At 43.3% G+C, this 71,942-nt stretch overlaps 2 protein-coding genes across 3 annotated transcripts; both read right to left on the reverse strand.

Moving 5' to 3' along the window:
* Nucleotides 1-31,418: 31,418 nt before the first annotated feature.
* Nucleotides 31,419-58,519, reverse strand: LOC129110010 (forkhead box protein O3-like). Its single transcript, XM_054622171.1, is given in 3 exon segments — nt 31,419-32,644; nt 32,647-33,133; nt 58,025-58,519. Coding segments are annotated over 3 exon segments (2,208 nt in total).
* Nucleotides 58,520-65,481: 6,962 nt separating this feature from the next.
* On the reverse strand, nt 65,482-67,700 carry med18 (mediator of RNA polymerase II transcription, subunit 18 homolog (yeast)). 2 transcript variants are annotated; one of them, XM_054622149.1, is made up of 3 exons: nt 67,627-67,700; nt 66,939-67,039; nt 65,482-66,094 (listed from the first exon to the last, which is right to left on the reverse strand). In XM_054622149.1, exons 2-3 carry the CDS (start codon nt 67,009-67,011, stop codon nt 65,538-65,540), a joined length of 630 nt encoding a protein of 209 aa, XP_054478124.1. In that variant the 5' UTR covers nt 67,012-67,039; nt 67,627-67,700; the 3' UTR covers nt 65,482-65,537. The 2 variants fall into 2 exon arrangements, with proteins under 2 accessions (XP_054478124.1, XP_054478123.1); XM_054622148.1 differs by having other exon boundaries at nt 67,310-67,645.
* Nucleotides 67,701-71,942: the final 4,242 nt, after the last annotated feature.

Genomic DNA, 71,942 nt, shown 5'->3' on the forward strand with positions numbered 1-71,942 from the left:
GGGTGATGCAAGCCCCGAGCACTAATCAGATAAATTGCAGGGGAAAGAGAGGTAGAAGGTAGGGAGATTAATCCAATAGCTAACAAACTAGCAAACTAAACTTCAAACGCTTCGTCTTCAAAGTTGCGTAACATGAAAAACCCTTTAAACCACATCAAAACCCTCACAGACAGCTGAGGGAAGATCTCACTCTCCTTTCTTCTCTCTTTCTCTTGAACTCTCTGTCAGTCTATCTGCAAGCCTCTCTCTCTCCCTGTCTCTCTCGCTCTCTGTGTCTTCTGTCTCACACTCAACCTCTCCCGCTCTCTCTAATCCCTGTGTCTCTCTTCTTCTTCTCTCTCTCTCTCTTTTTCTCTCTCTCTCTCTCTCTCCTCCACTATCTCCCCTCTGGAGTTTCAATCATGAGGGGTGAGTCTTATGTGAAATAGTGCATGACATGCAACGTGTGTGTGTGTGTGTGTGTGTGTGTGTGTGTGTGTGTGTGTTTGTACATGCATGGCAGTGTGTGCACGATGTTTGCATGAATGCATACAGTTGAGGTTTTGCATGTGTGTGTGTTTGAAGGAAAATATGTGTGTGTGTGTGTGTGTGTGTGTGTGTGTGTGTGTGTGTGTGTGTGTGTGTGTGTGTGTGTGTGTGTGTGTGTGTGAGTGTGTGTCGTCTTCCCTCCTGGCACCCTCTGGGCAGAGAGAGCATTCCAGCGGGCAGCTCATGATTCAGCATCTGTCGCCCAGCTTATGTAAGAGAGCAGACACGGGCTGACTGACTGAGTTAACTGACTGACTGGATGGATGAATGAATGGCTGAGTTACTGACTGACTGACCAACTGACTCAGTGAACAAACTGACTGATTTTGTGACTTTCAAACTGTCTGACTTGAGCGACTGATCAGCGGTCTAGCACAGAATGGAAAAAAAACAACTTCTATTATGATTATTGAAACCTTGAAATACGCATAACCGCTTCCATCAACACAAACATATTCTTAGTCTTGACAGGCAGAAAGCATTACATATTGAACGACTAAGTAAATGCATAATAAAACACACTGATACACAGGTAGACTTGCTGTGTGCTCAGACATGAATGCAAAGCCAATTTTAGAGGCCGCATGTTTGCATGCAAAGTCAATGGGAAAATGCGATTTGGCGCGAATATGCCCAAGCAAGGACACGTCCACACAAGTTGAAAATGTTTCGAATTCAACAAAATATTTTCATGTATCCTGGGGCTTTATGAATCAGCCTTGTTAACTTACAGAGATGAAGGGAGAAGAACTAGGAATACAATTTTTTTTATTGCTGAAGTGTCCTGGTTACTCCCTCTCTCTTTTTACGTTTCCTGTCAATCTGAACACTGCCAACTATCAAATTAAAAAAAAAAAGGTAGTTGCAGAGCTAGTCAACCCTAGAATTCCTGTGAGAATTAATTCGGATGCATAAATCTACAGAAATCTTAAAAAAAATAAAAAAAAAAAACAGTTTGTTTCCCAAATGTATGCAGGGATTTGCGAGCAAAGAGGCAAGAAATGTGAGGGAAAATGCAAAGTTGTAAAACTCTGCAGAGAGAGTTGGAGGAGAGTGAGCTGAATAAAAGTGCAGAGAAACACCAGGTAAGCTGTGGCTCTGGACCAAAACCCTTACTCGGATCATAAAATAAAACCCACTCCCTTGTGAAGGAACCACACTATTTTACAGTTTTCTTTCTGGATATTTCCTGATGAGAAACGTTTCTTTAAACACCACACACTGAAGTGTTTTATCTCCCAATGGTCAACACCAGTTGGGAAAGACTAAAATGAATTTGGTCCAACTTGATCCGCTAAGCTGACGTCTAAATCTAACTGAAACTGAGTCAAAAACTGTAATGTTTCTGCCTTTCTTTACTGACCCTCTAGTTGACTCACCAGCTTAGTGATGTTGACCAACTAACTAGGCCTTTTCTGGACATGACAGCTGTCAGACTAACTGACTCACTAAAGCTGGATGACTGATGGGTACGCTGGCTGCCTAGATGTCTGATTAAACATCTGATTGGCTGGCTGCCTGGCCGGCTGGAGTCAGGCGAGCAACAGAGGAAGAGAGAGAGAGAGAGAGTACGAAGAGACGAGAGCACAGAGGCAAACCAGAGTTCATTACAGTAAACTTGGAGAGGCAGCGGTGACAGGCTGAGAGAGAGTGTAGAGACGAGAAGAAATTGAGAGTGGCGTGAATACCCCATGCAAATAAATGCAGTTACCTAGATGGCCTGCTCCTTCTACAGCCACAATAGAATAGAATCACAAACACAAAATGGAGAGTAGCAGGTAAATACACACTCACACTCAGAGAAAAAACATTCACAGTGGAGGAGCACATGCGCACTGAGTGAGAGGGTTTTTTTATCTTAACTTGAAGGTTGTCAGTGGCCCGGAGCACAGAGGACAGACTGGACAGAGGGGGAGAGTAAAGTTGTGTGTCTACATGTGTGAAAGAAAGCAAAAAGAAAGAGGGAAAGAAAGAAAGATCAACAAGAAATGAAGAATGTTCAAGAAAAACTGCAAAGAGGAGATAGTGTTCAGCAGCGTGACCTTCAGTGTCTAGGCTGTGGGGAGGATCAACCTCTGGGAGACAGGGGTAGCTTGGCAAAGTCACCCTTACACAGGACTCAGTGGCAGACGGGGGTCAGGCCAAACACACACACAGAAAAACGCACACACACTCTCACAGAAACACCTCACACCAAGAGCCAGCCTGCAGCACATACTCAGCCAATAGATATGAGGTGCAATAACACCCGACGTGAGTGGGTTCCTCTCGTCGCTTTACAAAAGAACAAACCTCCGACAACATGCGCGCACACACACACACACACACACACACACACACACACACACACACACACACACACACACACACACACACACACACACACACACACACACACACACACACACACACACATGTACACACTGCGCTCTTCAATTCGCACATCTCACTTTAGTGGCCACAGACAGAGGGAGGAGGAGGACTGAAAGTAGAGGAGGAGGGGGTGACAGCGGGGGGGGGGAGAGAGAGAGAGAGAGAGAGAGAGAGAGAGAGAGAGAGAGAGGTGTCGCCTCTCCTCACTGATCCCTTATGCTAAGAGGGATTTGCATACATTTTTAATCAAAGCAAATTAGATCATAACCAAATTAAATCACGCTTTCCAGCCGCCCCCTTCTCTGTCTGCCTCCTGTTCCATCCACCCACCTATTCCTCATCATTTAATTATAGTCACTAATAGGTATGGTTAGACAAAAAAAAAAAAAAAAACTCTGCACACATTGCTAATTGACAAAAATACATGTGGAATATGTCTTTGTGTTCATTAAATTGAATATATACCCACGTTGTATGAATGAAACAAGAAAACTTGATTTCAACATTCAGTTGGCAAAACTAATTCTACATTCGCCGTCTTTGCAGTGTTCAGTGTCAACTGTCAAACGTGTACCGACAAATACATAGCAATAAATCAAATTGAAACACACACATACACATACACACACACACACAAACAAGCATGCACGTTGGCTAACAAAACCGTCACCCACCACAGAAACTAGACACCTCCTCCTACATTCCTCTCTACACCCTATGCTGCTTAACAGATTGGTATCGGCCCCCATTGTTGGCTATTGCCCATTACACAATGACTTCCTACTGTGGTCCGATAACTCAATCACAACCGTACTATTGGCAATCATCACGAGGTCCACCTCTTCACTGGTCCAAACACTTTGCCACGACAACAGTTTGTCTCGATTTTCTTTCCCTGACGAAAATAAATCCTCGTGCACAAATCTAACTGGACAAGCCTGTGCAGATTCATACACACACCTACATGTATGCACAAACACACACAAATGTATGTGCAGGTTTAAGTTCAGTCTATTCTTTATTTTGCTGTCAAACACACACACACACACACACACACAAACAAACACACACACACACAGACAGAGGTGCCTACAGGCCTATTTGAGATGCAGACTCTCGTGTCCCAGTAAATTATATTAAAAGTCATATCATGAATAAATCAGCAGGCATGGCCCAAACGTCTCCTCCATGACAGATTCACATACAGTAGACTGAGGGAGAGGAAGATAGAGAGGGAGGCACAAGGATGCCATCACGTAGAGCAAAATGCATACAAACGCACACAAACGTAATACACTCATACTGTAAAAAAGGCCTGCGACTAACACTTGTTTTGTTTTGTCTGACAAACGGTTCAAAACCAAAAGATATTCATTTTCCAATTCAAGAAGCTGGAGCTATGAATTTGGGGCAATTGTACTTGAAAGATTACAATGATTTAGCTTCAACAATATGCTGGCAAAGCACCCCATTCCACTGCTTTAGTTGTGATAGCAAAGTGAAATATATATATGTATACCTATATAAAATACATATATATATAAAATACATATATATATAAATACACATATTTATACATATATATATATAAATACACATATTTATACATATATATAAAATGCATACTTATACATATATAAAATACATATATATATATACACATATATATATATATATATATACATTTATATGAAATACATATATATGAAAAACATTTATACATATATATATATATATATATAAAAAATATATCACAAAGTGAAATATATATTTCACATGTATATATATGTTCCAACTGGCAGTAGTTCAGTATCAAACGAACAGGTTCATATGAGTCAAGCCTCGTTAAATGTCAATAGAACAAAGCAAAAAGACATCTATGTTGAGTCTTCCAAACGATTCATTAACAAGTTAAACTCACCTGGAGACCAGCAGCCTGCTGCTTAAAGCCATTTTTGAGTTCCATTAAAATGAAGTTCCTGGAGGCACTTTCGGCCCATTTCAGTTCTGACCTGAGGGAGAAATATGAGACACAAATCCTGGGGCTATAAAGAGTCATTTCCACAGTATATTTAACAAGAGCACAAACACTTAGGAGGCCTTGTAGATTAAAGGAGAAAAAAATAAATGCTTAAATCGGGGCATTTTAAATGTGAGCGCTGACTCCAAAGCTTAAGGGCGTGATTAGCAAAAAATATTTACATAACTTCTAGGGTCTTCATATAGAAAGGTTTAGTCTCAGTCTTATTACATTTCAGACTGGTGCCACACACTGATTGGTCAACAAGACCACCTCATAGCATGCTAAAGCATACTTCTCATTTGAAGCTTCATTCATGTATTTCATTTTGTATTAGCGTTCAATGACAGGTGACAATGTACTTGTGTAAGTTGTTTGTAAAACTGTGTTTAATTTGAGGCTGTTGCGAGCTGTTGTTTGCCTTGTTAAGTCAACAGTTAACATTTGCTAGCTTCCAACAAATATCAAGCCAACTGCACATCCACTTGTTGTATTTTTTCCCCTCCACCTGTCGTGGAGTTTGCACAGGTAAAGTCCAAAGACATGCAGCTTAGGTTAATGATGCAAATTGCCCGTAGGTGTAAATTGGTGGGTAGTTCAGGGGACCTGGGAATCTGTAGTATCCCCAGCAAATGTTATCTTCTTCTTCTTGTTTGTTACAGGTGGTGTGCGTCAAAAAGTTGCACTCCCTACCGCCCTCCATGCACAGTTTCAGGCCCTCTCTGCCGGATATAACAGCTTGAAATATACAGAAGAGCTGGAACAATTAGTTGATTAATCAATTAGTTGATCAACAGAAACTGATTTGTCAAATTAAATTTGTTTCAGCCTCCCAAATGTGAGAATGTGCTGCTTTTCTTTTCTTATAAAGAAACAGTGTTTAGCATTTAAGGGGATCTATTAGCAGAAATGGAATATAATAATATTAAATGTGTTTAATTTAGTTTAAAATCATTTGAAACCCACAATAATATACTCTATTATTGTAATCTTGTACACAGAGACAGTATAAGATATTACTGTTTACCCCTTTAAGTCAATAACAGGACATTATATGATATCTGAGATGCTTTGCAGTTAGTGTACACCACCATGACAGACACTGTACATGTCATTCATCAGTGTGAGCATGTTCATTTAAATATAATAATGTACTGGCAGTAAAAAAAAAAGTACTGACCAAGCTATTTTTAGCTGCAAAAGAAAGCGACTTCTTCCTAAATATAGTTCTGATTTCATCTTTAATTTGTGCCGGTGCTGAATGTGAACGATGCTGAAAGAAATTAGAAAAGCAGTCCTCAGTTATTATGACTAAAGGCTTTAAGAGTAAATGCAGTCACACGTTGTTTTTGTTGACCATGTGCCTTCTGAAGGGGTTGTGTCGAGTAAATCAGTCTCTATTTAAGTAAAGTGAATATTTTGATTTTAACAAACACAGAAAATCGTATTACTTGGGAAATATGAGTCAACTGTAATGAAAGTTTACTTGAACTGCTACTCTCAATGAATTTTCCAGTCCTGCACACACAGCATTAAGTGACTTCTCTAGTTTGGTAATAGCACATCTTCTTCTGGGGGGATGTAGCTGTCAAGGAGAAACGTATTGTTGAGGTATAACCGTATCCGCACCTCATATAAGCCAGTATTCACTAAATGAATGTAATATTAAAAAAGACATTTCCTGGTTAGTCATTACAGGAGAGATTGGCTCTTCAGGTGATAAATCAAACGAAACGTCACACAAATGACTTGTGAGTCCAGTGCAGCACTCCTTATTCACTATGCTTCTTTATTATGCATCATGTTTTATGCTGTCAGGTTCTGTTAATGTTTTAGTGTATCCAACGTGTGTGTTACGTCTCAAATGATGAGCGTCATGTGAGTTTTAACGCTGGCATTTTGTTGTTGCTTTGGTTACACTCATAAAAAATGTTTTTTCCTCTGTTATCACCTAGTTTGTGATTTCAATTTGTGTTCTAAATTTTCTTTGATACAGATATTTTCGGTATTTATTCCATCAGTATAAAGGTGATAGGCCAAGTATTGGTGAAAGTACAACATGTACTTCTAGGGCAATTTCTATACGTAACAGTTACAGAATCTTGCAGCAAATATCTGAGAGGTTTTACAATGAGTTTGAGAGAAGAAGTACAGGAGTCTATTGGGAGATATGTGTACTATATAAAGTGTGTGTGTTTGTGTGTGTCTGTCTGTGCGTGTGTGTGTGTGTGTGTGTGTGTGTGTGTGTGTGTGTGTGTGTGTGTGTGTGTGTGTGTGTGTGTGTGTGTGTGTGTGTAAAAGTGAGAGAGAGAGTCTTGAGTGGCGCAGAGAGCAGGGAGTCGGCTGATGGGCAAAGGTATTCTGCCTGCAGGTTCAATCTGCCCGCGAGTCAGGCATCAAACTTTCACATCCACACATCAATTATTCAGCTCTCCACATTGTCAGAGTGTTAGCATGCCACAGTGGCAGACGACAAACCTGGGTGAGGAGGGAGAAGGAAATCGGAGGACAGAGGAGGGAGGGAGGGAGGGAGACGGATCGAAGGCTGGGTGAAAAAAGAAACTGATAATTTGAGAGATGGATGGAGAGACTGTGGCCCGTATGAAAGAAGACAAAAGGGAGGTTGAAGGGCTATGAAAGAGAAAAATGGAAAATGGAGGCAAGTGGAGAGGAGTGACTTTTGGAAGAGCCATATATATCACTTTGGAGCTGAGAAATTATAGCTTACTGTCTAACTATTCAGGCTTACCAAGATGTAACTATATTAACATTTACTACGTTTATCATTTTACTGAGTAATTTATTTTTATGCATTGCCATTTTCACTTATTATTGGGGCCAAACTTGATTCATTCAGTGTATGTGTACATTACAATAGTCCTGATAGATCACAGACATCGGTGTCACATATTTTATAAAATGTTATGGTTTACACATGTTGCATTCTCATCACAAACAAACTGCACCACAGTTTGCCTGAAAGTGAACTGATACCAAGAGGTGCACCGTGGTCTAGAGAGAATCAGATTATCGGTCTGATATGACAAGTCAAGAAAGTCACAGTTTGTCGTAGGTTTGTCATGGTACCATTCAGTGTTGTGAGAACTACATCTTTCGTCATGCACAAAGTACATTACCAACACCAACATGACCGACACCTTGGCTTTCTAGCTGGCTAGTGAACTTAGCAATACTCCACGCACAAATCTAAAGTTATCTTACCTTAGCTGGAATGCGAAACGAACAAGACCTGATGCTCTGGTGAAAACATCCCCGTATGAAAGACACAGGCTTTTGGGTGTATAATTATGTGTTTTATAATTTAACAGTTTTATGACAAAAATGTTACTTTCTTGACTTGCAAAATGATCTTTAAGATTGACAAACAAGATATGTGTAATGTATGGCATAATTCAAACAGTATCAAAAACAATGATTTGTCTTTGCTGACTTCCCTCTCTATAATCAACAGGCAAACTTCTCCTATGTTTCTGCACCAAATAATGTGCCTAATCACCCATCTAATATTATATTAGATTGCAACTATACTTTAAATCCAGATGTCAAGGTATTTAGAGGAATACTTGGTTAATGTTTAAGTGTTTTACAGCTACTGGAACATAACCAAGGTAAGTGGGCTGGCCTCTTGGTAGCTGAACAGATGCAGTCTGCATAGTCCACCCACACAGGTGTTTTTCCTTATATTGTCTGATTAGACTCCTAGACTGAAACGGTGTGCTCAAACTGCTCCTACACCCTCCAGTTTTGTCGCACCTGTTAGGCCAGGACAACTAACACAGTTATCATTCCCATTGGTTTATAGAGTTTTGTCACATGAATTCACTCCCAGCTTGGATGCACACTGTATAAGAGTATGTACACTGTATATGTATTCATCTGTATGAGATTTGCTTTGCCTTAATGCAACGGACATTTATGGCATACTACAAAATACAGTATTAAAATAAAACTGTATTTTGGGAAAAAGGAGGAAAGGAGGAAGGGAGCATAATGAGGAATGTTAAGATATGATTACAAACTTACAGGAGTCTACTGTTCACATGTCTATATGAAGCATTCAGACTGAGGTAACATAAATATAAGAAAAAAGAAAGCTGAAAGAGGCAAAGAGGAGAAAATGGAAAGTTAATGGACACTAAGAAGGCGAAGCACCTATCATTTGTCCTTCTTTTGCTGGTTGCCACTTCCCATGCCCCAACTTTCTCAAGTAGCTCACTTAATTCATTTTCTCACACTCACCTGTAAAGAAAAGTATGGCTGAACTGACTCTCACAAATTATAATGTGACATTTGGTGGAAAACGCATTGCAGATGCCAATGAGGGAGATAATGAGATGTAAAGGGGCTTAACACAGCTGGAGTGGTCCAGAATGGCTTTCCACTGCTCTGCAATTGACTGCATGGCTGACCCCGATGTCAGCTTGTGTCACTTATCATCTGGAAAAGGGCAAAACTGAGCACAGGCGCTCCATCGAAACGAAGATATTTTATTTCCTGACAGAGTGAGCTGCTTCTCAGAGCTTCACCCCACAATTGTTCCACAGAGCAGCTCGAGAACGACGCCAGGCTTTTCAGCTGATCATGCACAAGCACACGTGTACTCTAACAGTCAAGAGCATCTGCACATGAGAACACACACACACACACACACAGCATGCGCTCACACACACTCGCACACAGGCACGATTTCCCACTTGTGTGTGAGCCATCGGAGAGAGCAGGGAGACGACTGACAGCCAAGGAAAAGTGCTGATGGTAGGCAACATTCTCCTGGAATTTTCGAAAACCGGGACAGGAGGTATGTGTGTGTGTGTATGTTTGCCAGATTTTCACACACCGGGGCAGGCTTTACATTTCTCATAGTTTTACTACTTCTTTAAATAAATGTATTGACATATATTTCTTATAATGTTCATATAAAATTGGAAAAAATGAATTAAATTTACTGAACAGAATTTACAACACAAAGTGAGCAAAATAAAAAAAAAAGAAAGGCAGAAATAAGAGAGAAGAAATAGTTCAAATAAAAGGTTATATTGTAATTCCACGGTGACTGGGGATTTCGCATGCTTGTTGTGGAGCCCCTAAATATAACCCAAACAAAAACAGATCTCCATCCGTCCTCTACCATTGGCCTTTAAACATCTCCTCCGAAGCTCCAGGGCACGCTAGTGACCTCTCCGTCCTTGTGCTCCCTCTAAAGACACACAAACACACATAAAAGTGTGTATAATCACTCTTGTGAAGACCTTCACGGACTAACCTCTAACCCTGACCTGCACTCACTACACTAGACACATGATGATAAGGTCAAGCTACTGCTAGATAATTGACTCAAAATATTTTTTCTGAACACATCAGTTGAGTCAGTGTGGAGTCCTGTTTGATAACCTGACTGATAGAGGGTCTGTGGGTGTCTCCGTTTAATCGCCCTCCTGAACTCCTGACCTTGTTTGGAAAGATGTTTTGACATTGTTCAAATTTAATTAATTGCCAATCTGGCCAAGTCAAGAGAGAAAGTTATTTGGCACCTGATTTATGATAGACTGTAAATTACAAATGTAATCTAAGTTTGCACCAACCCCACTGATACTTGACAAATCTGCAATTCAATGCTGCTTTGAGTGTTCAGTGCAAATGTTTTTAAAATGAGGTATTCCTACAATGTTGGCGCATGGCAACTGCATTGTGGGCAATTGATGCTTAATGTTAAAAAAAAAGTTTCAGGACATAAGATTTTGTTCTCTTGCTGAGTCAGATGAGAAGATCAATACGACTCTAATGTCTGTACGATTAATTTGTAGCTTCAGCCATCTGCTGGTTAGCTTAACTAAATACTGTAAATAGGGAAAGAGCTAGCCCGGCTCATTCCAGATGTAACAAAATCAACCTACCAGCACCTCTAAAGCTCACTAGGTACATTCAAAGTTTTAATTTGTACAAAAAGTTTAGTGTATAAACAGCAGTATTACTGTGGATTACGGCTGGACGTTTCCTTGGCTAGGTGCAATTACTTCCTGGAGGTAATGCACATAACCCCCGTAACACTGGATTGTCTCCAGTCTGTGCTAAATTAATCGTCTGCTGGTGGTGCTTGCTTCATATTCATGTCATACATATATGACACTCTCAAATTTCTCATAAAGCTCGAAGCAAGGAAGCAAATAAGATTTTTTTTTTTAAAACATTGAACTATCCCTTTAAGAGAGCATCATGGTTTCAGTTAAAAAGCCAAGATGAATTGTTGGTCAGGGTCTCGGGCATGGAAGTGAGACACATTACACACCTATCCACTTCCCTGACCTCTACACCTTTCCTTTCCACCTTGCTACATAACAGACAAACTACTTCCAGCATTGTGAATAAACTTTGGCATTGGACGTGAATTGCTAGCTGCAGATTCAATATGAACATCACTTCTACCGATACTTGGCCAGTATATTCATGGAAAAAGGCAGATTTGCAACCAAAACAATATGTGGCATTTTAGTGTGAGTGTGGCTGGCGGTCAGAAATTGTGAAAATTGTTCTCACAGCCTGTATTTGCCACCCACTACACTGTCACCTAAATTGGTCAACAATCTTGTGAGAATTTTGACTGCATCCTTTGGGTCCTATGTTTCCGGTTTACTACTTCCTCCCCACCACATTCTTGCCCACCATGACTCCTCACCACCATGATGCCCCTTCTGATGTGGAACGTTAAACATGGAAACTAAAAGAAAAAACCTAACCACAACCTCAACCTCAACCTAGCCATAAAATAGTCCTCCAAGTAAGGGGAATTTTGTTTTCAAAGATTTTTCTCATATTTCTCTTCTTTACCCCTGTCTGGATATTTGGTGATTACAAGAATGCAAACACAGAAAAGCAAGCAAGACCACACACATAGAACCATATGAGTACTCGCTCCTTTTCTCACATTCGTATAATACCAAGCCTATACATTCACTTTTGCCTCTTCCCTCTGTCTCACACACACAAAAACACACTGACCGGCTAGGCTGACCGATAGTGTCCATTGGACCATCCCTGATATACCTAGTGTGCAGCGGGGCATATGCATGCCAACACGGCGTCTGCATGCAATCTTGATCTCAAGTCACTCAAGCAGGCAGACAGAGGACGTGAGGAATAGTGGAGAGGAGGGGGAGAGTAAGAGGGGAGGCCACCACAGAGATCATCTATATTTCATGGACCTCTCAATTAGTGTCAGTGTTCACGGGTGGGAGGTTGGGGAGCAGTCGTTGTCTACTTGGCCTGCTCGCCAGCTCAAGCCTGGTCCGTACCATCGAACCCCTTACCTTCCGCCTCCTCCCCTATACACAATAGGAGGTCTGATTTAAGTTCACTTCGGGGCTTTTCAAATCGTAATGAACGAAGAGCCATTGGGGATTCCTGACAGTTTGATCTGATATAATTTCCTAAATGTGATAATGGTGTTATTCTAAATGTGAGAACATGGGAGATAAAAATAAAATTAAAAAAAATCCCACGGGATGCCACGTTCAAGTCAGACATTTACATTTATCATGGTTTTCACGGTGCACAGATGGTGAGGTAGGCTTGTCATAAAACATTAAATGGTGGCAAAAAATGTGTAAAACTGCATCAAAAATAACAACACCAGATTAGCCCCTCTGCATGTTTTCAAATCTCATTATCGTGAGACTTAAGTGATGTGTAAATTTATAGTTCAAGGTGCGAGAAGCTGAACATTTTTGGGTGATGTAGAATAGTTCAAATTATCTGGATTAGCACCCCCTACCGCTACCCTTCTAAGTATACCTCCTATGTAAACATCCCACCTACCAGACTGTGAGGATAGTTACGTAATTTTACCATCAGAACCAGACTGCTCGACTCATTCATTCGATCAATCCTTCCTGATCCTATTAGACCCTATGAATAACATACTACATTATTTCTACTAATTATCTGATTTATACGGACTGGCAAACAATTATATATTATAAGTGGCAACTTTAGGCAACATTTGCATTCGTTTAAGCAACGCTGATGCTAATAGCTTTTTGTGATTTCAAATCCAACCAAGGCATGTCTTTCAAATTAAAATGATAATAGGAAGCTGCTAAAATCACATGTTGCTGTAAGAAATCCCAGCTGGTGACTATAGCTTAGGTTAAGAGACACGAGAAGAACAATAATGATAACAATAAATGTAACCAACATTAGAAAGAAGGTGGAATAATTCTGATTTGGGCTATTTTTTAAAACGAGAGCTCAAACCCAACTTATCCACCACATCTTCACAGCTTCATTTTCACTTCAGCATGAAGATTATCATCATATCATCTGTCATAGTATTTTTTTTCTGACTAAGTACTACATTACTCCAGTCTCCTGTGCAGAGAGCAGATAGTGATCAGGGACCTGGATAAAGTGTTTATATCCCACAGTAAACCAGTTTCTCTTGGAGTGTCTCAAATCAGGGTTATGATTTCATCCAGGTTTCTGAAGCTTGAATATAAGCTCATAAACAGCATGATACAAAATTCAGATCATAATTGAGATATGAGGGCATGCAAATGTACCAAAACAGATACTATGTGGAGATTGTGGGAAAAGAAGGAGATGGTAAAAAAAACACAGAGCAGGCAAAGAGTCTTTTTTCTGTCATGTACTGTAAAATGTGTACTCACACAAAGAGCACATTTGACTTTAAGCATCAGGCTCTATCTCAGTAAGCCCTGCTTTTTGCCATCTCCATGAGGGGAATCCACTCAGTCTCCCCTTTCCTCTCTTTCTCCTTCTTAACCCAGCTGGAAGCTCCAGCTGCTAGGTTATGGCTTGTCTGATGCTCCCCTGTGGCTCATTTAACCAGGGAAGGAGGCAGAGGAGAGGGGAGGGAAGGGGAGGAGAGGAGAGGAGAGGAGAGCAAGAATGACAGAGCTCAGTATGAGCAAGGTTTGGTCAAAAGCTGAGATTTACTACATTTACATGCACATAAGAAACCAGATTATTGGGTGAAATCGGGTTTCTGTGCGCATGGAAACCGATTTCTTTAAACTTTCAGTATTACTCCTACTTTGGACTTAATCATTTTAGATCCAAGGACAAATCGCTACGAGTAATGATGTTTCCTTTGCTCCCGCTGTTGCAACACAGTGATACTCTAAAGTCAAATATACACATTTACGTTAATAAAAAATACCCGTGAAGCATAATGGGCAAAATATATCAGGTTTCTATGTTAACCATCTCTGTATTCTCTCTCCAGTTTAGCAACCTAGGTTTCTGGTGATGTGGCATTCAAGAAAATCTGCAGACAGCTGAGACTATCCAGGTAGCTATAGTGCACTGAATGAGAGAGAGAGGGCAAGTGGTCTCTGAAGGGAGAGATAAACATTGTGAGTAGTTGAGCTGGGAGAAAAGGGAGTGCAGTGCTATGTGGGTTTTACTCTTAGTTAAATTGGTGGCTATGGGGGTTAAAGGTCAAACCTAAAGGCCAATAGTGATTGGTTCTCCTGAGGAAGGTCACAACACAGATCTGCCCTTGAGCTCATCCATGCAACTCCGTTCCCTCGTTCTCTGTCTCTACACACACTGCAGAGCGACCTTGAGAAAGCCTGCTTAGTTTCTTGCTTTTCCTTTTTTTTGTGCTACAATCCTTCCTCCTAACTCACCGAACAATTGCTGCTTTGGGAAGCTCAGAAATAAAGGAATCTCAATTCCTGCTTAGGGAAGAGACCCAGTGCTCTGGTATAGAAGACTGTCTGTGTGTGTGTGTGTGTGTGTGTGTGTGTGTGTGTGTGTGTGTGTGTGTGTGTGTGTGTGTGTGTGTGTGTGTGTGTGTGTGTGTGTGTGTGTGTGTGTGTGTGTGTGTGTGTGTGTGTGTGTGTGTGTGTGTGTGTCGAACCTTAGGTTAGGGCCCCTTTCTCTTTTTTTTGATGCCCAAGGTAGCTAGCAGAAACAGCTTCAGTGAACACTTCAGTGTATGCCCTGGGCTAAGCTTAGCATGGTCTGGGAATTTGTGAGGAACGCAAAGGTCGGAGGGCTAAGTGTGTTTAGGGTTTTGAGTGAGTCTGTGTGAGTGAGTGTGTTTAGGTGCTGCTGATGAAATCAGAGATTAAGTGCATTTGGTTCGAAGAATGGAACTGACCCAGAAACTGTTTAGGTGATGAAGTTGATTGTTTAATTTGCTTGTTTTCTTTCATAATTTTGGACATAATTTTTTGTCAGTTGTGATACTGTTATACTTAGTTAGTTGATTGCAGAGTTCTGAGAACACGGGTACGTTGTTAGAAGAGCTGACAGGGAAGGAAACATGAGCAGTCAAATGATCAGATTGCAAACAAGTCAATAGTTAAGCCAGATTTGAAGATAAAACGAAAAGTGAGCCAAACTGTCGGTATTATTCCTCGTCGCAGAGCAAAACTGAATGTGAACACAACTATGGTAGGTTCTTATACACCAAGGTTGACTCTTTATATAACTTTTTTCCTTTGAAAAATGTAATACTTTCACTTCTTTAGTACCGCTAAAAGTTGTTCAATCAAACAATCTGGGAAAGAAAAATCTCTCTTTGGTTGTACTGCACCCCAATCATGTCCACGTTAGGGCCATAACACTGATGTATTTCAGGGGGTCGCAAGCCAAAAAGTTTGGGAACCAATATGTAATGGACAGTTTAATTTTACAGCTTGCCTTTTTTTTTTGGTTGTGTAATTATCTGGACGCTTGTTTCTTCCCTTGTCCGACTTCTTTTTAGCCTTGTTTCTGAATTCCCACATTACAGCAATTACATTTATTAGGAAAATATTACAATTAACTACATCAAAAATAAAGATCCAAGTTTATTAAACCATATTTATCCTTAAGTATTATCCACCATTTCCCATGCTTTCACTTTAAGTCAATTTAAGAAGTTGTTTGTAAAAGTCTCGTTCTTTGTTTGAACTTCTGGGGATTTTTCAACATTAGTACTAAAATATGCAGACAGATGACAGGGGTAGTTTATTAAAGTTACACAAGTGGTTTGCAGTTATAGAAGATTAGAGCGCAGGCCATTTGACTTTGCCGCACACCAAAGTGCACATCATCTGACCCCCGTGATGCTTAATGGACTGACAGAGCACACAGCCTAACAGTGACTTAGGCAAGTGAAACTGATCTAAGTGTTGATCCATAGCCTCATGGCAATGTCACGGTGTAGTCCTACCTTCAGCGCTGATCTGAAGCCAAGGCGGAGATGAGCTGCCGTGGCTTTGAGGCAACGGGTGCGCTGATCTGAGAGCAGTCTCGGAGGCCGGCTGAGGAAAGCTGCAGCTCTGGGCTCTGGTGAGTAGTGAGAAATTAATTAAGAGTGAAACAGCAGCGGGAGGGAAGATGGGAGGGAGGGTGGCAGAGGGGCTCGGAGGAGAGAAGGAGCATGAGAGAGGGCCTCCTGGAGGATCAGGACTATTATTGCTTTTATCATTGTCTAATTCTCCCTCCTTTATCCTTCTCATTTCATCTGCCTCTCTCTCTTTATCCCTTTCTGATATTTCTCTCACCTCCTTCTCTACCGCCTTTCCGCCCCTCCATCATCTTCTTCCCTCCTTTCCTCCCTATTCTGGCCCTCAGAGTGAGGACAGGCTGCTAGCCGGCGGGTTCTGTAGAGGAGGGAGAGCAAGAGAGAGCCTAATGAGATGTCTATCGCCTCCGTCTAGACCGGGCCGCTCCTCTCAGCAAAGAATCACCACCACCACCACCACCACCACCACCACCAGCAACACACACACACACTGTACTACACACACTGTACCCTGCCTGCTGCTGCTGCTGAGGGAATAGCGAGAGGCAAGGTTTGTGTGTGTGGAGAGAGAGGAGAGTGTGTTTCTGAAGGGTGTGTGTGCGTGTGAGGCTGTGTGTCTAGGAGGTGTGTAGAAGCAGTGTGTGAAGGCATTGGCCGTGTGTGTGTGTATGCGAATGGTACACTGGCAGAGCTGTATTTTGTGGGGAATGAATGTGTGTGTGTGTGTGTGTGTGTGTGTGTGTGTGTGTGTGTGTGTGTGTGTGTGTGTGTGTGTGTGTGTGTGTGTGTGTGTGTGTGTGTGTGTGTGTGTTTGTCTTGTTTGTGTATATTGTGCACAGACATGTCTGAGCGACAGTGTGTGCTACTGTCATTGCTATCTCTATAATTCGAGTGTGTGAGAAACTGGCCCTTGGGCAGACAATATTATGATGGATGCCCTCACACACACCCTCCTCCAGTGTGATTGCCTGTTAGGGCTCTATACTCTCCCAGCCTGACAAAAAAAATCTGCCCTCCAAATCCCACCATCATACACACTCTGCCTGCACAGGCCCTCTTTTATTTCCTGATAGGCAAGCCCAATGGTGGAGCCCTACCACAGGGACCTCTGCTAACACCAGGGGGACCTCTGTTGTTCTGGAGAGACCTCTCCACTGGCAAAGTCATCAGAAGTGCTCAGTTACACATGTTTCCCAGCATCCATCTCCACTCTTGTCTCTGTTTGCCCACTAGGCTGCTTCAATATTTCACAAATGGAAAACCACCAGATCCACCAAGGAATATAGGATGATAGATATGAATGTCTGTTCCATTGTGATGCCACATAGCGAAATTCTCCATCTGATCAAATAATTTTCTCTGTAACTGAGTCCTGAAAACCTTATTTTCTTAAAGGTTGCCAGCCCGTTTTCATTCCCAGGGAATCAAAAACCGACAATTTGTCATGCCCCTTGGTGTATGATACCCACGTTGGTTTCATATTACTTAGTTTACATACATTTTAAACCCAACCAAGATTACATTACATTACATTACAGTCATTTAGCAGACGCTTTTATCCAAAGCGACTTACAGGAAGTGTATTCAACATAGGTATTCAAGAGAACTACTAGTCACCAGAAGTCATAAGTGCATCTCCTTTCTTAAACAAGCATCTTAAAGCATAAACCAGAGCAAAAGTATAGTGCAGAGGCAAATTACTACGAAAACAATAATTGCAACAGACTAATACGAATACAATAAGTGCTACAAACTACTACGAATAGGATAAGTGCAGTAAACGAATACGAATACAATAAGTCCAGCGAACTGATACGAATACAATACGTGCAACAACTAATACGAATGCAATAAGTGCTACGAGGAAGGCTCAGGGTAGTACTTCTTGAAGAGGTGAGTTTTCAGCCTGCGCCGAAAGATGGGCAGCGACTCTGCTGTCCTGACGTCAGTGGGGAGTTCATTCCACCACTGAGGGGCCAGGACGGAAAAAAGCTGTATCGGCCGCAGGGACCTCTGAGCGACGGGGCAACCAGTCGCCCTGAGGCAGCAGAGCGAAGTGGTCGGGCGGGGGTGTAGGGCTTGACCATGGCCTGGAGATAGGAAGGAGCTGTTCCTTTCACTGCCCTGTAGGCTAGCACCAGAGTCTTAAACTGGATGCGAGCTCTTACAGGGAGCCAGTGTAGAGAACGGAGAGGGGAAGTTGTGTGGGAGAACTTGGGGTGATTGAACACCAGACGTGCTGCAGCTTTCTGTACAAGCTCCAGAGGTCTGATGGCCGACGCCGGGGCTCCGGCAAGTAGTGAGTTGCAGTAGTCCAGGCGGGAGATGACCAGAGCCTGGATGAGCACCAGCGCCGTCTCCTCAGTGAGGAAGGGGCGAATCCTCCTGATGTTGTAGAGGAGGAATCTGCAGGAGCGTGTGACCGATGCAATGTTTGCTGAGAACGACAGTTGGTCGTCCAGGGTCACACCCAGATTCCTCACAGTCCGAGTTGGCGTCACCACGGCATCGTCAATGGTGATGGACAGGTCTCGGTGCGGGCAACCCTTCCCCGGGAGGAACAGTAGCTCGGATGCAAGATGTTCTTCCTTAACTAACTAAGTATTTTTTTGTTTAAAATGACAACATTAACCATGTGTTTACTCCGACCGTATTGGAGCGTCATAGTTTGACGTGCTGGGTTAACCAGTGCGTTAGAAGGAGACCTGGCCCAGTGTTGGCATGTGACGAGTTGAAGGGTGTAATGAAGTCACTGTTACTCTGTGTGTGTTGTAATCCGAGCTTCTTTGTGCTTTGCTTATGTAGCCGGCCATGTATGTGAGTCCCTGTTTGTGTGTCCCACTGGCTAGCCGCTGCTCTTCACTGCACTCATACGACGTTTACTGCTGATAACGCCGTCCCAACCATTGCCGTTGACGACGTTGCATAACGCCCACCAACCATTTCTCCTCTGAGGTTAACACTGTTGGCTCTGTCAGCACTGTTGCAGATGTTTGCACTCTTCCTGCTGTTAGCACCGTTGGCTCTGAGCTGCAGTCATCGCCATGTTGAGAGCCGTGTGGAGGCGATCCCACAAACATTGATTTGCCCTGAATTTCTTATAGAACTAATTTTAAACAGACTAAAGTAAGTATAAGATTTATTTTTTTACCCCCTCCAGAATTTTCTGAAAAATGTCAGTTCTGTAATAGCTGAGACAAGTTGGTCTGCATTAGAAACAGGTTGTATTATATGCTTGCTGTACTGGCACAAATGGTTGTGTGTTTTAAGGGAATAGTGTAACATTCTGTTAAATTCTGAGTGTTGTGAGAAGATCGATATCAACTTCCTGTCTGAGATTGATATAAATCTTCTAATTTCTTTCACAGAAAGACAGTGATAAGCGCATTTATTTGCAACTTTACCTAACTAACAAGTCCTCCAAGAAAAAAAACAACTTGAAGGACTAAATTTGAGCCCAAAATTACCCATTACATTTTTTTTCCAGCCCTGCTTTGTTGTTATGGCGACCGTCTCTAACAAAAAGTCCATTAAGGAGCCACTCAGGGAGCAGCTGTTAGCGGGTAACCTAGCATGCTGCTATGAGGGCAGTGGACTTCATATCGCCTGTCAGCTCAGCTCCCTGTGGGGGTGAGCTGTGAAAAGCTGGAGCTCGCCTCACTAGGGGCCTTTCTCTTTCTCTCTCTTTGTCTCCGTACGTGGGTTTTTATAATCAGAAGCTCTTGTGAGGCTTCTCTTATGATAACCTGGACACTGTACACACACACTCTGTTCATTAAAGTGCCACTCCAGAGAGGGCTAAGAAATGGAGGGTAACGAGAGAGAGAGAGAGAGAGAGAGAGAGAGAGAGCGATAAATGAAAGAAAGCAGGGAGAGAGAGAGAGAAAGAGAGATAGAGAGCTTGTTAGCAGCCATGCTTAAAGTCTGCTCCAGTTATTCGGTTGAGTGAGAGGCACCTTTTTTTCATTTTTTTTTAAACCCTCCCTCACTGTCTCTGTTTCATCTCCCTGCCCCTCCCGCCAGCTCTCCCTCTCCTCTCTGAGGCCCGTTGGTTCCAGGTGACAGGCTTACTGAGGGTCAAGCAAGACTGCACACTGGGTAACTCACCTCGCTCACACAAAAACACACACATTTACCGATATCTCTCTCAGAGACACACACACACACACACACACACACACGATGTGCTCACACACGGCTTTCGACTGCAGGCCTCATTAACTACACTACAGCTGCCCCTGTTTTAGAGACACTCCTCAGCACGCTGTCTCTCTCTCTATCCCTCGCTCTCACAACGGCACACACAGCGTCCTCCCAACACCTAACTCACACACACACACACGGTCGCAGACGCTTATTGTCCTTCAAGCTTTGCATTTCTCTTTTTCCTCACTTTCTCTCTCTCTGTTTAAGCATCGCTATCTCTCTTTATCCGTATCTCATGCAGACCACTAATCACAAGGCTCATCAATTTAGTTTATTACAGATTTTCACCATAGAAAATACCCAGATTTTGGCAAAGCACAAGTAGTTGGGGTTGCAATTAATTTACACTGATTTACATCTGGAATTGTATCCAGCACATCTAAATCTGTTTCCTGCAGCACAAGGAAACTAATCACAAAATGTTAGGGTAAAGTCTTCAGAATATTATGAGTAATTATTGGACCAGGTTTAGAAATCTTTAGTAGGACATTTTGATGTTGTATGTCATTGGCTTCTTGATGTGACTTTGCTTTTGGAGTCTATCTTCTGCCTTCTAACTGTCAAAAGGCGTCTCTAACGCAGCTTTAAAATTTGCTTACACATATGACAACACAATCTCATCCCTACTCTTCATATTTAGCTGGTGCCGCCAGGGGCAACCTTTTGCGTAGTTTAGTAACGTTAACGTTGTGAAAGTTGTTGTTAGCTTTAGGCAACAAAAATATTTGGTTTGAGTTTAAAAAAAAAACTATAAAAGATCAGGGTTTGGGTTAAAATAATTAGCTCTGTTTCGCAACTTAAGCTACTGACATAAAATAATGTGATTCAGGGCCATATCGCCACATGGTTGTCAGTAAAAATAACGACATTTTTGGATAAACAGGGGACCATAAACAGATCATAAACACCAGTGCCCTGTGTGAAAGTCATGTGTTTGGTGGCCCATCCAACCTTTCCTCCCTTCTTTTTTTGCTGCTAATGCTACATCTGTTGCTCTAAGCGTCTAAAAATAGGCAGATGGGTTTACATTAGTGTTAATAGCCTGGTGTATCTCATACAGACACTTTTGTAAATGTAAATCTTGGAAATCTTGGGAAATTTATGTTCTGCATTGATGGGTATTTCACAGGTTGATTCCAGTATGTTTTTCGAGTGTATTTAATTTTGTCTACTTTTATGTAAATAAAATACAGACCACTTTGAGACTTATTGAGATTTATATGTTTACAGACTAAAATAATTAAAATAATGAATCTTTATTTGGACTCATGACCACAGTATATCTAACAGCCTGGCTACAGCATTACACAATTGTATGCTGGATTTGAGCATGATTATGTCACAGTAAGTGTTGGTTTATATGTGATTATATCCATGTGTTCATCTGTAAAAACGGGTTCTTACCCATAAAAATGGATCATTTTTTAGAAGTGAATCGCAGGACTACATTTGGTAAATACCACCTGTATACTGAATGTAGAGAACAGATGGTACTATAACATAACCAAAATATTAATAGACCTAATGTCAATCAACACTTAAAAAATGTAATAATCTTCTCCTTTTTGACTGGTTTAATAAAAGCAATCTTTGACAGTGTTGGGGGGTAGCGGACAATAGTAGGGCTTCTCAGATTACTTTGTTGTTGTAGCGAGTAACGTAATGACAAATTAGTTATTTAGTCACGTTTTCAAATAAGCATTTGTAACAAGATCATAAGCAATGATAAGCTTCTGTCAGCTGTGAAGAACCTGCATACATACAGCTCCACAACACTGGTGTGTGAATAGGAGGAGAACGATATTGCTGTTACAGCTCCAAAACAGCAATGGCTTTTGACTGTCACTCCAAGGGAAATTAACGAGCTTGTTGCTGGTTACATGGTGGAGGAGGTGCTACGATTAGCAACTGTAGAGTCTCCGTCTCTCCTTAAGATCATTAATAAAATCCCTATGATGCGTAACATGGAGGAAACAGTGCCTGACAGAAAAAAAACATTCGATAGCTACCTCTATATAATAAAGAGCTGTAAGGGGGATATTGCATCTGTCATTTGTTGCTGCAGAATTACAGATGCCGCAGACGAGGCTATGCAATGATGGTAGAGTCAGTACATTAAAAAGGTAGGCGTACAGTAGGCTACCCGTCCTCTGGACATTATAACCAACAATCCCAGAGAAAAAGGTTATCATAACATAAGATAACACAAAAGTACTCTAACGAGTTACTTTTCTGGGTAGGTAACGCTGTAACAAGTTACCCAACACTGATCGAAAGATACATTATCTCACCCAGATTCACCTCAGCAGTGCACTTAATGAAAAGACTAGAAAGTAAGCACATACAGTTCATCTAAGTGTGTGCATACGTCTGTGTGCCTGTATGCCTGCCTGTCCCGTGGGATCCTGCATGGCCTCCGCACAAACAGCTCTTATCTCCTGCGATCGAGTCTGACGCTCCGAAGCTGCTCCCATCAGCCACAAACTCATTAATTACTCTTTAGTATCAAGCTGTAATTAGAGACACCAATCAGGCCCCCACTCTGCTTTTCCCTCCCCGCCAACCCCCCCCCCCAGTCCCTATTAGCACTCCACTCTTCACTCAGTGTGCTAGCGAGCTAAGCTAGTTGCTGCACAGTATAGCACAATGCTGAGATGAACTCCCCCATGTGTGAGATTAGGCAGCGTGCGGTTAGATGGGAGCTGGAGAGGAGGGAGGGACGGGTGAGGCAGGCAGGCAGGCTGGAAGTGTGTTCGGAGGAAATAAAGGAGGAAGAGAAGAGGGGGAGACAGAGGTAGTGAGGTGAGGGCGGGGAGAAATACAAGAGGGAGGTTAGGCGATGTCGGTGCTCAGGAGGAGCATTAATTTGACATTAATTGTGTCATCGCTGCTTTAGGTCACCCCCCACCCCCTCCCCTTCCCTCCACACACACACACACCTCTCCTCTTCTCCCACTCCTGATGAGAGGATCATTGGCGGATGAGAAGAGAAAAGATCTGATTAGATCTGTCTTGTCTGTCTGCACTGGAAGAGGGTGAAATGGGGACAAGAGGGAAGAGGTAGAGGAGGGTGGAGGTTTAGAGTCATTAAGGACAGTGATTGGTTTAATAACGCACGAAGGAGAGCGATAGCGGATAGGAGGATTTCCTGGTAGGTCATTTTCTTTTAATCAGGAAAAACTCAGTAGCCCTGGACACCCAAGGGACGTTTGACTTGATTATATAATTTTATATTTTATTTGGGGGGGATTTGAATAAAAGCAAGGGAGAATGTTATTTGTTTAACAAATAATTAATGACAAAGGCTTTGAATCAAATTGTACAGCTTCCCCTGTTTTTTATTTTGGCCTGTTTAACTGTTCTTGTGTTTAAACGTAAAAGCTTAATCTTCTGCAGCAAGCCAAAGACATTTCCAATAAAGGTTGAAGAAGAAGAGTTGCTTTTGGAGCTTTTAATGGCAGCAATTGTGAATCTGTGAAAATTGCATTAGAAGCAATTCAATGATGGTGATTCCATAAACAAGAGTCAGACCTAAGTTAATGTAAAACTGAAGTAGATATATAATACTATTACAAGGAAATTGGATTTAAAAAGGTAGCTGATGAAACAAAGTATCACTGGTGAAAGATCTACTTTAAGTGCAGCAATGAATCTAGTAAATAGAGTCCAACAGAATAAAGGAAAAAAGAGTAAAATACATAACAGTCAGCCCAACAGTTAAGTTCAACATGTTAGTCTACTTAAAATCTGCTACCAACACATTAGCTCCAGGAAGTTAGTTAGTATAATGGCTAGCTTGATTAGCAGTAAGCTGATATAGAAAGAATGAATTCTACAAAATCACAAATCAACAATCATAAAACAACCGTAGGCCTAATTTCTGGGAGTTTATTAAAAAGATGTCAGGCTTTCGATATTTGCTTGGACACAGATCTGAATAAGAAAGTTACTGTTATAAAATTCTAAATGAATACTACTTACTCTGAAAATTGGATATACAGATCAGATAAAGTCATACTACCATTTTCAAAGAATTGTCAGTTAAGTTTAGAACATGGCTTGACTGTTATTTTGGAGGGTTGTTTAACAGCTTGAAATGCTAAAGAAACTTCCTGTTTACAAAGTAGATTGCTTTTGATTGGATGGCACAACATATGTGTCTGAGCAACCAATGTACACATTACTAAAATCTTTAGTAACTAAGACTTCTAAGTTTTAATCGTGCAACAAGATGCAATAAATGACCAGTTTGGAACTAGCTAGTTGTTACTCAGAAGTTAGGAAGGACTTCACACACAAAGTTAGTGATGAATTTATGAAGAGTTTGAGCAAACCCAATCCTGATGCAGATTTCATGTGGTTATATTATATATATATGGCTTTACAGTTTATCTCAGCCTTAGAGTGACTCTTCAGCACCATTTGTGACTGTTTTTTTTGTGTATCGATCATTGAACAGATCCACAGCCCATCTATGACCCAACAACACACCTGCAGAGCTGATAGGGACCCTGACATGTATAAGGACTCATTGTCAGTCCAGGGACACTCCAGCAAGGTGGTGGCTTGAATAGGTCTGGCCTTCTGGTTTAACGTAGATTAAGGCTTTCTAGGCTATAAAGACTTGGACAAGCTGTGTCCAAAATATTTTTTTCTAGACTCCTTCTGCGTTGCTTCAGCTTGAATTATATTTGGATTGAAACCAAACAACCGTTGATAGACTTCTTATACAAGCCTTAGAGCAACTACAAAGCATGCCCAAACAGATCTCGTTGCACTGCCAAATCCAAATTAGGAAAGTCACAAGATTCTGTTTTCGAAGGATTAGATCTCGTTTGTTTCCCATTAGAGAAAAATATTGTTATCAAGCACCATATGCACGACATTATTACCTCCGCCAAGGAGGTTATGTTTTCGGTATGTTTGTTAATCTGTCTGTCAGCAGCATAATGGAACAAACTGCTTGCTCGATTTTCTGGAGACTTGGTGGAAGGGTGTAGCATTGGCCACGGAAGAACCCATTAGATTTTGGAGCGGATCCTAATCACAGGGTGGATACACAAAATTATTTTTCATTTAAATTAACATTGTAAATTGGGCTTTGGGCATTTGGCCTTGGCTGAGGTCTACGCTCTTAAGTTCTAGTTAGACTTGTTTCATGATAATTGGCTTTCTTAAAAAGCTATTCAATCTATTTTCAGCTAGAGCTGACAAAAAATATGGTTGAGTGCATGATTGATGCACGGATACATCCCAAAACATCTATTATGACAAGGCTTAATGACTGGATGTTATTAAGGCTCAATAATAAAGAGCTTCACTACCAAAAACGCAGGACCCAAAAAGATTGACAGGTCTTATACAGGTTCTTACTCTAGACAACAACCTAATCCAAGTTATTAATGTTTGCTGATGCTGTTAAGGTTTGTTTACATCAATGTGACGGAAATTCAAGCGGTGTTAGGTGATGCAAAGACCTCTCTGTGGTGCAGTTATAAGTTAAATTGTGCAATTTGTTTGATTTGTGTTAGTAACTGGAATAAATTTGTAAAAGAAAAATCTTCATATAGGATAGAAACGGTTTTATCCTTCTGTGGGATAAACATGCTGTTGTCTTACTAATGTGTGTCTCTGTGCACCAGTCCCACAGCGTTTAACTCTGCTTTCAGCTGAAAATTCTCAGAGGCCTTTCTGACAACCTCTTCTAACACTACGCCTGTGCTTCGCCACAACCCCAAGGAGGCTTTTCGCCATCTTAACACCTCTTCTCTGACAATTTTCATGCTGCTGTTGCTGCTTTTGAGAGCAAGCAACAGAAAAAATATACCTCAATTTCACAATGTTTTATAACGATCGAATTGGCCTGATGAATCGGCTAAATAAGGGATGTCGCACCTCACCATGAAAAGGGAAACCGGGGCCCCCTTCTGGAGCCAGACCTGCACATGGCAGATGCCTCCGCACATGGGGCTCAGCCGGGCACAGCCCGAAGAAACAACATGGAGCCGCCGCCCTTTGGGAACACCAACAGCAGGCATAGGCATTGGGGTTGGGTGCATTGTGAGCCGGGCGGCAGGCAGGGGCGGGACCTGGGCATGCCGACCCCCGGCATCGCAGACTAGCAGGTAAGAGGCCCCGGGGTAGACCCAGAACCCGCCGGAGAGTTCCCCAGGAGGAGCTGGAAAGCGTTGCTGGGGAGTGGGACGTCTTGAATAACTTCCTTTGTCTGACACCACCGCGACCAGGCCCCAGATAAGCTGAAGAAAATGGATGGATGGATGGATGGATGGATATAACGATCGACCATTTTCTTTAAAAAGAGGGGAAAATCTATTCATATAATAATCTCTAAATCATAATCTCTGATTTGTTGTTTTTGGAAATTTGCTGAAACCACTAATTCACATTTTTTCATTCTAGTTGAACCCTCAATGGATCATCAGCTCATTAAGAAAGCCCTTGGTCCTGTGAACGTCTCTTAAGTGCTTTGACAGTACTTAAGGTTCGGGCCAAATGATAAATTTAGGTATAATCTAAGGAAAACAGGGTACAAGGACTGCTCTTGGCCTTAGTTTACCAGCAGATACAAGTGCAATGCCACATTTTCATTATTTTAAATCTCTTTGGCCTTCGATTGTCCTTGTTCTTGAGTTCAACCTAGGGCAGATCATGATGCTCCTACAACTTGTTGGCGTTTGCTTTTAAAACACAAGATGTAATCCTCGAATTCAGCAGCTACGCCAGCCGCAACCTTCTTCTGTTGGACCTTTGGTGTTACCATATAGAGGACAACACAACAACATGTTACAGTAAAAGAAATGTGATGCCTGATAACACCAACTTCTGGCCTTTGGACTAGTTAGTCTATTTTTGACCACAGTAACTTAGAAAAAGATTGATTCTGAAAGCATTACACCAAACTCCACACTCCCATATTGGTGAATTAATCAATTCTATGAACAATTGAACTTCGCCGATATAGCAGTTTTTCACTTTGCAGCATGACCCTAAAGTGAGAGTTGCTGAATCCTCTTAAGCACTCAAGGACATCAGCGCTCTGGAGCCTTGTCTGGGTGGTTCTGTCTGTTAGCAGTTAGCCGTGTCCCCAGCCAGCCTTTAGCTCCAAGGGCGGTCTTTACAACAATATCACCGGGCCAAGTAAGGAAGGACCTGCTCCCAGATGCTTGAGTGGATGAATAATGACACTATAACACAGCTTCTCTCGCTCTGATAATGAGGAACAGGAGAGCAGACCCTCCCCGAGGCACAGCACCTGGGCTGGACTGCTTTCCTGCCTACCTCAGCCTCTATCTCCCTCAGGAGATGGGCAGGGAAGAGTGAGACTTTGGCCCTGTGCCAGGCTCTTAGTCTCAGTTACACTCAATCACACTCCGTTTGGTATAATTGTGAAATTATGAAAAATCTTAAATGAAACTTACAGGACCATGTTTGCGCTTATCCAACTCCTAAAAATGTTTTTTTTTTAGGTTGTGTTTTTGCGTCAGGCATCTTTAGCTTTAAATATACGCCTCCTGGCTTCCTCCCTCCACACCTATATCTTTCACTTTCCCTCTACTTCTCACTCTTTTCCCTGCAGGGAGGCTTTGCCAAGTGGAGTCAATTAAAACTGCACATCTAAGTGAGAAATGTCTGTTTGAGAGTGCGTGTTGGTGCGTATGGTTTCATAACTGCGCTGTGTGCTTCTTTGTGTAATTGTGTGAATATGTGGCATTTTCAAATGTATGTGTGTGTGTGTGTGTGTGTGTTAATGTGTAGAGGCGGGGGCTCCCCTGGGGCCTGGCAGTATGGCGCTGTAGCGCTGCATACTCCTGCTGTGAAAACGCCTCCAATGGGAGCAGGACAGCTGTGGCCAACCTATACCGCTTCATGGGCCATAACAAGCCTTGTGACACACACACACACACACACACACACACACACACACACACACACACACACACACACACACACACACACACACACACACACACACACACACACACACACACACACACACACACACACACACACACACACAGACACACCTATTACTCCAATCCTGCCAACTCTGTCTCCCCGTCTGTCCTCATTTTGTATGTCTGACAGGAACTCTGTCTCTCTCACACACACATACACACACACACACACAGAAAATGAAAAATTCACACTATTTCTCACTTTCTTTGTCATGCAGTCTCAAGCACAAGTGATGCTTCCCGACATATATGAAGGTGCTTCCCCCCATATTTCATTCATACAGCCAACTCTTTGGCCTCCCACGCTGCGACTTGTTGTCCTGGTCAAACACAACAGCCAAGAGGGGTTGTCTGCATGCGCAAAAGGAGTTATGTTGTTAAAATGGCACAAACTCCATAATAAAGAGATAAATTAACAAGCAATGCACATTCATTCATTTTGTCAGCTACTGTACACAAGCACATGATATTTGACAAGCACAAGTATGCTCAGGAGAATCCACTTAAGACTGTGATTTATAAGGAAAAGGTCATTTTTTTGTGTTACCATGAACAAAAATAAAATCGATCTTCTAGTCAGATTCACAAAATTGCAACGGCAAGGTCTTTCTTTTAATTTCATTTATTTAACAGTCACCAGATGATGAGATACATTCTCTTAAAAAAAGAAATAGACAACAAAACTGATATTATTTTGAGATTTTAAAAACTATTATACAATATTCTTAATATATAGATTTTGTACAAAATAAAAGTCAGTAAAAGGGGCAAAGGTAGAGTGACATCTTAGAAAACAGAGAAAAAGAAGGGGATAGGAGTTGACTCAAACAACTACCACATTTAGGAGTGACAAAGACCAATCTCTTTCATAAATAAATATAGGAAAATTAGACATCATATATAGCTCTCTTTCCAATAACAGGGCATTGCTAAATGTCTGTAGCATAGGTTATAACATAACTGCTTTTTGAGGCCCATTTGCTTAGAAAATTCCACGCATCTTCCTCATGGAGATTAACTGGAACCAGCGCGACTAAAAGCCCTGAAATAAAGGTATTTACTCCGATAATAGGTCTGATAGTCTGTGCTGTGCTTGACCTTTGGCTGTAACAATAACCCCCACCCTACTCTTAACCCCCCATTTTTTCCTTTGTGTGCCGTACTTGGTGCAGACCAAGCGCAAGGAGTCTACTTAAGGGAACTGGAGAATAGGGGTCTTTTTTTTTTTTCCTCTCTCAAGGCCAGTGAGAAACAAGCTTCAGAATCCCACACTCACAAACACAGAGACAATTGAGGAGAGCACGTGTGGGAGGGGTGCACGGTATTTGAACATAGGAAGGTCATACTGCACTACCAACATCATTTCACCACTGAATGCTGTCCTTCCACTGTGGTTATTTCAGCGCTGTCCTCGTTGGTCCTTAGAATTTCAACAATACAACAACAACTACAAGACAACAGAATAAACACACAGAAGTGGATGTAGATGGCTGTGGGGCATTACAACCCTGTTTGAGATAGACTCATGCCACTCGCATTGGCTGATTGTTTTCTCCTTAGTTACGTCCCTTTGCACCTATGTGAGTATTTGAAGCTCGGGGTATAAGCACTGAAAACATGGGAACAGGGGAATACAAAATACAGACATTGGGGATGATTTACAATACGAATACACTACCTGTTTTCAGACACACACACCCAAAGAGTACGGAAACTGAGGCTGATGATTGATCCCACTGAAACAACAGACTTTTGTTCTATCCTTGTTTCCATTTTTCCTTTTTGTAACCTCTGTGAGCAGGCAAGCGGACAGTGACATTGGCCCTTCTCAGAGCAGGACAGCAGGCAGAGTGACTTGGCATTAATCACAGTTTTGTCTTGCTTTCTTGGCACATTAAGTCAGAGAGGCGAGCGATCGCCCGGACGGCCGGGGTGAGAGATGGGAGGACAACGTGTTAGATTCTCAATAATGACGCATCGCTGCCGCATCACTTTGGAGATTAAAAGCAAGATGCTGAATTTCAATCAAACCACGTTAATGGCTCGGTGTGAGGAATGGTCACTTTGTCTCAACTGTCAGGCAGAGAGAGAGAGGATGAGAGAGGGGGGAACTGGCACAAGAAGCCCAGGTGAGATAGGGTGATACAACATTTTAATCCACCAAATTGCATGCTAGCCAGTAATGATGAAATCCATTTAACGGTGTAGCGACAATATTCTCTAACCGAAGGCAAAAGGGCACTGACAAAACGTTACAACCAAGAGAAAAGTCAAAGCCCCAAGGACTAAATGCATGTAGCTGTAAATAAGAGGACTGCCGGTGCAAGATAATTAATTGGATCTGATGAGCATTTGAATGTCATTATCATTAAAATGGCGAACTGGTTTTTAATCAAATCTCTATTTAAATATACTGTACGCATTCAAACCCGTGTCAAAGCAGGGTTAAATTGTATTCATTCTATTTTTTAAATCTTGAGTTATGAAAAATAGACAGTGTCTAAGGCCTCATGGTTCTAATCACAAAGCAACTAAGGATTGGTCACGCAAAAACATATGAGAAAAAGGAGTCCGATTTCTAATTCAATGCCAAGACGTGACACTTTATCAACGGAGCCTGTGCTTTCCTCATTTGCTGCAGTCAAATATTGCAGCCACCTTGCAAAACATGCCAAGCTCTGCCTGCGCTGCTCTGTGAACGCGTTGCACCGCGAGACGTGACCCACTTGCAATAAAGTGCATTGAGAGTTCAGTTCTCATGGTAGATGAGAAGCGATGTTGGGCAAGCACAGCTGAGAGATTGTCATCACAGTATAGCACATATGAAGAAAAACCTAATGTGACGAGAACCAGATCTCTTTGGGGGGGAATCAAAAGAGGATAGGGTGACAAAAGAATTGTCAAGACAACAAAGCGGGACGGGAGTGTTGGTCCTAAAGTCTCTGTGTCAAGTCAGGAATGTCACAGTTGAGCACAGTGCTTCATGGGTAGGGTCGGTCTTTTAGTTCAGAGGGTTTAGGATGTGTTGTCCTAGACTTCAGCCAGGCACCCAGCTCTGGTTGCTATGGGCTTGCTGTGGACCAGTCAGACCGCCCATTCCCATCCCCATGCCCATGGTCACACCCATGCCCATACCCATGCCGATGCCCACCCCCTGGGCTAAGGAGCAGTCAAAGTTAAAGTCCATCTCCTCCCCAGAGTCCATAATGTCATGGAGGAGGATGGACTCCACATCGCAGTCCAAGCTACCGTGGAACATGTCAATGTCCAGGTCAGCTGGTAGTCTCTCATGGGGGTGAGGTTGGTGATAGCCATGGTAGTTGCTACCAATGCTACCATTCCCCATTCCCTGGCTGTGGTGGTACGGTCCGTTTGTCATGCCTTGGTGTTGTGGATCTGGGTAATGGTTGTGACGGGGGTGTGGGGCAGTGGCCACATGGCACGAGTCCTGGGGCATGCCAAGCATACCTGCTGGGTTTGGGGGGAGGGTGGTGGAGGCGGGGAGGTGGGCATGTGATGGGGGGCTGTACAGGTAGGGAGCTTTGTGGTTGAAGGTCTGCAGCTGATTGCCCCGTGGGATGAGGGCAACAGCCCGGGGCGGTGTGTGGTTATGGCTCTGGCTGAGGTTGTGACCGTTGTGAGCGAGGCTGTGAGGTGAGTTGTGGTTGTGGTTGGTGACATTGTTGTGATTATGACTACTTGTATGGCTGTGAGTTCTGTTATGGCTGTGAGCTGAGCTGTGACTATGAGGTCCATTGTGGCTGTGGCCATTAAGGTGGCCAGGGTGGTGGCTGTGATGGTTGGAGCCTACTCCATTACTAGCTTGCCCCATCATAGGATGGCTTTCCCTCTCCTGTCCCAGCATCATGTCCTTGGAACAGTATTGCTGCCTAGCTGGACCGCCTGTAAGCAGACTCTGCAGGGCATTGGTGCTGGAGTATGCCTGCATGGTTCCGGAGAAACTTGCTGGCTTGTTCTCCTGAATGGTCTGCATGGGTGAGTGGTGGCGCAACATCCCCATGCCTGTGGCACCATAGACGCCAGCACCATAGGGGCTCTGACCCTTCACTCCCGAGCTGTAGTGGTAGACAGGGGTTTGGTGCTTATGTCTGACAACAGCTGGATGCTGCTGGTGTTGCTGCTGCGATGGGTGATGGTGATGATAACTATCCTCCATCAGCTGCTCATCCAGGCTGATAGCACCAGTCAAGTTAGCCAGCTGAGGCAGCTGCTCAAGGGGAGGACAGAGATTCCCTGCCCCCTGGATGGAGAGCGGGCACTGGTCGGTGAGGGGTAGAGGTGGGGGGAGGTGGAACAGGACAGGCCACCCTCCTCTGGTTCCTCTGGCTCTCCCTCTGCAAGGATGGGGGACAGACGACCACTAAGTGTGGAGGCTGATGAACTAGCCCTGGAATGGAGGTCTGTCCAAGCATCAAACTCTCCATCTGTCCCAGATGCAACTCCAGGTCCTGGGAGGCCTTTCCGTGGAGGGCTGCTTTGGTCGGGGGAACCTTGGAGCCCAACCACAACAGACCCTGCTCCTATCCCAGGACGGCCAACCCTCTTGCCTCTGACGCGGCCTTTGCTTTTTAGGTATTTGGTGCTGTTGTCCATGGAGACTGCTCGCCGGCGAGGGGACTTGCCCATCTTCCCTCCATCTGGGTTCAGCATCCACCAAGAACTCTTCCCTGTTCCCTCATTCTGCACCCTGATAAAGCGTGTGTGGAGGGATAGGTTGTGTCGGATGGAGTTCTGCAGAGAGATGAGAGAGACACACGGTGAGTGAGAGATCAAATTAAATTGTAATACATACATCACAGCACTTCTAATTTGTACACAAACTGCTTTTCTAAGGTGAACACTATAAATTAGACAAATTTGCATAAGATTCATAGAAAATGTTCCAGAAGAAAATAAGAATTTTACATCAAAAGAAAAACAACAACATTGCAGACAAATGTACCTATAAATCATTCAGTCTTTACAAGCTCAGTCATAAAGAAAATATGCCAAATTATGCTGCTGCATTCACGTATATTATTAGATATACAAAACACACAGAAGTAGCGGTACAACAGTCTGTGCAATCAACCAAAGTCAGAAAATTGAGAGCACATTCAAAAACCCAAACATGTTTAAAGGACAGCTACAGCTGGCACAGAGCCTGACCCTGTCAGCCTCAACCAACCTGAAACGACCTGAGACTTAGTCTCCAGACACTTTCCTTATGTACGTCAATCCTCCCACTTTCATTTCCATCAATCCATCTGTCCTCCTCTACTTCGGCTTTCAGCCGGGCTGATGTAAGCTGCTGTGGTTGGGCGTACTGTATGTTTGAAGTCGGTGCCAGTCTGGCTTAGCGCCAGCCCTGTCTCTTTCGCTCTCGTAGCTTGAATGGGAGGATGTATTGGAAGATTGAGCCGGGAGCAAGGAAGGCTAATGGATGTATCCCACCCTCCGACATCTACCTTCACAGCCTATCTCCCTCTCCCTCCCTTGTTCTGTCTTTATCACGATCTTTCTCTCTCTCTCTTGTCACGGAGTGCTGCATATTTTGTATTTTTCTTATTTCACACACTACTTTGCACACAACAGTCATTTTCCACTTCTGCTTTCAATCTCTGTGCCTTCAATTATACAGTGTGTCACCAATTACTTTCCCATTATCCTCTACACGGGCATGTACAGTCACTGACTCAGTAATTCATAGGATATAGGTTGGGTTTTTTTTATCTCATTTTACTATCATTTATTTCAAGGGTTCCCGAATGCTGAAGGTTCCTGGTGTGCAACAGAGTCTGTCGTTGCTGTTCTGCTCTTTGTTGTGCGTGAGGCATCTTGACGTTCATGCAGAAGAATATCAAATAAAAAGCACCTCCTGTGGTTTAGGAATATACTGGGACAATAGATTGTTTCAGATTGAGGGGTACTCACACTTCCACCATCTCCATTATGTTGTGGATTATTTGTATTCGCACTGAATTGCACGGCAGGGAAACAAATAAATCAAATTGCCGCAGAGAAAACATAAATGGGAGGCGAACAGAATTCAGGTGATCTGTGAATGCCTCCTTGGGTTATCTCGCTGTGACACCTCTGGCATTGGGTAACCATGGCAACCGGGTAAACGTGCAACGGCAGAACTATATCATATTGTGGTTAGAGTCTAGAGAGTGAGGGAGGGAGAGATGGAGGGAGAGTGGGGGATGGGGGAAAGGATGCAAGAGGAGGCGGTTGTTTGATGCTGCTGCTCCAACACTAAACAGTCTTTCATCTCAGCAGTGCAGGTCCGCAGGGGATGCCCGCTCCCTGCTTCTGACGGCTTCTCTACGTGCCGCGCCAACTCCCCATCTCACCCCGGCTGGATCATCAACCTATAATACCACTCCAAATCCTCCACATCAAGTCCTGTACATGCCTGTATTAAAACATATGTAAGCTTTCATTGCATTCCATCCTGGCCGGTTGCAAATGGGGCATCTTTCCGAGAGCTGAACCACTTCATGCTGCAACTCTGTTTGACCTGTCTGATTCAAATCGCAATTTATCCCCGTACGAGGGAAGAGCAGCCCCATTGAACTTGGAGGGATTTGTCATCATCCCAAACCCTCTTTATCTGATGAATCCACCTGCTAGAGAGATTTGCGAGATTTCGGACGGTGGCCAGCGATGGCATCATCATCATCATCATCACTAGCTGCTGGCTTCCTGTCGTGCAGTTTTCCACCACATGTTTTTCTCTGTCATCCTGTTTGTGTGTTTTTGAATCTAAGAATAGCTCAGGTTGCAGGTGGTTCCACTGTGGGTGTGGTGCTGTCCGCCTGCTGTTCCCGGAGACTGAGTCAGGGGCAATTTGGCCAGCCTATGGCCCTCACGCCCCCGAAACAAGCAGTCACTGCTAATCCCCCTCCATCCCCGAGTAATCCCAGACAATCCTGGGCTAATCCCAAGTTGATTCAGGGGCACTCCCAGCTGGGTGTCTCACAGAGAGCCACGCCAGGTCACCGCCAACACAGCGGGCTGCCCGGATATGCTATGATCCAATAGTAATACAGTACAAGGGAAGTTATAAATGTGGGATATAGGGACACTATAATCCCTTTATAGGTTGTAGTGTTAAACTATTTCTGATGTTTGTGCATTTTTGTAGTAAATTTTTGAGGCGGTGCTCAGATGTTGACTGCTTTTTTGATGCCGCCATCGAATCGACTACCTAACGCTGTGCTCTGTCCTTGAGGGTTGGCTTTGCCACATTTCTACCCCGACGGGTTGAATAGAATAAAATTGAAAACTTTATTATGTATTAAATATTCATAAAATGGAAATTCTCTTTCAGCCCCCCGGCTTGCTGAGGCAGATGGATGAAGCCCACAGAAACATACAATGACAGTGAGGAACACACACATCACACGCCTGGGTCCGGGAAGCTGCTTCCTATTCAAATCATACCCCTTTAATACAATGGGCCTAGTGGAGAGGGCTCTAAATAATGAATGAATCAGAGGCTGGGCTTACGCAGAGAGATGCCCTGCCTCGTCCCATAATACTGAAAAGAACAGACAGTCATAAGTAGTGGCGTGACCTCTTTGTTTTGTTATTAGGGACATCCATCCTCATCCTCAGCCTACAAACACAACTCAATCAGGCTGAAAGGGGTTAATTTGGATGTAAAGTAAAAGAGGATAAGGGTAAGACTTTATGGACCAATCAAAGCAAATTAAGGTGAGCAAGGTTCTATTGGATGCAGGAAAACAATCAGCTTGGGTTCAACGCTCATTAAGGCCTAAAAATCCTTATAGCTGATTTAGATATTTAGACAATAGATGCCAAGCCGCAGGACAGCCCTATTTGTCCTCAGAGCAAATCTGACAAGTTAACACCTATTTCCACTACACACAGGTGGACTTTTTTCTAAATGACTCAAGGAAGGAGACATAGGATTTATCTTGTAGGAATCTGGTCCAACAAAGTATTGCTCAATATTTGTTCATGAGCAGAAATAGGTTCCTGGAATTTATCCATAATACTTATCTTTAAGAACCATTCATTTGGCCCCTTGGAAATATTATAATACCAATCAATTGTTCTCCTGTTTTCCCTCCTTTCTTCAATGCAAACTGGGTTTGATTCAGAGACTGGAGAGGCACATTTACTGATGGGAATCAATGAAGTCTAATGGCTATCAGTGCTGAGGCTTAGCACACATCAAGATTGGACTAACTATTCAATCCACCTGCATTATGGGGCCAATGTCGGTGCTCAATATGCCATATATATCCACTGTTCACACAACAATGCCTAACTGCCACAGGCTTGTCTGTTAAGTGACAGTGCCCACTTGTGCAAATTGGCTTGGCGCCCAACTCATCCCTCTGTTGCCTCTCCCAAGATGTCAGTCAGGCATTAGCATTGATTATCTGAGTATGGGGGCAGGGGATGTTATGTTGGGCCCAATGGTTCATCTGGGATAACCCAAATGACATTGGTGTAGCTGTGCTGGGGGGTACAGCAGGAGTTGGAGGGGCCTGGGGGGTGAAGGGTGGGAATGCAGAGATACCACAAGGGGGCCCCTCCACGTCACACAAAGGGGTGCCCTTAAAAATGCCGCCCACTCACACCCTCCCCCTTCATCCAGACTCCACTCAGGGGCTTTTTCCCCGCTTACACACCAACACACATGCTCACACACAGAGGGCCGAGGAAACGGGTCAAACAGTTTATAGGACCCATCTTGTGGCGAATGTGCACTCATTCAAACAGAACTGAGTGACGAACTAAGGACTGTGAGTGGGGTCTGGGAACCAGCAAAAAGAAACCACTCACCCGATTCAAACAACCTCAAGGGTGAAGCAGCGTGGTGCGCTTGCCCAGCTAAGAACACAGCAGCTGTTCTTGTAGTGGCACCGGGTAAAGCCGTTTGCCACACTCGACTGGTATTACCAAACCATTTCATGCAGAATGGAGCCATTATGTATTGTCAAAGGGTATCCCTCTATGGTGCACATGCATTTGATAAGCCTAAATCAAGGGGGAGTAACAGACGCACTAACTGTGTTTATTGTGACGCCGTGTTTGCCTGTGCAGAAAGCAGGAGGGATCGGGGGGAGAGAGCTTTCAACACAAGCAGTTTTGTTCAGCACAGGAATGAGTTTTGTCAGCTAAGCCTGTCTCCAGGCTATTGGTGGAAATTAGCGCCGGCTAAATATTCGCTTTCCATGATTGATGTCACGGCTCGCGTTGTCCCTTTGAAGGGAAATAAAGAATTTAGAGCCATGTGGATTAATAGGGACAGGGTTGGGGGAATTTTATGTGTCTGAGGGGGACTTGAAGAGGGACTGAAGGGCCTAATAGCTGCACAGATATGGCACAATGCAGCCGAGACGATATGGTGTATCAGAGAGTGAGAGAAGACAAGTGAGACTATGACAGTGAGTACAAGAAAGAAAATTGGAAATAGTTTGTGTGTGCGTATGTGTGTAAGAGAGAGAGAGAGAGAGAGAAGAGAGAGAGAGAGAGAGAGAGAGAGAGTGTGTGCGAGTGAGAAAGAGAGAGATGGAGCTATTTGCCTGAGAAGCCCAGAGTCAGATGATTAAAATCCCTTTAGGAGGCTTCTTTAAGAGAGACAGATGGGCAGACAGGCCTGTTTTTGGAATGCAATCAAATTGAAAAGATTAAAAAGGAGTCTCTTTTATTAGGAGGTGAGAAACAGTTACTTCTCTGCCACATGCCATCATCGCCTCCACAGCAGTGGTCACGACTGCATTGGCATGCGAGGCACATTGCAGCCCTTGTTGGGGAAGAAATAAACCTGGGATTAGGAAATGCATATCTCAGTGTATCACTGTGGGGTCTCTGAGGATTGGCAGCGTTTCTAATTTCTTGAATAAATATAAAGTCTAAATATAATATAATTTACAGGAAACAGTCCAAAACTTTAGGCTCTCATTTCTTCTCGAATCATTACAAAAATAAGCTAAAGTGAGTCAGAGTAACTCAAGGACTTTCCACCAATAGCTGTCCTATTACATTCCGAACTTTCGCTTAATCTCAACGCCAAATCTGAACAGGTACAATTCAAATGTGCATTCCCTCGGCTGCGACTGTACTTGAAAAGACTGAGTTTGCACAGCAGAGTGATTCGAGCACTGTGAAAGGTGCTCGGTATTCGACCCTATTATTCCATAACACTGCAGGAGTGCCATTTATAAAAAGGCTTAAAATGGAAAGCAAGTGTGGTACTGTCTGCTAACCTCAGATCAGGAAGTGGCTGTGGAGAGGGGTGTAATGGAGTTGGTAGGGGATTCCTGCCTGACTGTGCACTAATTGCATCCAATCGCTGGCGAGTCATCAGCAGTGCCCACCCTGGCGCCAAGGGAAGGGTTGGCATCGGGGTGGCAGGGTGTGGGATAGAGAAGGGCTGCCGCAGCTTTGCTGGGTAAAAATAGATGCGGACAGATTAGTAGAGCATCTGAGACCCGGACAGGGGATCGGAAAATCCGCTTGCCTGATGCCAGGGACAGCTGAGTGTTTCCGGTGGGCGCAAAGGGGACACAATCTGGGCACCATGTCTGACGCCCACGCGCAAAACGGGGGAGCCTCAGAGTAGGTGTGAGCACATGAAGGAGCACGTGCCATAGGATAGCATGGGTGAGGTTTTTCCACTGGGACCTGCAAGGTAGGCAGACCTCACGCCCTCCCACTGAGGATTCACACAACAGGTGTTTGGGCTGGGCCACCTGTGGGGCCGGCCGCCTGCTCGCACTTCACACCTCGACTAGGGAGCAAACTAACATTTTCCACTGGGCTTGCCATGCTTTTGTTTAAGACCAACACGTTCTGGAGAGGCTTTTACAGCTCTTTTTACAAGATCTGCATGATATGCGAATGTGCAAGCGTGCACAAGTCAATCTGCATTTATGTAAGCGCCTGTGTGTCTATATTTGTGTATCAGTCTGTGTAATAGCCAACAGGCACAGTGTGGATTTGATTATTTTGAAACCTCCTTCTGCTATATACAAAGAAACTGTCGGCCAAAGACGGAATCAATGCAGGCCTGGGCTTTTTTTCCACAATCGGCCTCCACATAATCTCATTCATAACAATGAGAATCTCATTTCCCACATTCTAAAGGTCAGTGCACACCTCTGATCACACTTTAATAAACATCATTCTCAGCGTTTAATTTAATTTCAGCAGAGCAGGAAACTCACAGGCAGCCATGCAAAATTCATTGGATCGTCCCTTTAATTGCTTCACTTTCACAGTACAGAGAAGAATGACCGCAATCACAGTGAAGAAAAAAATAATGCACAAATACACAGAAACACAGGCACACATCTGCAGCACACACACACACACACACAGACACACACACACACACACACACACACACACACACACACACACACACACACACACACACACACACACACACACACACACACACACACACACACACACACACACACACACACAGAGACAGAGGAGCGATAAGTGGAGTCAGTCAAGTGCCAGTTTTGGTTACATTTTAATAAAATAAGCTTCACAATTTCTGTACCGGCACCATGTAGTGGCTCCACATCTCTTTGTCATCACACATTTTACCTCTCACCTAAATTGGCAAACTGTACCAAACAACCACACATACATGCTCAGACACACACACACACACAGAGACACACACATACATACACACCTAGTCACAAAGTCAGTTACTCCGTCACACACGTACATTGCACACACATGCCAACAATGACACAAAGCCTGGCACACCGGGCACACTCATTACCGCAATGCCAAGCTACCAGTTGCTAAGGAGACCTGTGGGAGAGGGAGGGTTCCTTGTTGTTGCCATAGCAGCCGGCTTGCTCCCTGCCAACCCTCTCCCTCGGGGAGAAACAAGGCAAGAGGTGGGGGGTGAAGTGGGTAGAGGTAGGGGGCAGCGGTTTAATAGGGCTATGAGTTGCAGAGGAACTTCATTAGCCATCAGTGTGCGCTGCAACAACCACTGCTTCCCATGAATGCCTACCCAAATGCAACACTTCAGCCTGCAGACTCCCACTTACTCACGCACAGCCCATAGACTCCCACTTATTCGCACACCTTTACGGAGAAGATGGAGAATGGCATGCTTGGAATGAAAAGCAGGGAGTTGGAGGGGGGGGGGGGGGGGTCGAGAGTATCTGTAGGGGGAGGGGTAGAGAGGGCAGAGGTGGGTGAAGAACAAAAAGAAGAAGGGGGAACAAAGGACATGGTCTTGAATGTGGGGGCCCCCTTGAAAGAGTGGTACACTCTTTGGTAGTTAAAGGACGTATGAAAGCAGTTCCGTCTGTAACTGTGCCTCCTCCTATCCGACCTTGACCTTCAGTTACAGCCACTATTCTTCAAACCATGGAACAGCACCGCACAGCCAATGCACATACAGCACATTGTACATATGCTTTTTCTGTATACAATGAAGCTGCACAACAAAGCAAGCAACAGCAACCATTCCTCTACGTAGCGTGTAAGGTTATTTTAGAATACACTGCAGGGTGTTTTACAAGTTTGATCTCAATTTTCTGGAGTGCCATGTCGAGCGTTAAGAACGCAAAAAGATGCTCTTCACATACTAATAGTTTTTTATAAAATGTGCGTTTTCAGAATGCTTTCTGAAAAGTTTGCCGTGCACACTGAAATTTAGGATGAAGCATAAGAGCCATTGTAGCTACAACATTTATAAGAATTACAGAGCTGGGGAACAGGGGTAATACTTTACTTTTTTATTTTTTAAGAATATTCTAGACTTAAGTCGTAAATTTACGAGAACAATCTCAGATAGTCTCTATGACTAGAGTGGCAAATTTACAAGAAGAGTTTTACCCCCTATCCCGATTATTTTTACAATATATATATTTTACATCAGATACTTCATCTAGTATCAGCAGGATATCGCTCTGCTCAGTCCCACAAACTCTCTGTGATCTTTTATTTTGTCTTTCCGTGTAGCCAAACACACACTGCAACGTTGTCACTGACATATCTTTCAGTTTCGTAGTGATTTGACTGCAAATGATGGCTATAAACACTAGCTGTTAACAGAGCTGTCGAAAGCACTAATGTGAGATTGACAACTTATCAAGCTTCTGTGAACACAGCACAGGCGCCTCCTCTTCGCCTACAATGTCCCTCTGATTAAGTTATATTAATGTGATTAAATCCTCAATGTATGTAACTGGTTTTACAATTGAATAGTTTTTTTTACCATCATGCGGCAGCCCAAAAATACCATTAGCATTGGTTAATAGGTAGCATTTATTAGTATTCCTCCCAGTTTTTAGATTTATTCACTTGGAAGGAAAAGCTTTATCTTCAGGTTATATCTCACTTTGATTCAGGTGGCAGGACAAAAACAGACAAACACAATGACCTCCGAAATAAGGGTGACATCAAGGAGAGAAGAATGGTTTAATTTATCTCATCACTCAAGAACGTCTTCTCAAAAAAGCACTCCAAAGTGCTATTCAGAGATAATGTATATGTACTGCAGTCCAAATTGCTAAAAACGTCAAAATCATTAAATGTATTTCATTAATTACATGACAACATGCATGAGAATAAATAAGAATATATAATTTATTTAAGCTCTTTCCATATTACAGAACTAGCATTTTCAATTATATATATATATATATATATATATATTTTTTTTAAAAAGAGATCGACTGTTGGTGCTCAATGTTGCTGCCTAAGTGTAGTTTCATAGGGAGAGAAAGAGACTAGTTTAAAAAATGAATCCATGTTAGTGTGGACATGGCCTCTGAAGCAGGATGCTTGTGGAATCAAGGAGCAGAGAGCTGAGCTCAACTCCTGTAGGCTCAAAGTGAGTTCTGTATTCAGGAGCAGAGCTTCAAGTATTGACTGCCTGATAACCCACGATGCTCCTCTTTGCCTCAAATTCTCATACATTTAAGTACCAGTGTACAGTATGAATGAGGGAAAGTATGGATTTTGGTCTGAATAAATTCCGATATACGGTTAAGAACACCACCCACCTAAACCTGTCCCACCCCGACCCAAGCATAAACAATTGAATGTGAGCTCATAAGGAGAGAAAAAGAAGGATCGCTACAGAAAGACACTCCAGTCCAACTGAGAGGAAAGAGGCGATGAGGGGGACAACTAAAGAAGAATTTACCCCCTCCTAACTCCCACCCTCCTTCCTTCCCCCCTCCTCTCTCCGTTTCCTGAAACAAAAAGAGCCCAATTAAGTCAGTTTGAGTTAGGGTCTTGTGTGTGTTTGTGTGTGTGTGTGTGTGTGTGTGTGTGTGTGTGAGAGCAAAAATGTGTATTGCAAATCATGAGTGTGTGTGTGTGTGTGTGTGCAATAAGTGGAAATAGGGGGGCAACGTACTGTAAGTTGCAGAGACTGTCTGAGAGGGGAGGGGGAGGAAGGTTTGTTGGGGTTGTGGAGGAGAAAGGGGATGGGTGAAGCACTCTCTCTCTCTCTCTCCCTCTCTCTCTAGCCTAAGAGGGCCAAACTTGCTCTCAGCTCCTCGACGGGAGATGCTGAAATATTAATCGCCACGCTCCAGCCGCAGACTAGTGAACACAATCGCTTCAAACTCCCACCCTAATGAGTGTGTTCATGAATGGCTAATGTGCACAGATGGGGGGCTGATGACTGGATAGATAGCAACGGGGGAGATGAGGAACGGAGGGAATGGGGGGGGGGTGCATTTCGGCGGGGCGTGGTGGCGGCGGTGAGGGGGTGCAGAGGCGTGCCCTGACCTTTTAAGAGCCTCCTGAAAACTTAATTAAGACTAGCCCGCCACTACTCTTCCTTTCTTTTTACTCCCTCTCCCACGCACACACACTGGCTCATATGCTCACATGCCTGCACACACACACACACACACACACACACACACACACAAAAAATCTCTATGATCCCTCGTTCTCTTTCCTCCTAGTGTACGCCGATTGTTTACCCCCATGCCCTTTGCACACACACCCCACTGAGCGGATGCACACTAGATTTCTGGATATAAAACTTGAACAAAATAAATGACTCACGCAGGCTTTTTATGAATACGTCAATTTCTTGGCCATGTTAACGCACACGCACGCACGCACACACACACACCCTGGGATAAACAAAAAAACACGAGTCGACATTAAAACTGCAGATGCAGGTATGTCATTCTTCACCCCCCTATGTGAATACATCTCAGAAAGAGGATGGGACAAATCCACAGGGCTCTGGAGAGCGAGCTGAAGAGCTCCTTTTACCTGAAATGCCTTTTACTCCAACAGAGAAGTTAGAGTTACATGTCGCTGATGGGTTGAACTGAATTTTAAACTGCTTGCATTGCAGGGCGTGTAAAGGCCAAAGCGCCCTCTCAACTGGAGCTTGTTTTCTTGGGGAATGTTAATGCTTCACATGCATCTTTTATAGACGAATTTGACCTGTTCTTTCACCCCTTGGGATACATTTTTCCCTCAGCATCCTCATCACCTACTGCTCTCCTCATCGTCATTTCAAGTACTGATGTCAGACACATTATGAGAACATGTGGAGAGCAACAGAAATGCGGGTTAGCGTGTCTTCCCAGGTCTCTACATTACCATAGAGGCCACCTAGGGATTAAGAGCATCCAGCCTGCAGACGCATATACAGACAGACACACACAGCAACATGCATACGCTCACAGCATCTAATTAGAGGAGTGAGATGCTGTGACCTCAATCCATACCTCTCCTCAGCAGTAAGGATCGGAGCCTCGGCTTGGATTGGTTGGATCAGGGCGGTAAAATGGACGGTGTTTCACAAACAGAAAGTATGGTAATGAAAAGGGAGGGATAGTGATGGAAGTATGGCAAATGAGACTCTGATGTGCATCATGTGACTTAATGCAGAACATTATGAAACTGCAGCAGTATTAAAAGTTTTATAAGTTAACCATGTCAATCTTTGGATTCTAGTAGTAGAGTCCTACTACCTATTTCTAACCTACAAATACCACCTCAATATGCATGCACCTCATGCATTTGGGCCCCGGCCACAGACTGACTTAAAAACTCACAGCACCCCAAGCTGCTTTCCCTCTCCTCCTCCCCCGTTTCCTGCCTCGACTGCCAACACACTCTAGGCATGATGGAGGGAAACCAGTGGAGTTTCGGAAAGGAGAATTAACCTTTTAGAAGGGACTGCATTGGCAATGCTCACTGTGCTTTAAGAGTTCAAGATTTCACTCCGGTGTCAACGGGATACTTCAGCGCATTTATCACCGTTTGTCTAATTCGATCATATAAATTGCAAAATTATGTAGATTGCATTTGCAGTATGTCAAATGACTAGTCTGCAACTTTGATGCTGTACCGAGAAATATCTATGTAAGCGAGTATTTCTATGCGAACCATTGTGCATCCATAGCGGGCAATTCTTAACTTTAAAACGTATTACCTCATGTGTATTGTCTTCTCATTTTCACCGTGTCTGCTTTTACAAATTCATTTGTCATCAAGCTGACAGGCCAAAAGAAAGACTGGTAGGATCATTATTGAACCTGCTCTACCCTGTGATTACCTCGATGGCCCACCTCTATCCATCACATCTAAAGATTCCTGTAGACAGATGCAGCTGGATGGAAGCATATTTACAGTAGGTGCGTGACCGTGAGCAGGGTGATGGTCATAAACACACACAAACACACACACACACACACACACACACACACACACACACACACACACACACACACACACACACACACACACACACACACACACACACACACACACACACACACATATATACATCTGTCAGCAGCTTTGCATGAGCTGATACATGTATGTGAGAAAGTGCTGCACCTCTGTATGTGTGTGTGTGTGTGTGTCACAGCACTCCTGGAAGGGGGGCAGCGTTTCCGCCTGAGTGCGACTGTCAGCGGGCATCACTCAGCCTGGCAGTGTGGCAGGACGCGAGGATCATTAGTGGACGCGGAGGGAGTGCGAGAGGGAGCAGAATGGGGGAGAGTAAAGGAGGAAAGGGGAGAGGGGGGGCAGTGACGTGTGAGTCGGGCATCACGTCTTAATATCCGTCTTGAGAGCATTACACACACAGCAGTGCACTTTCCTCTCAGTCACGCAATCGCCCCACCGCAAAGACCCCATCGCGTTCCCCCTCCTCTGTCATTTTCTCCCCCTCTGTCAACCTCCCTCCCTCCCTCCCTCCCTCCATCCATCTTACCCCCTTTCACCCTGCATCTCCGACTGACCCTCTCTGTCCCTCCCCATATCTCTCAAGCCGTGCCCTCACTTAAGCACGGTGCGTTGCGGCTTTTCATTTCCCCAGCTCCGGATTTATCCATCCTACTTCCCCTTCTCCGCTCACATCTTTCCATTTCAGCCCATTGCTCCCATTTTCGCCCACTCTGCATCGCACATACGCTCCTCTTCTTGCAGTCAGCATCATTGCAAGTTGACCTACTCTTAACTGCAGCGAGGTGAAACAACTGTTGTACACGTGTAAAACATGAGCTCTTTCCACATCTTTGGTGCTGAGACGGTGTGTGGAACAAACCGTCTCAGCACCTCATCCCCCTGCATGTTGTTCTTGCCAGCCCTTCACTCCTTCAACCATCAGCTTATTCATATGTACATATACACATCAATCCATCCATTCATCTGACACAAAGTCTCAGTATGCTTCATGTCTATAGTCATTTGTGCACCACTCGGCCATCAGCCTCTCTCCATCTTTCCCTTCACCAACTCCCTCTCTTTAGTCAGAGTGATCCCTCTGATCTCCTTCTATCCCTGCAGGTCTGTGACCTGTGCTGCTGAATACCAGAATCAACATGTGTGCTAATTGTCTAATTCTCCCCTTGTTTGCTTACTCAGTAGGGTTCCAGGTTCAAGGATCCATCTGTTTGCTGTACTGCTGCAACATTTATCACACCCAGATTAGGTCCACTACGTAATATATTTGTCCCAATGAAACGTTTGTGAGCTTCGTTTTGGCACCTGCAGCGAGTGTAGTTTAGTATTATAGCCCTGCTGATGACAACAGTACAATCTGGCCAGATGCCAGCTCTGCTAAGAGATTTTTGGATGGCATGGAGTCAGAAATGAAACTAGCCTGTGTGCATTTGCACACATGACCAACCAGGTGCAACAGAGTACAGTGTGACAGATACAAGGATGAAACAACTGAAGCCTCCGTCTCTTGGAGACTTTTCTTAAAAGTGGCACATGGGCCAAAGATGACCCTTGGTGTTTGGATGCTTGCATTAGGCTTTTGTCCCTATATTGTCTTAATTTTACGCACTAAACAATTGATATTTGAATCAGACTTACTAATAGATTAGGAAATAATGAAAATAATCCTTAGTTGCAGCCTTATTAAAGTCTGACTCATGCTTATATCCAGGAAGGGATTTGGCAATTCCGATGTAATTACTTATCTTCACGGTCAAACAAGATGTAAAGCTCCCAACCACGGTCAATAAACACACATCTCACCTACAGTTTCCACTCTCCTATCATATCTAGGTAACCTCGTTTACCTTAACCACATGTCCTCTGCCACTAGTTTGATATTCTCACTCTCACACACACACACACACACATTCACATTTCTCACGAACAACATCAACGTTTAGCCCTGTATCTCTTTCTCTCGCCCACGTACACACAAATTCCCTTGCATGCATTACAACCTTATCCTAATCACCATTCCAGATAACACAGCCCTGGAAATTGCACAAAGACAGCGCCACAAAAACACACACGGCCTTGACCCCGGCGGCATCCCCTCAGCTGCCCCTCTTGCGTCTCCTTGGCACTCATCTAGATCTCTCCCCGGCCGGTCTTCGGGCATGGATCACTTGTAAGGATTTGAGAAAAGACTTCGCTAAGCTGATTGCTAGAGGGAGGGGGGGGGCAAATTACCCACGCACAACTGCGTAAAAACCTTCTTGGGTCATGATTTGCCTTATGTAATAGATTGTGTGTATGTGTATATGTATGTGTGTGGGTGTTCCCGAAATACCACTCTCTCCCCCAACCCCCACCCACCCTGCAGCCCCTACCCCATGCCATTTACCCATTTTGCACTAATTGAGGGATCTTTTTTCGGAAGCCGTTATTGCGCTCATTTAATTATTTATTTTGACGGGAAGCAATCTGGTGGCTAGTGAAGGGATCGTGAGTGTGTGTGCGTGTGTGCGTGTGTGTGTGTGTGTGTGTGTGTGTGTGTGTGTGTTAAAGAGAGCGAGAGGGGAAGACAGATCAGGACTAGTACAGTGTAGCTTTTTGGGGTAAATGTGTAAGGGGCAGAGCTACTGTATGTCTATGGGGCTTTGCATGTATGAACAGTATATAAGAAATTCCCTGTGTTTGTGTGGCTACGTGTGCATGTGTATGTGTGTTGCATCTCAGAGTGCATGGCTTTTTGAGTGCAATGGGAGTGCACTAATGGACGCACACTTGAGCTGAAAAGTGCAGAGTGTAGCTGAAGTGCAGCCAAGTCTGGCTTCCAGTCCTGCTTGGATGCCCTATAATCTACTCTCTATTCTAGCTCTCGTTTCTTTCCCTCTGCATTTCCCTCACTTGCCTCTCCTTGTCTTTCCATCTTTGTCTCTCTATCAATTTAATATTTTTAGCCCCTCTTCATTGACTGAGCCGGCTGCCTCCCCCGTCTCCCCCGCCGTCTCCCTATTAAATCTCTTTATCCTGGTTCAGAAAATGAAGAGAAGTGGATCAGCATCGTTCCTGGCTGGCCGCAGACTTTCTTTTTTTTTTTTTTTTTTCTTGGTTCCCTCCTCCCTGCTGTGCAGTGAAGAGAATGAAATAAGGGAAGACGGCATGCAACCACCAGTAGCCTTGACCTTTATCGAGCTCTAACGCCTGAGGCCGGGTGAATGAGACATTAAGAAAATGACTGAGCATTATTAACCCCTACTTACTTACTTACACACACGCACACACACACACTGCTCTGAACAATGGCTGTAATGCCTTTTTCCTTGGCCGCCACTTTTCTGGATATGCTAACGACAAACGATCAAACCGGGAACAAGACTTATGCATTCTGCGTCACGTCACTTTAGAAAGAAAAAGAATGGCAAGACCGGTCCGGTCTGCCTGCTGAGATTGTTTAACTGTGATTGATCCCTTGTCGTGCTTCAGCTTCCCAGCAATCGCGTGAATGCCAAGTCCTGTTGAGAATTGATGCTTCGTTATAAACCAACCGCACACGTTCTTCAAATGATGCATCAGTCGCTGAGAGAAAGCTGGACCTGTGAGGGCCAGATGCTAACCCTGACGGCTGCAGTCCCAGCCAAGCTGTACTTCTAATGATAGATCATTTCCCTGCTCGCTCTTCTTCTTCTTCTGTTTCTCTCTTTTGTGCCCGAGTGCACGTGTGCACCACTGGCGCACGTGCATGTGTGGCCATCATTCTACTCCAGTCAATCAATGAGCAGAGACAATTCCCCGAGTGACATTTACGGAGAAGAAAGAGAGCCATTTATCACTTTAGTTTTGGGATAATAAAGGAATGACTGAATGAGCCAGTGTGCGTGTGTGTGTATGTGAGGGAGAGAGCAGGCGAAAGGGAGAGAGAGCTAAAGATGAAAAGGGGATTTCAAAAGCACATGAAAGGAGCAGGAGAAATGAGCGAGGGAAGAGGGAAATGAGTGATAAAAAGGCTACTTTGTGGGGAGGACTCAGAGTGTGAAATAGAACAAGTGAGGAGAGAAGAGAAGGCCGTGATTGACTGACAGTGAAAAGGAGAGCACGAGAAAGAAGGGTATGGAAAAAAAAAAAAAAAAGCCTGGGGTTCGGAAAGAAAAAAGGCAGAGAAGAGACAGAGGAGGGGATAGAAAAAGGCTCTCGGCACAGAGAGAAAAAACAAGGGAGAAAGAGGGGGAAGAGACTGGGATGAAAAAAAAAAAAGGGGGAGAGGAGACAGAGCGAGGCAGACGTGCTGGGTTCATTCAGGGCTATGAGCAGACTCGGAGTTCAGACCTCACACGGTCAGCATACTAAACACCGGACCCAGTGTCCTGACCCAGATTCAAGCCGGTGACATACAAATCCAATTGGGGAGGAAGAATCCCCCCCCAAACCCTCCCCGTCTGACCATACCTCCCCTTAAAAAACACAAAAACAGCCCCCTTCCCCCCACAATTCCAGCTGGTCTCACAATCACCTCATAACCCAACAACCTCGCCCCAATCCTGTAGGCTCCCCACACACATATGCTGGCTCCCACGCAGATTTGCTCACACATGGGTTGCTTTACACATACGAATGAAAACACGCCCAGGCAGAACCACACAAGTGATTTCTTTTCCAAGGTCAGTTTCCCTCTTTTCAGCTCAGGTGAGCAAACATTACAGCTCAGCGGGGGTGCCGCGCCGGTTTCCTGACCAGCCGCTACCGGAGGTGACCCCTGAAGCTCCATCCATCAGACGCGGGGCGCATGGCCCACCGCAGCACATCCACCAGCATTAGCATAGCAAGCATCTTTTTCTTCGAACATAACTCTTGCTGCTCCTCCTCTCCACTGCCCTTCTTTTTTTTTTTTCTATCCACTTTCTCCGATCAGTCAACGTTAACTACATTTCCCTTTGTGAGCCGGCTCCCTCCATCACTTGCCAAGCTCAGGTAAACTGATGGACGGCCCCTCATACGCCCCCCTTTTCCCCTTCCCACAATCCTTTGGCTCATGACAGGGGGCTTGATGGACAGGCAGAGAGGAGCGAGAGACCCGGCACGTGGCTGCCAGGAAGGGTCCGGAGATGGAGCGTTGTGAAATACACCGTTTAGCTCGGTATACATCATCTCTTTTCTCAGGGACAGACATGGCAATATGCGTGCACGTAAACACACACATTTACACACATGCACACGGCCATCAATCCCTTGCATACAGGAAGAGATATCAGACGAAAGAGAAAAATTGAATTAGGAAATATGGGCACCATGATTTGTGAGAAGTGAGTTTTGAGGCCGGGAGAGAAATACAGCTCAGAGCGCACTCCATCTTATAGCGAGAGCAAAGAGGAAGAGGCATCTGTGTTGTTTATCTAAAGCCCCATCTAGTTACAATGGCTTGATTTGAAATATTCATAAACATGTATGACAAGATCAGGCCCATTATGTTGCTCTCTCGGCAGGGCTTCAGTGAATGGATTGAATGGAAACCCATCACTCAGTGTAAATTATGAAGACAAGATACATTACATAAGCCTATAGATGGTCATGAAGAGGAGTGTTATTGTAGCCGGATATCAATCACAGCAACACACGTTCTATAGTGTCATCAGTATGATAATATGCTATAGGCTATTTCAAGGATAAACTCGCCATTATAATATATCACAAACCATATAACCAAAGCAAAACACATTAGGCTTTGTGTAGTGTGCATCATAATACGACATAATGTTTCAGATGGATCTGTAACTGCACAACTGGTACTTTAGTCATAATAAAGCATGAATCATATAACCTACAAGGGCTGCAACAAATTATTATAATTTCTTTATCAATAAAGTTTTTGTTTTTTATAAATAATGAATCGTTCAGTCCACCAAATGTCAGAAAAATTATGTTAAATAATATTAAAACTTCACATCTGGGAGGCTGGAAACATTTATCTCTGCAAAATGACTGAAATGATTCATCGATGAAGAAACTGGATCTCGGTTTGTTTTCTGCCGATCAACTGTCATAATTAAAGTTTCAGCTCTGTAACCTACCACATCACCCTGCCAAGGTCTTTGTTGGCCAACGAAACCAAACATTCCATAGCGATGCCCAAACAGTGCACGGTCTGTACCTAATCAGAAATATATGAGGCACATCTTCAAGTATAAAGAAATAGCATGTTCATAACACATTACGGCTATTACGGTGTTCGCTAACATGGAGTAGGCTAGCCTGAGGCCGTGTCGCTTTGAGAGGGGTGAGTATTGGAGACGGAGCAGAACAGAGTGGAGCAGAGCGGAGCAGAGCAGGGCAGAGCAGAGCAGAGCAGAGCAGGGCCTGTAGTTGTAGAGAAAAAGACAGAGAGAGTCGACCCAGCGTGACTACCGCCTGCCTGAGTGGAGCAGCCTGCCTGCAATTAAGGTGGAATCAGGGAGAAATCTGCGCTGCCTTGATAATGAGCCTCGTCTGAATTATTAACGAGAGCTGTTCCCCCGGGACCCGGGCTCCCACTGAGCCCATCAACCCCCCCCAACACACCCACATGCACACACAGACACACACACACACACACACACACTCTCTCACCCTCTGACGCAAGGAAGAGGGATAAAAACGCAGTCACAAACAGACACACACACACACGCAAACAATCACACACACACACACACACACACACACACACACACACACACACACACACAGACGGCAAGCACACATTATGCACATTGACACAGATGAGCAACAAGCATGTTGCTGCACACGGAGACCAAAATTTCAACACGTTTTATTCACAAGTTGAAAGTGAATATCCAAAGACATTTACACACCACGGTTGTCTGGGACAAAATGACTTCATGCATTGCCATCAGATTGAAAGTGACAGACTCTTCTCTGTATTAGAATAAGCAACTTTAACATTACACTTGGCTGATAACAGAAGACGCTTTTTTTTCATTACTTTTCTGATCAACCATGTGTAATAACAATTTCCTTACTGCATTACATTGAGAAACTGAGGTATTTCATTCCTGAGAAGTAAGCCAGTGATTAGATGAGTCATTTATTGCCTATTAGTCATTTTTGGTAAGTATTTATGGTCATGAATGAAAAATGTTTCATTCTGAGAAGTGTATTCTGGGAGTAATATTATTATTAACTCAGCCGACAAATATCTGTGAGCCCTCCCACTAAACTAGTAGAATATAAGCAATGCATTGACTTTTATTAATAGGACCACACGTCACAGGGATTCTGGTGTCAATAAGATCTGGCTGGAGGGGGAACTGAGCAGGAAAACAGCTACAAGTTTTTTTAAATGCGGGAATTGTGGCTGCATGCCAAAAGTCAAATATGAGTCCAGACGTATAGACCCGTCAGCAGAAGAAGACCTCTTTCTGTTCCCTCATAACATTTCATAACCCTTTCATTGTATTCTAATCGGTCTGTGCTGGTGTAGTACTCCTCCCTCCCCCCCCCCCAAATCTCCATGACATCAAGCCTACACAGCCTCGGAGAGAAACACACACCACATTCTGTCCCTGCAGCTGTGAACGGTTTTGCCAAAAAATCCACGGGCGCTCACCAAACAGAGCCGCGCCTTCCATATGAGCCAATCGGCGCGAGTCAGACAGGTTTCAAAACAAATCAGACAGCAAAACAGAACCACAGAGAGACGCTTCCGCTCTCGGTCAGCCCCCTCCTCTCCCAAAAATGGTTCACCCCACCCAAGAACAGAGTGTTCCTCCATGGGTGGTTTGAGGAGGCACAAGTTTGTTGTGTGTTTTTGTGTGTGTGAGCCAGAGGGGAATAGTGGAAACCATCACCCTAAATAGTGCAATGGGAAAAGAATGGCAATTTCTCTTTGCTTCACTCTACTTCTTCAGCTTAGGCAAACTACATTAACTGAAAGGAGTATTTAATAATCGGAGAAATGTCACCTTCGGCTGTAAAAAAAATTCTGAAATAAAATTGTAGAGCCATGGGTAATAGGCTAGAAATGCTCCAACAGCTAAAGTTCAGTTCAGCTGAGAAGAACATCCAAATTAGTTCATCCCTGTCGAATTGTGAACTTGACGTTCTCATCCCCCTAGTCTTCTGCTCCAAAAGACCCAGTAGCTGAGAGGAGTCAAGCTGGGGAAAATCCGGCATTGTTATCCCATTATCTCTGAGATAATGTGAGATATGAGATTTCTCTTAGACGAGAGGAGGCACGCTGCTCAAGGCAGTCTGGATCACTGGCAGGAGACTGACGCCTTAGCTCTCTTGAGAAAGACTCCTCACCTCAATTGGCCCTTGTACCAAAAACCACTAAGAGAGAAAAATGTATAGCATGTCTAATAGATGGATGGAGTGAAAGAGAAAGGCGGGGAGAGATAAAAGAGGAGATAACACGGGGTGTCTGATGGAGTGATAGGAGAGAGTGAAGTAATATCTAAAAGGCAGAATTATATTGTTTTCCCATAGAACTGTCTCATGATTGCTGTCTCCCGTATTTGAATGTGTGCCCATGCTTTGGTAATTTACATGTACATTAATCATTTTCAGTGAGAAATGAACTGCCACACAGCTGCCTGACAGCTCCAGGGGGAAAAAAGCAGTGAGAACGGGCTTCTTGGCGTCAGATACCCGACTCAACCCCCGAATATACTGCGTGAACCCAACCCGGCTCTGGCTGCAGGAGCCAAGGGGAGATGTAAGGTGCTCATAATCCTGCACCATAAATCTGTCCAGCATGCATCATATGCTCTCATTTTCTGAGTGTGTAAGTGTGTGTGTGTGTGTGTGTGTGTGTGTGTGTGTGTGTGTGTGTGTGTGTGTGTGTGTGTGTGTGTGTGTGCGCATGTGTATCTGTCGCACTCTCAAATTACTCTGCTCCCCTGAGCCAAGACGGAGGATAAAATATGAATCAGCTAAAGTCTAGGATAGTTTCCAGTCTCTGGAGACTCTTCAACCATCAACAGCATGCATTCCTACACACACACGCACACACACACACGCACACACACACACACACGCACGCACGCACGCACGCAATTGACATATGCAAGCTACTGCACACGCTCAGAAAGTTTCAAGTCTCTCCACTTCCTGCTAAGATTCTGTCAAACACACTCTCGGCTGCACATTTGACATTCATATCCCTCATATTTGACAAGTGTTTCTCCGCTGCAGCTGCTGGAGCCCGTGCATAATGAGAGGATTACGAGAGCCTGTCTGTCACTTTACCTATAAATCAATTAGATAAAGTGATATGATCCAGCACTGTTATAAATACTATTACTTGTGGAGACAGGGGTTGTGTGCCTTTACAGAAGATAAGACTCCACATAGACCTGGAGAGACACATCTTTCTTTCTCTGCTCTTCATTTCCTCACACACAGTTCGTCTTTCCTCTTCTCTGCCCTACAGTCGCTGTCACGTGTCGCTCTATTTTTTTTTTTGAGTGCCATCGTTCTAATTTCTGTCATTAAAGGAAGCCCCATGATCTTTTGCCCTGCTGGCCCTGCACAGACCGCTAGCTAAGGTCACTTTATTATAAATGCTCTAGTCTCTTGGATTAAAGTGTCTGAGTGACTGCCTGCCACCCTCGCTGACCTGCTGTGCAATCCCCTGGCAAATGACTGCCCGAGCGACGCAAAAAGCCCTGTAAACAGATGCAGGGGGAAAGTGCATGTTGTACATTAAAGCAGGCAGAAACGGACATATTACATGCAGATGCACTGTAGTTTCAATTGCATACACCCCAAAAAAATAATGTGTTGATATTTTAAAAGGCATGCATCACACATTTAAATTTAAATATTGTTTGTACACCAAAGGCCTTGGTGTGTTATGGATTTCTGTATCCCATAACTACTCACGCTGAGATATACAATTAAACGACCCCCCACCACCCCAGCATAACAATGTCAGTATATAACCCCCCTTTGGAGTTAATGAACTTTTGGGCGCCTGCAGGGCAATCCCCACACCCAGTTGTCTTTAAACCCCACCATTAGAGGCCTTATGTAGTCAAGTGCGAGACTACGCAGCGTTCTGTTCTCTGCAGTGACATGCTGTCAGACCAATCAGCGGGCCCGAACACACACGCCTATAGAAGGAGACAGCCCCTCCCCCTTCACCGCCCCCCCACAAAGACACACACAACACTGCCCACCCTGACGCTTTGTTGCAATTGACATGTGCTTCTCCCACGCACAAATGCAGGACTCATCCACATGCAGCCGCGGATATATATAGATATAATTAGCCATAAAGACATAAAACACAACCATAAATACAGGGCTTCAGGAACGATCGCTAAGTTTACAGTCCTGCACATTTCTACGTTGGATCGGCTTAGTTACAGAACCCTGGAAAATAAAGGCCACTGAAGTTGCCATTAATCGACACGGCAGTAGTGACGGCGGAAAGCGTAATCAGGTTCAAAAGTACACAATTCTACGTAACCCACCCTCAGGAAGAAGGCGATTAGGAAGGCATGACCTCAGAATACTGCAGCTTTCCTAGAAGTCAGAAGCCATTAGGTATTTATAGGCGCTTAATGGCACTGTCCAGGTGTACTGGCTGTCTAGCACCCATCATCAAGCCATCAAGCCATCAAGCCATCAACCCCAACCCGACCCCTCCCAGCCCCCCACCCTGCCTGCCGGCCTTCTACGCAAACTGCCAAGCTATACCGCTTCATTTCTTTTTCCCTGCTACAAACCCCCCCCAAAACAAAACTGTTTTGCATCAAATGATGTAGTGGATGATACAAGTAATGTTTTCCAACTCACAAATGCGGCTGTCAAGTGTAATTGCCGGATGTGATGATGTAAAATGACATGTATGAAGGTGCACCTGTGTTGTGCACAACTGAGGGAGTAGGTAGCGTGATTCTGGGTCCTGGGTTCATGGACAGAATCTGAACATGTGACCTAATGTTAACCTTGTCAAACTTGGTCTTCCAGGCTGCCTTTATATGCAATGCTACTCTCAATCTCTTATAAAACATGATGTTTTATGTGTCCGCTCCAAAGCTTTACAATAACTACCTTAATTAAATCATTTGCATGTAGATTTATGTCACACTCCCAACAAAAAAAAATATTCTACAGGGCTTCATTATGTATTCATAATACTGCAAAAAATAGAGATTCTCATTTGATGAGCCAGGTTCACTTAAAAGTTGAACACATTTATTGCAAGAGCCGGGGTAGGCAGTTGCATCATAAATAAGCTTTTTTTTTTTTTACACTGTGCATGCACACATGCTGCTGAGTGAATATTTCCATATGCTGTCGGTTTGGTTCCTGAAAGTGGGCTACACATGTGACTCCTAAGTGTATGTTTACAATACCGTTCTGTCCCTGACCAAAACCAGGTCAGCCCTGTTACTGACATTATGGCAGCCCGCTTTAAACGACTTACCTAATGCCCGGTCATTACCTGGAATGGGCCCCATGTCTCGCCTGTGGCCTGAAATAGCCCCGAACCTCAGACTGCCACTGTGAAACCCCCCCCCGCCCCTAATTTGCAGTTTCATAAATAGCCTAGGACTTTAGCGCTAAAGATAACGAGGGCCCCTTGGCTGCAGACTCTTGGTGCTAATGAAACTAAGTTTACCTGGAGACACACCTTATCAGAGTTCACTCTAATGGGCCAGGCTTAAGGTGTCAGTCAGGTGCTTGTGATTAAGTCTGAGACTCAACTCCGAGTCTCAGAGAGTTTATGTTATGCAAGAGCAACAAAACAAGTTTTGACAACAGACTGAGAGGCAAGAAATCTGAACGCATGTTGTTGGACACGTGCCATTAATTTGGTTTATGATTGTACTTAATGATAAGAATGACACGCCTTGATAGTTCTAGTCGGGTAGAAATCAGGCGATGCTGCCAACTCAATAATTCTTCCTGTAAGTATTTAATAGGATATATTAGCAATCAGCATTAACAGCCTATTCAATCATTGGTTTTAGCTGGAAAACAGGTATGGTTATAGCCAAATGTGAAGTCCTGTTTTGTTGTCTTGCATTAGTTAAAAAAACAACAAAAACAGCAAGACTCTGATGACTGACAATGCATCCACAAAGAGCTATCACACTGCACAGCCTCTAACTTTTCACACATTGGAAACAAGTCTTTTTTTTTTTTTTTTTTTTTTTTATGAGGCAACTTAAGGTCTCAGCTGAGTACAGGTGCACCAAGAGGACAAGCACTGCTGCCCTGCTGATCTCCCTGCCCCTTCTCCCTGTCCTCAGATGGCCATAATGAATAGCAACATGATGAGGGCTGATAACATGGGCAGATGTCCAGGAGGTTTCTCTAGGCTCTCAGCCAGACAGGCAGCGGTGGAGGACTGTGGTCAGCAGTGAACACCCGTCTGAATATTTACGTTGTGGACAGCTGACCTGTGATCTCCGACTACAAGTGTCCCTCTGTTGAAGTGTTTTTTTTTTAAACTGATAAGTAGACAAATGTATTGCCGCTATTTGCATGAAAATGCGTTGAAAAGTGTATTCTATTTCACGGATTAATTTATTCGCAGCAGATATGGAAATAAATCATTAACCATTGTGGTGCTGTTCCTGGTGAAAGGATTTCATGCTTTACTACGGACGCTGTTGCCCATCATGAGCAGCTCATGACTGTTACACACACACACACACACACACGCACACACACACACACACACGCAGCAAGTGACTACACTCCAGTCTATTAAATTCTCCCATCAATGATCTATTAGAATGAGTGACGGCTGTAATGAACTAAGACAAGATAACGCATGGCACCATTCATGCGTAACCGACACGGAGTCCTATGGTGACATGTGTATGGCACTATGTGTGCGTGGGGAGAAAAAAAATGAATAAAAAAATGATAATGGGTTAGCAAATAGGAATATATAGAGTGATTAACACGTCAAAAACGCCCCCAGACATGCGTTTGATTCCTTACCTTCCAGCCGGCGGAGCTGTTACTGTCGCCCTTATCCTTGAAATAGGGCACGTAGCGGACCATCCAGTCGTATATCTGGGACAGCGTGAGTCTCTTTTCCTGGGTGCTCTCGATGGCGCGGGTAATGAGATCCGCGTAGGACTGGTTCCCCCACGCGTTCCGCCGCGAGGACTTGGCTTTGCGCAGCGGTCCGGTCACATCGAGCGACGCGCCGGCCAGGCATCCAGGGTGCGTCGCGCCTACGGGTGCCGGGGCGCCGGCTGGATGCTTCAGTTCTCCCGGCGCTCCGCCAGCCAGCCCCGCTATGCAGGTCGGGACGTCCTCGGGTTCTACCTTGATGTTGGCCAGAGGAAGAAGACCCCCGCTGACCTCGTGTCCACCGGGGAAATCCTCCGGGCACGGCAGCGGCCAGGTGCAAGAGCGAGGCCGGCTCTGCGGCTCGAAATCCGAATCAACCTGATGAGCGTCCAATTCGTCGTCCTCCATCATCAACATTTACACCTCCCGTTGAAAAATGGAATTAAATCAAATGAAAGAGCAAAAAAAAAAAAAGGGGAAGGGGGGTGTGTTGGGGGTGGTGGTGGTGGGGGGGATACCTCCACGATCCCTCGTATCCAACTGTCCTCAGTGTCACTTCACGTTGAAACCCGCCTTGTAATATATTGCTATTAAGCCGACAGTCTGAATCAATAAGAAGCAAATCAACGGAGTGAGAGGATCATGGTGAATACGAGCAAGAAAAAAAAAAAAAAAAAAAAAAATCACAGCCTCCCGTGTAGAGACAAGAGAAGTAATAAAAGTAATAATAATTTTTCGTCCATTTTTACCTGAAGTGAAATATCAAACGGCGATAAAAACGCTTCTCATTGAAAACAGTCCACATCAGCTCAACGCTGTCAGTCCCAAACGCGTGTCAGACCCAGTCATGGGAGGAGGAGGAGGAGGAGGAGGAGGGGGGGGGGGGAGGAGGAGGAGGAGGAGGAGGGGGCTTTTCAAGTCCAGTTGCAGCAACAGATGATATTTCAGATAAGGAGCATATTTGCAAAAAAGCAGTCGTCGATAAATCCTCCAGAAGACAACGGGGGGAAGAATGAGGAAAAGGGGGGTGGTGGTGGTGGTGGTGGTGGTGGGGGGGTTGGGGGGGGGGAGAAATATCACCAGAGCTGCGTTGAGAGCATCCACTGAGGCGATAATGCGTGATTACCGTGAATTATTAAATCTTCCAGTCTGCACGGATTAAAGCTGGCAGCGGCACAGCTCAGGTCCATTCAGCCTGAACAGCGACTGTCTGCAATCAGACTGAAGAGGCGTGCGCATGAGACGGATCCATACATCCCCCAGTCTGAGAGAAATGATCATATATAAAGAAAAGCAACACACACAAAAAAAAAAAAAAAAAAAAAAAAAAAAAAGAATAGTCCAGCGATCAAATTTCGTATCCACTTGTCAGTCTGATAAAATAGTCTTTTTATATATATATATATAAATATATATGTATATTTATATATATATATCACGTCTCCCCTCGCTCCCCCCTTTGCCTTCCCCTCACTCTTTCAGATCCCACACATGTTCTCATTTGCTTACAACTCGTTCCGTCGATGTGAACCGAGGATGACGCGCCGGCGCTGTAGTGGAGATGCTGCCAATTGGAGTGCGCACACGAAATCAATACTCTCCGAACATGATTACAGCGAAACCCCAAACTCCCTCTCTCCCTCTCTCTCCTCTCTCCCTCCCTCTCTCTCACTGTCTCCACCTATCTCACCACAGTCTCTGATACGAGCGGCGGGAGCAAAACCCCAACATTCTTAATCAAAACTCTGCATAATGATCTCCCTTGTGGAGCGTCACACGGAGCTTCGCTTTGTGTGCCAGACTCCACCGTCCAGCGGGGATAAAACAAGACGGTGTGAAAATCACACGTGGGGAATTGTTTTTTTTTGTTTTTTGGTTAAGTCTTTTTTTTAAAAAAAAAACACCACAGTGTCTGATCTGCCTTTGCGCGCAACAACTTGTCCAGAGCAACGCGTTCAGCTTCCGACTGCCCTTCAGGGAGAACTCGGGGTGCGCAGGAGGTTTCTCCTCTGATGAGTATTTGCGGGCTCTACCTCAGCCAGTGTCATTTTCTGTGCAGATTAGACCGATTTAGTCCAGATTAACAGAGATTAGGTAACTCTAGATTTTAATCCGGGAGCAGTGAGGTGAAATGTTTTTTTGTTGGTTGAAAGGCCAGATTGAAATATCAACTCTGTTCCGCACTCCATCCAAAGTGAAGATGCATAGAACACTTGACATTATCATATCGAATCGCATTTGCCCGAGACTCGACGTCACTCACACACACACACACACACACACACACACACACACACACACACACACACACACACACACACACACACACACACACACACACACACACACACACAGAGTGTGCGTAATTCTGCCTCACTGACCGAGGGGGATTCCGCCCCTCCATCCCACCTCCACCTCCACCCCCCTCCCAAAATCTGACAGCAGGGCGGGCACACAGTCACAGGTGCACGAATCCCATTGGCTGTTTATTTCCCTCATAAATGCCAAAAAAGTGGGATGGAAGCCTCACACTTCACCTCTCACCTTCATCCAAACCCACCAACTATTCTGCCGCAGCATTCTGATTCGCAGTTTTATGCACATTCACATCTGTTAAAGTTGCTGTATATTATTTATTCATGGGTTTCCAGATACTCACTCACACACAATACACACCAAGCTACAATTTGGATGTAAGGCAGCCGTTAAATGCAAGCATTTTTACAGCATATAGGGGGGGGGTTGTACTATACATACTCTACTGATAGTTGTGACAAAACACCCTCATATTTCAGAGTGACACGTCCACGGCAAAATAAGCACCTGTGCAGCAAGGTGGCTGAAAATTGCCTGAGGACCCCGCCCTCTTCGTGCAAAGTGTGCCTGTATGGAAGCTATACTTAAACGTTGCACAGTATGACCACACTGTGTGCACTCAGACATGACTGATGTTGAGAAATGTGTGTCATAAATAGCACACTTTTAAATGCGGGAGGATGTGTCATAGTGTGTCATGCAAATGACTTAATGCTAAACATAAATGGGATCAGGTGGCTAAAAGGCCATGTTGGGTATAGTTTGTGTAAAAAGTCTTCAAGTCCCACTGCACCTGCTATACATTTGATTAATTGGAAATTATATTTTATAGATTAATTATCATTTGGTCACTTAAATATGTGCCAAGAGCAAAAATCAAACCAATGCTGAGGAATGACCGCCCTTTCATACCCTCTAATCTGTAATAAAGGGGCTACTTTTGACCCTTGTTCACAAATAAAAACTCCCGAGTGCCAGACTAAGGGTGACACGAGACAACACGATGCCTCTTCATTACACTTTAAGTGAAAGGAAAGTGTTTGGGAAGACAAATGACCAGATTCAGACGCTCAAAGCTAGACAGAATCTCCAGAGAAACAAGACTCGGAGGAAGAAGAGTTGACTGAGACGGACAAAGAAGAGGGAGGCCCATGCAGGCAGCATGACTTAAAAAAAAAAAAATACTTCATATGTGTTCGGTGGCCTCCAGGCTGACTGCTACGCTGTCCCCATACCAGACATTCCAGAGGCAGCGTGGCTGGCTTCAGGCTGTGAGTAGCTGATCCTGAAATGGCATGTTCTGCACAGCAGTAATCACCTCTGTCAGCCACAAGCAAGGCAGAGCTTTGTGCCTGTCAATTCCCCCCCAGGAAAAAGTTATCTGGAATTTCATTCACATAAGAAAAAGGGGACAATCCTGATTTATTTGGCACTGCCAGCAGACAGCCATCAAGACCTCATGATGTTTTGCAATTCATCCCTGCGACCATTCTGCCCGGTGGGATTAGGACATGAGGAAGCTGGAGAAGCCACAAGAACACCCTAGGGAGATTGATGCCACTGATGAAAACACTTCCTCTGGTTCTCCTCCCCGCTCAGCAAACAACCCACACTCTCTAACAAGCATATGGGCTCCCAATGACACATGAAGGAGAGGGCTCAAATCCAAGTGCTGGGAACGTTCCGGAGTAGACGAAGCTGGATTTCACCCCTTGGTGGCACCGGCCCAAAGTAGGATGACTTAAAGACAAAAGAGCCAGCTTTCTGTGGCATCTTGGTACATGCGCTGCCAACTATGAACATGATGTTCAGCGGCAGCAAAGACAATAGATGCCGAGAGTTTTAATGAAGACTGGGTTGTGGGATGGAATTTAAAGGCATGTGCAGGTAAAGGCGTCGCTCCCCGTTTCAGAGGTCTTACAAAATATGTTCATAACTAACACTATCTGCGTTAGTTAATTCATTATTGTTGACAGTTGAAGACCCAGAACAAGCAATTGGCCCAAAGAGGAAAATCAGTGGGCTCTGCTCATACCAAAAAGTGCAGCAAGCATAATTGTATTAAACAAACGGATGATGTCAAAAGATGCATAGTGGAGACGAGTGGCCAGTTAAGCTGTTGTTGATGAACTGAAAATTGGGCACTCCAAATCAAGGTGTATGTATGAAACATAGGATTGTACCTTCTCCCCCAGGTGTCTAGGGTACAATCAATTCATCTGCATCCTACCAACATATTTTACATACAAAGATTACCGACTAACGGGGTTCCAAGAATTAGCTACTGTAGGAAACAACCTCCATAGCAACATGTTAACTTATCTCTTCTCAAAACCTTATTGGTTGAGTAATTGTTGTCATTTTAAGTTCATTTACATATCGTGTAAAACAAAATTAGACCGAACACATTAAGAAATCTATGTCTATTAAATATAAAACCACTGACAGAGGGCCCTTTCCCCCTAATAGTATGTGAAACTTAAGAGTAGAACCCATGGCAAAACTGTATCTAATAACTATTTTATCTATTTAAGGCACTTTAATTAACTTTTATCTGGTTATCAGACAGTTTCAGTCTAAAACTGATCCACATTACCTATTTTAGCAAAGAGACCATCAGTGAGAATATTGGCTATTTCTCTAGTCATCATCGGGTCGGATTCCCTGTGAAATCAGACTGAACAGTTCACCACAAACTCCTATAGCTCAGACTCCAGAATCCCGCCGTGAGCAGACCCAGATCAACTGCCGCCTTCGACCTGCAGCAGAAGCTCCAGCAGGAGGCCGAGAGCTCCACGCGCTGAAAAAATTGGATATGCCAAAAGGTACCTCTGAGGTCGGTTGGTACCCCCGTTGGTAGGACAAGTGTTAATCATTAAGGTATATTATATATATATATTCATATTTAATGGTGCGTCTCAAATCCTTTTTTCAGATTTACATCATTTTAAATTGTATAAAAATTCTAAATACTTAGTACAGTTGTTCAGCTTGCATACCCTCTGAAAAAAGCAGCTCCTATATAAAAACAATCAACAAAATCCCAATCCCACATTAAAAAGCGATCAATTTGATGATCAGCTACATAGTCTAACCCGTTATGACACCAAATTCATAGACTTATCAGGATTTTTTTTTATATATGTATTGGAATTTGTGTCACTCCAGCATGTTTCTTGAAATAATCCATGCAGTATATCATATTGCCTCCGGCAGAAAGTTCAATCCCTCACATGTGCAAGTTAGTTAGTTTGCTACATCCACAATACCCGAGCAGGCCTGATGCCAAGACACTGATTAGTCTAGCTCTGCCTCTGTTCTCCAGGCAATGTGGAGTGTAGGTGCAGTGGGAGTCCAGCTCATCACCAAAGAGCACTGTGCTTAACACAAGTTTAAGTGGAAGAAAGCCAGCAGACTGTAGTGGATCCATGCTGGACATATAAAGCCTTGGGCTAGGAAGAATCTGCCTCTTTAATACATAATTCACTCAGAGCTGAAACATCATGCTTTAGTCCTAAGGGCCGGTAGTCTGCTTGTGGTTGTTGGAACATAAAACTGTCTCCATCAGATAGTCCGGTCCCTCATTGACTGGAACTTTGTGTACTAAACTATAATATTAGGTTTAATATGAGCACATAACAAATTTGCCTTGAAAATAGACAAATTAACAGAATCCTATAGCAATATAATGCACAGTATTTTTAAAATGTTGAAAGTGTGGTTCTCAAGGTGCATTTTATGTATGTGGAAGCAACGTCATCTCACCTTTCCACCTCAGCGAGCTTGTCCTCATCAGCCTTGATATGCAGGTAGGTCAACATGTAGAGACAGCCATCTGCCCTCGAGCTCTCCCTTCAGACACGGTCACTCTACATTGCAACCCCTGCGAATGCATCTTCCTGTGGGGGTATTATTAGAAGCACTCATGTCTTATTGCCCACATTATTATCATAACTGACAGGATGTGCATTAGTTACTATAGTCTCCGCAGCAGATTGGCCGTAATGTTGACACACTAGTGTACAAGCCATTTTGGAATTCGGCATGCAGAGGGAAGATCCTGAGGCAGCGTTAGTGCTTTCATGTGTAATAGTCCCAGCTCAAGTTCCCATGAAAGAGGCACTAATGGGTTAACAGTAGAAATGAGAGGGGAAGAGAGGCAAAATCAATGCTTTTGTTGAGGGGAAGAAAGAACGGCTTTCACAGGTCTATGTATCATTAAGCAATTGAGAAAGGTAATTAGAGTGGGGGGAAAAGATGTGCAGATCTCACAGCTAATTATTTCCATGGCAACCACAGCTCCTGTAGATGATCTGAGGTAACATTCAGCTGGCAAGGCAGCCAGTTACACAAAGAGCAAGAGAGACCCCTAGTGGGAAAAAAAATGTATGTGTTAAACATAGAACACAAATTATATTTAATGTAAAAAATGGTTTCTTCAGTAAAACACAGGTCTTTGTGCAACATACATCATACTATAGGAGACAGCTGCTACAATTTAGTTTAAAACCATATGTTTTAGGCGTTAACCCTGCCATATATAGAAAGCAAATCTAGGTATTTTTTAATTAAAGACCCCAATTGGGAACATAAACCAAATAAAGAATAAAAAGGCCAGGCGCCACCCTGAGTACTAAATGTCATGTTGCAAAGATCTATTCTTATGACATATATCCCTTGTCTGGAAGTAGTTTTTTTTAGCAATACTTACTTTTTTTCCAACTGCTTTACTTTTCTTCTATTTAGTCCCAAACACATCACTATTGTTTTTTTGTAAACATAGTCAATCCCACTGTGCAGGAGAAAAGCATCCTAATGCTTTAAACAGTGTACAATTAAAAACATAAATAAACTAGCAATGAGTTTAACCGAAGCTGGGCAGTATGAATTGATGGCAAAAGTGATAATGGTTACCATGTCAAAAACTTCTGTGACCACGCTTTGATGGAAAACCTACGGAATGCTGTAATATTTTGTATATATATAATTTTCCAGCTCAAATAACAAATAAACCAGAAGTGTAAACGTTAAGTCAAAGTTAAATTGCATTTAATTTCAGTTCAAATGTAAACAATATAAAAATAGTTGAAGAAAGATTTGACCCTCTAAATAATACCAATCAATGTCTCTGTTTGCTGGGGTCAATCTTCTCCAGGTGAACCAGGGGTTTAAGTTGCTCAGCAAAGCTGCGCATGTCCTCTGACATAGTGTCCTGGCCGGCGGGAGCCAACACACTCAGCTCCACCAGGTATGAAAGTGACAGACGTTCTGTGTTCTCCGTGTTCCCCGGTACCAGGATGCGTGACAGCTTGCTAACCACAATTTTCATAGCACCTTTGCGGAATATGTGCCCATTGGCCACAAACTCGTGGTCCATGCGGAAGCCCATCTCATTGAGGAACTCCGGCAGGCTGTGAGAGGCAGCCACGTCAACACAGTTGCGCACCAGGGCATGACGGCTCTTGTCTCCCACTTCAGGTTGGCCTAGGTAGCGTAGGTGCCAGGGTGATGTCGGGTGGGAGAGGGAGCGCCGGGCACGCAGAATGAAAGGGTTCCCTTGTTGGCCCTTCAGAAGATAAACCAGTTCATGATCTGTAAAAGTCTCAGGTTCCATGTTGTCACACAGACCTCGAAGGCGATGCAAGAGGCTTTCCAGTGCCTGGTCCAACACACTGCCTGCGTTGATAAGGGGTAGAGAAACAGATGCATAAATATATAAGCAACATGTAAACAATGTAGTGTGCAGTCTGCACAATATATTGCACTTCTATTTTTATAGATCTACACAAGAAACACTCCTCCAACATTACAATCCACTGAGATTATTTAAGACCCAGAGAGTTGAGATAGAAAAGATATAGATCTTTGTCACAAACACGGCAGATGTTCTTCCACTTTGTCAGTTAAGGTTAAAAATCTGTTGGGATCTTTGCTACACTGGCAGTATTGCAATCTCATACAACACTAACACATCAGTCCTGCAATAACTCCTACGGTCATGAAGCTTATAATATTCAGTATTTGATGAAACTCTTAAAAGGATTGTTGTCATAACTTTAGGATCAGACTGTAATTTGTGTTAATGTTGAATTCTATTGCATTTCATTGAGTGTCTAATATATTGTTCACCCCATTTAAATCAATAAGGGCAGATTATTTAAAAGGTTTTTGAACAACATGTTAAGACTTCGCCCTCCACCAAAATCATCCTAACACCAATTGATGAAATATGTTTTGGAAGAACAGTATTCATCCATCACTAGAGTTCATGAGAATGTATGCCACAAAATCAATTTAAAATATCATATTTTATCATTTTCCTCTTTTATGCATTATGGTGATACACATCTGTTAAATTTACAGCACTTTCGAACATGAACACATGCTCCAATCACAGAGTGATATAAAACTATCTATTATCTATTTGCATCATTAAATCCTAAAGGCCATCTACCTAACAAGTATGGGGAGATGTTTCATTCCCTGTCTTTAGCTATGGATGTTTCTTGCGTTACCTTACCTTGCAGCAGATATTCCATCATATTGATTGCGCCTCCAGTGACAGGCATCACTGAAACAGGAGGGGCTTCCATATTTGCACAGGCACCAAGTTGTTTGTGTCTGTAGGAGTAAAAGTATCACTAACAGTTAGTTAGCTACAGCGGGTAACATAAGTATTGAACACCATTTCTCTCAGTAAATATATTTCTAAAGGTGCTATTGACATGGAATTTTCACCAGATGTTGGTAACAACCCAAGTAATCCATACATATAAAGAAAACAAAACAAATAAGTTCAGAAATTAAGTTATGTGTAAAAAAAAAAATGGAATGACACAGGGAAAATGTATTGAACACGCCAATTCACTCAATAGTAGCTTCATCCATTACCTGAAAAATGGAAAAAAATGCAGTTCTTCACTTCACCGGCTTAGAGGTGGAGAGCCCGTCTTCTGTAGAGTCTCCACAGCTAGCAGCTAGCAGCTAGCTAAGGCAGATAGTAGCAGCCAGCTACAAAGCCGTCTTATCCAACTTACCGTGCTAAGCGTTTCAACATTAACTATTTGACTTGAATAGTCAGTATAGTATATATTATTGGAAACAAAGAGGCGATTAACTAAATCAATACATATTCCATATGCTTGGTTTATTTTCAGACAGCAAACGACTGAACACAGCCGACAACAGTGAATGAAAATCAATCTTACTTTTCTTCTTCTGCTTCTTTTTCCGCAGTTGTTGCATCCCCCTTTGAGGCTCATTACCGCCCTCTACTGGAGTCATGTGTGTAGGGTTCTTCTTCTTCTTCTTCTTCTTCAGTTGTCTCAAGTGTGTCCAACATTTTCTTTAACTCCACAGTTACCACACTTTTCACTGATCCTTTTGCCCAGCACAAACATAATGCTATGTAAATCTTTGTTAACCAATTTTGGTCTTGTTGTAATTATTTATTTTCTTCTGTTCCTTTCTTTATATTACTTTATGTACTACTACGGTCTGACTGAATGATGTTTGTATTTTGTGACGCCTATTTCGGGTTCTTCGTCTTCATCTTCATTCCACTTTTTCTGCCACCTGTCCATTTCTTTTATTTTAATCACTGATTTCCTTCTCCTCTGCCCGTGGTATTAAAGTTATTTCATTTTGTTTGGCCCTTTTTGCAAGCGTATCAACATACTCATTCCCTTTAAGAACTGCACATCTACACCACCTCTTTGCAGTCTTAGCCTAACATAGACAGTTCAGTGAGTAAATATCCCCATATTGATTTTGTTGACTGTATGCTTTTAATGACAGCTGCTTAATCTGAGCCCACCACCATCTTATCAGGTCTGACGTCTTCCACCCACTGCAAACCAATAATGGCTACCACTATCTCTGCTGTAAACACTGATAACTGGTCAGCCAGTCTTTTTGGAGATCGATATTTGGAATTCTGGGATATAAACACAGTTTTCCACTCTCTTGGTTGTTCTTAGAAGTGTCTGCGAAGAAGTGTCTGTGAAGACAAGCATAACTTTCCCTAAGGAAAGTCATAGTTGTTTAACCCACACTTCATTCTATTTCCATTTTTCCTATTCTTTCCCAGAATAGTTATCTACCTTCACCTCTTTACTGGAGTAGACTAAAGTAATAATCCTATATTGGATGAAGGAAGGGAAGTAATGTTAGTTTAAAATACATAATCCAAAGTAAAACTGCTGAATACAAAACAAAATACAATTAGTAAAGTAAAATTACTATCACTAAACTGTACTTCAGTATTAAAAATACACATTCTCATTATTCACTTGAGAATGAGTGTCCCTTTCAATGTAAAGACATATATTTGGATTCTCATTAAGATGCACTAACGTGTAAGCAATGATGGAAGAACTACTTCGATACTTAAGTAAAGGTATCAATATCATGTTGCAAAAGTACTTTATTCATATTCCTTTGTAAAAGCGCTGCAAACAAAATGCTTCCCAAAATATATGTGAATATATATCATTGTTTTATTATTATTGATGCTGGTTACTGTTTATCATACAAACTGCTATACTTGTAGTTGATCACGATGGAGATGATTTTAGCTAGGCTAGATTTACTTTGTGTAGCCGAGTAATCTATAATCCAGTTATTTTTTGCAAGGTAACTATAGCTGTCAAATAATTGTAGTGGAGTAAAATGGTTGACTATCTCAAGTAAAGTACAATACCAATAAAAATGTACTTACATAGAGAACATGCATAAATGTATAGTATAGTTTCCAGTGAATGCACTGTAGCTACAGTAACTGAAGACACAAGTATAATATATAATATAAATATATCTTTAATAAGTATCAAACCAAAAGTTCTGCAGACTAGTATAAATATTTTTGCTTGGAACAGCTGAATTGTAAGTCATGTTGTCACAAGGAGTTACAAAAAGGGTGTTTCGGTGGTTGAAGAAATTAAAAGACACCCAACCCAATCAAAATAGCTCACTCAGTGCTTCCGAATTTTTCCCTCAGAACCGCATGTGTGAAGCCAAAACCGCTTTTTTCTCATGACATACAGGAAGCTATCATTTAAACAGTGGCATTTATGGAACCTTTTCATTTGGGACCTTTTCTTTTTACTTTTATTTTACTATACACACAACCACTGTCCCTGTAAGTCACTTGATTGTTTGTTGTCCTGGCAGGTCTTCTAAAGAAAATTGATGAATAAACCACTGATGTCTCTTCTTCCACCTGCAATAAGAAGTAAGAAATGCACTTTCATTACTGTATGGGAGATAGTCTTAGGTTATGCCATCATCATCATCATCATAAACACTTACCCTGCCATTCAAGCCACTGCAACAAAAGTCAACAGGAAATGCTATGATGAGAAAAATCAGAAACAGGTCAAAAGTATGTCAAAAGCCTACGCGTCTTTAAATGCAGCTTACCACAGAAACAATGAAGAGGAAATTCAATGAGACAAAGAGCTGCATACTGTACCTGCCAGCAATTTTTGTCTGTAGCAAATTAAAAGTGCCATTAAAATAAGAGATATAAGGGCTGCTGATGTTCCATAAATAACTGCCATCAGATATCCAGGCTCTGTAAGTTTGTAAAACAAAACAAAAAATAATTGAAATTAATTAGATTCAGGCCATGAACTACTTACAGAGAGATACAGAAAAACACCCACCTGTTGATTTGTTGAAACCGTTTGATGGCCCATGAGTGCTGTTAACTGTAGTGTGTCCATCAAACATCTGCTTTGCACTACAATTTAAAGACCCATTTGGATCCACAGGCATGGATATCGTCCCTGTGCCGGTCTCCACATTTACTGTGCTGTTTGCCTTGATGTTACTCAATTCCATGTCACATCTCACAGCACAAGAAACAGATGAAACATCACTCTTGTGTACTGTAAATCGGCAAAAAAACATCCTAGGTTAAACCATTTAATTTTAACATAAGACATTGTATGTGTGTGTTATTTGCTCACCTGTTAGTACACACAAGTTGATAGTGAGTAGCTTCTGCTTGTGTCCAGCACATTCACTTTTCCAGCAGGTATATTTCCCAGCATCTGCTCCTTTGACATTTACAATGTGTATAGACTTGTTGTGAATCACAAAGTCTGTTTCTGGTCCTCGTTCAGAGTTCCTGAGAGCAGTTGTGTTACTTGGTTCAAATGTCCATTTTAAGTTAATAAAATCGCCTGGACATGCATGAGTAAAACTGATGCCTGCCATAACGTAGACTGTCTTATGAGTTTCTTTCTGAATTTCTGAAAATAAAGAAGATATTGTTTATGTGAATGAAGCAATTAAATAAAAGCAGTTGTGTACTTTAATCCACATTTAAGAGATGAAATGATGACAATCTAAAAAGTTCTGACCTTTCTTCACGCTGATGATTGTGAGCTGTTTATTCCCACAGTTGTCTTGAAAACAATTTTCACACCAGTAAAGGCCTTGATCATCCTCTGCGAAGTTATCAATGATCAAGGAACCATTGCTTGGCACCTTCATTCTGGAGCGAAAGAGCGGCTCGTGGGTCTCTACTCCTGTCTTATCTTGAAAATAAATCGTGCTTGAGCTGCTATTTTCACCTTTCTTATAATACCATTTGAAAGATTTTGAATCACTTCTGTTATGTTGACAAGGCATCACAGCTTGACATCCCAGCGAGAATAGAAGGTGATTTGTGGCTGCCAAAATACAAGTTTTCTGTTACACACTACTAGTATCTTGAATTATGTAAAATATGAATATTTAATTGAAAACACTAACTTCCCAAAATGCATTCTAAATACAGTGTAATATGAATGATTTAGTCAGTTACTTACTGTTTTCTGAGGTAAAGGGGGATGAGTTCCAAATAATAAGTAGAAAAACAAAGCCTTTTTGCATCTTGTTCTCTTGTAAGATAAAGACAATACTGAAGTGATGAGACACCCGCTCAGCGACTACACTTCTGCTGCTCATCAAAGCACAGATCAGAGACTCTGCATCGCAACAGAAGGTTTTAGAATGAGCAAGACGACTAAATTCACAGTGACACATAGGAAGTGGTCCAACAGCCAAAGCAAAGGAAATCTGTGGTGGCCTTCACCCACACTACTTTTCTCAAGATGTTTGCATTTATTTCCCTTTTTTTTTTTGCATTAGCATAGATGTTGATAATTTATCATTTCTAATAATAAAAGGTCTCAAACCATTTTACTTCCTGTTGTTTATACATCTGAAATCATGTTTATATATATTTGAGTAAAACAAACGTATAAAGCTGTCAATATAATTGACTAATCTGCCAAGCTTAAACTTAACTTTGGTTTATTTCAGTGATGATCTTACTTTACTTCAATAAGATATAAGTCTGCAGTAGCAGTGCTGGGGGTTTATTAGATTACTCAGAGATTATTTAGGTTAACACAGAGCAGACACTGATAACAAGCAGTCTCTGGAAAGAGTAACAATGGAAAAGTTTACATGACATGAACAGTATGAATCAGATGTGAGCAGCATACTGCTCAGGGCTCTTAAAATATTGTGG

Source organism: Anoplopoma fimbria, chromosome 20 (genome assembly GCF_027596085.1).
Source record: "Anoplopoma fimbria isolate UVic2021 breed Golden Eagle Sablefish chromosome 20, Afim_UVic_2022, whole genome shotgun sequence".
NCBI lineage: Eukaryota > Metazoa > Chordata > Actinopteri > Perciformes > Anoplopomatidae > Anoplopoma > Anoplopoma fimbria.

Bases quoted from the DNA above. Each gene is read 5' to 3' on its own strand.
- med18 (XM_054622149.1), bottom strand. From the start codon at position 67,011: ATGGAAGCCCCTCCTGTTTCAGTGATGCCTGTCACTGGAGGCGCAATC. The intron at 66,095-66,938 runs GTAAGGTAACGC...TTATCAACGCAG, and splicing joins GATGGAATATCTGCTGCAAG to GCAGTGTGTTGGACCAGGCA.